Here is a 72,089-nt window from a genome sequence, read left to right as displayed (position 1 = left end):
TACATAAGAACAATGCTATGCAACCTGGAATTTCTTTATAACGAAATTTCGTTTTAACGAAGTGATTCATCCGGTCTCTTGGCGTTTGTTATAACGGGATTCGACTGTACATGCATTTTTCAGAACTCAAGTATTTAATGGAAATATAATCTCGGAATTGATGGAAATTCGTATCGAATGTAAAATAATCTCAGAATAAGATTCTCCCTCAAATAATATCGGGAACCCTGCTTGACTTAGAGTACTGGGCCCCATTGGGCTCAACCGTAAGAACACCACTGTGCAAATCTGGCTACCGCGATTAGACTAGTTGCCCCTCCCCCCGTCTTGAATAAGAAATACCAGACAGATACCCACGTTAATATTCCGTACGGAACCTCTAACGTAAAGGGTATCTGTTGGAAAAGTACTACTAAACCACACATGCATCTCGTCCATATTCCTCTGCGGAAACTCTAACGAATTGGTACATGCGGGAATGTGCGTGTAATGAAACCTGTCGTGAAGTTTGTTTCTGTGTCATGTTTGTTATGAGTAGTGCTGCCATCTGCCACCAGTTTATCTAACTGTGAGTGAAGTGTAATGATTGAATAATTTATCGTTGTAGGCCCGTTGCTCTCTGTGGCGAGACTTTTTAATGGGGAGCATTTGCACCTCGAAGTTGGGAACCACAGGAAACCAACTTCAGCCGACCACCACTGCAGTGACGGTGGGGTTCGAACCCGGATCCTCGCGATGGGAGTCCGTCATTATGACCACAACAGCGGCTGTTGGGAAAGTAGCAACACCCTCTCGTAGCCCACCAATCTATCCACCCACCCCACCTGACCAAACATTAAAACACCTTTTCAAAATACAGTATATGAGGGTAGAAAAAAAAGGGAAAAGCACAAAACGCAAAAAATGCAAAATTAAGCATTTGTGGTAATATCACAGTCCAAGTACATGTGCGTTAAAAAAATAATAAAAGGGGGGGGGGGACAATTATGGTGAACACAAAGCAATGGAAAAATTAAACGTCTGTGGTAATCACAATGAAAATGCACGTCACAGTCCGAGAGAGAAAAATAAAAAAATATGGAGAAGGAAATCCCTCAAAATATCTGAAAAGTAGAAGACCACACCACTGTGGTTTAAATGTATCACGGGCTACCAAGGGTGCTCATATTGAAATGTGGCATAGGCATCGGAACATCTGGGGAGGGGACTCAATTGTGGCCATTTCAGTCCCAATAATTTCTGAAAAACAAAAAAACAATGTAATGAAATGATTCCCTCTCCTGCTTATGCTCTTGAAACCCGTACATACAACCAATAAGCCTATTGGTTACATTCGGAATGTAACCGTTACGCTTATTGATTGCATTTTCATGTTTTATAAAAGAACTTTTCTAAAGCTATTATAATGCAATGCCTGCTTAAGAAATTTATAATGCACAAACTCTCTCCAATAATTTTATTTGGTAATTATGAGCAGGGTCCTAAATAATGCATATTCATGTTTAAGTGAGTTGAACAGCACAGTTAGAACGTTAGTATATTCAAAATCTTTGGCATTTTCATAATGCACTCAAGTTTTTATGTAAAGCCGAGATTGCACTATAAAAGTTTTACGAAAGTTCCTTTATAAAACTTGAAAAATGCTACCAATAATAATCTTATCGGTTATATTAGGCTTATTGGTTAAAGTTTTCAAGTAAACGACGTTTTATCAAACTTTATCGCGTAATACCAGCCTAAGAACCAAAAAACAATCCGAAGAATATAGGATACCAAAATCTGTCCTTAACAAAGCAAAATTATTTACTGGGTATGAATGACTTACAAGTGAAACACTTCGCGAGTATAAGTGATTACAATATATTTATCGATAATCATATACAAATTATGTCGATCGCATCATGCAGACCGAAGATTTATATCGTGTTGTAACGACATTATCGATTTTGCTTCATAACTTAATTATTTGAGATCAACCCTATTCGCTGGAACTCGTAAAGGGGACAGATCCCATTCAGAGGCCCATCCAGAGTCAGCCATGCACAACTGCTGAGGAATTCTAAATCCCGCAACTTAATATGACAATCTGATGAGATTCCAGTGCTTTGGCCTGCCTACAGAAAGCAATATTTCTATAAATACTATAGAAAGAATAAATAAATAGAAAAATTATGTTGTGACTCACACAAGAGATAAATAAATAGGAAAAAAATTTGCGGACCGGCAAAAGATAAAAAAAGGAACTAGTTTAAGGACCGGCTAGATGGATTGAAAAAAATATTTTGCGGACCAGCACGAAATTTCCACGGACCAGCGCTTCAAGAGAATTTCAAAAATGTTGAAAGAGTAGATGAATATATATACCACATTTTAATGCCCACAATATTTTCATCGCGGCTCCAGCATCAACTTTATTTATTTATTGGACTGAGCGCAATACATAAAACACACAATCAAAACAATCGAGAAAGATACGCAAACAAAAAAAAAACCACAAAAAATGACATTACGATGGCCACTCTGTAACCCAAGGGACTAAAAGTCCTTCAGAAATGATCTTGAGTTTTTCTTTGATAGAAAACTTTTTTTCTTTCGAGGCCACTACTCGTTTTCACACTGAAGAAATGTGAAACATTCCTAACGCGTAGCACAGTTTTCATTTGTTTTTCACACATCGTATTGGTTAGAATTTCTCTTCCCCGCAAACCATAGAAGAGCAACCCTTCTTCCCCAACAGTTTAGAAATTTTCAGTTCTATGAAACCGATTTTACGAGATCATTTTTGGAACCTTCTGTACTCCTTTGTTGATTTTCAGAAATTTGTTTTGAAATCGTTACAACGGACTTTACATTTCCTAATATCGGAATTCGAAATACATTGTTTCTCTTTTAACTTATTTAAGGATTAGAAAAGTTATCGTTACAACAAGATTTTCGCTTTAACGTTATACATTGAAATGGGATTCGAAGGTACTATATTTTGGACGAGAAAAGGGAGTGCTTGTTTTTTTCTCTTTTCCTTGTCGTAAGTTTTTCATGATACACGTAACCTTCAGGTACGAGCAAAACTCGTCATTCACGATACCATTGTATCTACTTGGTTTTTTTTTAATATTATCTTCATTCTTCTCTTATTCTGGTATATTTTTAATCCCATCAACTCGATCATTTTCCCTTTCCCTTTTGACCGAAATGATCGATCGATATTAAACACCAGCAACCAATCCTCAGTAAAGAAATCGATATTGTATTACTTTCATGAACTTTTAATGTAATATCAATATTGAACAATTCAAAGGACTCAATATGTGCTCAAAAAATATGTGGATACTGTTTGATAGCTTTAAGCTAAACGCTTAACAGCTATCAAACTGTATCCACATATTTCATGTATTTGTGCACTGGACGAGGACAGAGAGAGGCTGTAAACAGCTTGAAATTAAGAAAGTTTGTACTTATGAAGCCATAAGAAACTGAAGAGTATCTCATCTTAAACGTTTCCTTTTTTCGTGTGAGAATGATGCGAAGAGTTCAAGACGGAGCCAAGCACCCGAATCCATTCCGAAGCCTGCTTTGGATATTCTACGCATGCGGTATCGATATTATGAAAGAAGAGAAAGTTCTGAAGACTTTTCTGAAACCAACGGCTGTGATGTTCCTGTTCAATTCAGTCTATTTATGTTTCTGGATTACACAAGTGTTCACCCCGTATCCTTTTGCCCATAAGCTGGCGACGCTGTGGTTTCATGCTTTATGCGTCTGCCTTTGGCTCACCGTTAAACTCAGATCAAAAGCGTTGAGGAACATCATCGCTGATATTAAAGATCTCTGTGAAGCGGTGAACGAACTCTCGAAGAAGAATTTCTATCAAAGAGTCGTATACTTGACAATATTTATATCGGCGTGTATACTTCCAATCGCGATTGCATATTCATTTTGCACGGGGAATTGGAAACAAGTCGAGCCATTCACATTCAATAAAAGCGCCGTTGACACCGATTTGGCCGTTCTTATACTTCTCTATAGTACGGTCTTTCTAGCCCTGGAAGAGGTTTCAGTGATTTTTCCGACAGCAGTCACTGCTTTCATATGTTTGGCGTGTGTTCATTTGGATCAGCTTCTCGATGAGTTTGGGAAAACCCTCTGTGCGTATGCAGCTGATACTGCTCAGGTTACAAGTATTTTTCGTCAGCACAAAAAGATACTGAATGTTATCGATAGAGTAAGAGAATGCTTCTCTGAGATGCTCTTCTTATGCTTATCTCTACATTTCGGAAATCTGTTCATTTTTCTGGTGGTCAGTACGAAGTCGCTGAATCTGATGAGTGAAAAAGGAAGTCCAGTTCATCTGACTTTGGTACCGATTTACTTATTGAGTTGCTTGGGCAGCCTCATCATTTGCTCGGCAAAAGTACCGCGAGCGTTGGACAGAATCAGAAAATATACTCGGGATAGATACGAACTTTTACTTGAGAATTCGGAGGCAACCTCATCTGTTGCAATGATGAAAGCCATGGCCGAGCGATCACCAGTTAAAATGACTGCTTGCGGAATGTTCAATGTTAAGAGAAGCCTCATAATGACTTCTGCAGGTGCTTTTCTTACATACGGACTGTTGCTCATAACAATTTTCAAGGACTGACAAGAAATAATTTTCCTTGGAAAGCACTTGAAATTTTAAGCATTATTGAAGGAAGTACGCGGATTTTCTAAATTAATGAAGATTCATATTTAATGAAAATATAATCTCAGAAGTGATGGAAATTTTCGTATTTAACAGAAATATATTTACCAGAATTAATAGAAATTCATATTTGATGAAAAATTTCAGAATTGATAAAAAATTTGTATATTCAATGAAAAATAATCTCAGAATAAGTGAAATTCTCAAATAATATATGGGACTGAGATATGGGAATACCATAATCTTCACACAATATATGGGACTTCTGTTTCATTCGAAGGCCTGGGCCCCGTTGAGCCCATCCGTCAGGACGCCACCGTGTTAATCTAGATACTTGATGGCTCTCCGGCTTCATGGATTTTTTTTTCTTTTTTTGGCCTTTAATGTCTGAAAAGAAGAAGACCCCTGGTTTAAATGTATCACGAGCCACTAAGGGCGCTCGTATTGAAATGTACACTGAAGAGCCAAAAAAACTGGTGCACCTGCCTAATATCGTGTAGAGCCCCCGCGAGCATGCAGAAGTGCCGCAACACGACTCGACTAATGTCTGAAGTAGTGCTGGAGGTAACTGAGACACCATGAATCCTGCAGGGCTGTCCATAAATCCGTAGGAGTAAGAGGGGGTGGAGATCTCTTCTGAACAGCACGTTGCAAGGCATCCCAGATATGTTCAATAATGTTCATGTCTGGGGATTTTGGTGGCCAGCGGAAGTGTCTAAAGTCAGAAGAGTGTTCCCAGAGCCACTTTGTAGCAATTCTGGACGTGTGGGGTGTCACATTGTCCTGCTGAAATTGTCCAAGTCCGTCGGAATGCACAATGGACATGAATGGGTGCAGGTGATCAGACAGGATGCTTACGTACCTGTCACCTGTCAGAGTCGTATCTAGACGTATCAGGAGTCCCATATCACGCCAACTGCACACGGCCCATGCCATCACAGGGCCTCCACCAGCTTGAACAGTCCCTGTTGACATGTAGGGTCCATGGATTCATGAGGTTGTCTCCATACCAGTACACGTCCATCAGCTCGAAGCAATTGGAACCGAGACTCGTCAGACCAGGCAACGTGTTTCCAGTCCTCAACAGTCCAATGTCGGTGTTGTCGGGCCCAGGCGAGGCGTAAAGCTTTGTGTCGTGCAGTCATCAAGGGTACACGAGTGGGCCTTCGGCTCCGAAAGCCCATATCGATGATGTATCGTTGAATGGTTCGCACGCTGACACTTGTTGATGGCCCAGCATTGAAATCTGCAGCAATTTGCAGAAGGGTTGCATGTCTGTCACGTTTAATGATTCTCGTCAGTCGTCGTTGGTCCCGTTCTTGCATGATCTTTTTCCGGCCTCAGTGATGCCGTAGATTTAATTTTTTACCGGATTCCCGGTATTCACGGTACACTCGTGAAGTGGTCGTACGTGAAAATCAAAATTTCATCGCTACCTCGGAGATGCTATGTCCCATCTCTCGTGCGCCGACTATAACACCACGTTCAAACTCACTTAAATCTCGATAACCTGCCATTGCAGCAGCAGTAACCGATCTAACAACTATGCCAGACACTTGTTGTGTTATATAGGCGTTGCCGACCGCAGCGTCGTACTCTGATTGGTTCCATATCTCTTTATTTGCATACGCATGCCTGTACCAGTTTTTTTGGCTCTTCAGTTTAGTAGTTTTAGGCAAAGCGAATCGTAATAAGCACTAACTATGCTCTGTTTGTGTCGCATTTTATATGATACAGTGCCATCTGTGAGTGAAATTTTCACCAATCATTTTCGGGCAAACGTCACTTTTTAAGTATATTGATTTCAGTCAATTCTATTTTAAAAGAGTCAAAATTAACTTTTCGTCCTTTGTTTTTCAAGTTAACGAACTTATTTATTGAATATAAGATTTTGGAATGAAATTATCAATTTCGTGTTATAATTAATTAAATTACTTGAGATCTCACCCTATTGGCTGGAACTCCATAAAGGGGACGCGGAACAAGCAACCGGGAGATCCTATTCAGTGCTGATTCACCACTGCTGAGAAATTCCACATCCACAATTTAATGAGTGATTTTGAAGTAATTCCGGTGCTTTTTGGTCTGATTTAGAAAACTATATTTCAAGAAAACAATAGAAACCTTGAGCTCCCTGCCATCCTCAATCAGTTCAGTAGGGCGAAGGCCCTACAGTTCAAATTGAAACTAAATAATGACAACACTGAGTATAACGACTCCGTCGACATTCTAAACGAAAACATAACAAACACAAACATTTGGTTGTTGTGCCGCGGAATGTGGCGTGATAGTTAGGAAAAAACCTCGCTCGTATTTACGGGCTAAATGGTTCGATATCGATTGCATTCTGGCTAGACGAGCCCTCCATAGAGAAATCCGCGATTTTAGAAAAAACCACAATTAACAGCACTACAAGAGACCAAGAATCAATTTAAAAATATCTGTAGATCCAAAAAATAGCCTTCTATCGAAATCTACGAGGAAAATTATCCTTCGCCAAAGGCAAAGAATTCTGGACATCGATCAATAGTTTCCGAAAATCTAAAAATATATGAGTTAATATAACCACGGATCAATGGTACAATCATTTCAAGGCAATTTTCTCGCGTGAAACAGCTGAAACTATTTCACATACACTAACCGTTTACCAATATGACCCTTCCCTAGACGCGAATATATCTAACATAGAACTGAAGAATGTTATCCGTAACTTAAAACCAAATAAATCACCGGGCAGTGATGGGTTACTGAATGAATTTTTGATCAATTCCTCGGATATAATCTTGGAAAAAATTCTTCTGCTCTTTAACAATGTGATCTCATCTGGTGAGTGTCCGGCTGTATGGAGCGAAGTGATCGTCGCACCTATTTTCAAGAAAGGGGATAGGGACCTCCCTGCTAATTACAGACCTGTATCACTTTTAAATCTAATGGAACGGATCTTTTCTTCAGTTCTTGCCAAGAGATTGGAACAATGGGCTGACCGGAGAGAAATATTACCAGAAAACCAAAATGCTTTCAGGAAAGGAAGGAGATGCCTCGATCACATCTTCACCTTAAACGCTCTTATACAATTACACACTCGCCGCAAAAAAGGAAAACTATATACATGTTTTATTGATCTGTCCCAGGCATTCGATTCTGTAGACCGCTCTCTGCTATGGAGCAAACTCCAATAAAACAAAAATTCTGATCTTTAGGAAGGGCGGAAAAATAGCTAGTGGCGATCGCTTCACATGGAAGGGACAGAATATAGAAATTGTAAACGAATACAACTATCTGGGTACAATTTTTTCCACCACCGGAACGATGGAAAACTATCTCTGCTGTAATGCTCTATTTTCATGGAAACGACTGATTTCTAAATGCGGTCTGGGGGAAAATTCCTGCGCACTTCTAACGGATATGTGATACTTGATCCGGACAAAAACTGCCCTAATTGTAGCAATGCGCCAAATCAAATTTTCGATTTATTCCATATGCTTATGGAATGTCCGTTATTCAGTTTACAACGAGCTGCATATTTAAATTCCTGTTTTAAACCCAACACTAACCGACAAAATATTCTATCCTCTATAACAAAGTTCTCCGAGCTTCAAATCCGAAATCTGTACTTTTTTTGCAATGACACGATCAAATTACTAAACCTGTTAAATTGAACTGTTCTGTATTGCTGATACGATGTTGACCTATGTTTTGTATTCGAGCCAACCATTCGCACGGGTTTGGCCCCATAAGCGAAATTAAATGATTGGTTGATTGATCAATTCTCTTGAGTCAAAATGAACTTTTCGTTCTTTGTTTTTCAAGTTAACGAACTTATTTATTGAATATAAGATTTTTGAATGAAATTATCAATTTCGTGTTATAATTAATTAAATTACTTGAGATCTCACCCTATTGGCTGGAACTCCATAAAGGGGACGCGGAACAAGCAACCGGGAGATCCTATTCAGTGCTGATTCACCACTGCTGAGAAATTCCACATCCACAATTTAATGAGTGATTTTGAAGTAATTCCGGTGCTTTTTGGTCTGATTTAGAAAACTATATTTCAAGAAAACAATAGAAACCTTGAGCTCCCTGCCATCCTCAATCAGTTCATTTATAGCTCATTTCAGACATTACAGACTTTTCTGGAAGGCTCGGCTATCAGAAGTACTCGCACCGACTTCTTTACAGCCGAGTCCTCAACGCGAATCAAGGTTCGATACGCCAACTGCTGGTGACTTTCACCGGAGTCACTATGCAAACACACAAAAATCCGGTGTGTTTGCATAGCAAACAGGGCGTGTGGCGTTCTACTGGCGAACCGTTGATCCTAGAGGCGTACTTAGAAAAAGGTTCCAAATAACGTGTAGTACTCAGATATGCCATTCATGTTGCAAGAGGTTGTATAGTTACTAAAATAAAAAATTAACTTTTATGTGGTTCCCCATGTGCCCCAAAACCCAATTGGAAAGTTGTTTTGTCTCTCCCGATGCCAACAAAATAAATTCAATGTTTCTAAGTGCAATCAATATTCACCGAGATATTCGAATTCGAAAAACGGAGGAAAGTTGGGGAAAGAAGAGCTTTAACACTAGAACGGCCGGAGCATAATTTTGACTGCTTTTTTATTTAGAAAACGCTATAATCTCGTAGACGTACACACTCCATTTTTGGTGACCTTTCATTATTTCTGTATTTATCCCGTGTACAAAAATTTAAAGACATTAAAGGTTTTGTTCGGGAGATATCGACGTTTATACCTAGAACGGACAAGAGCAGTCATTTTCCACGGTTATCTGCAAATTGCATATGTTTTCTCCTTGTGGTGGGCGTTGATGTATATTTTTGCTTTTAGGTTTATTTTCGTCCCAACAGCATCATAACCCCAAGGTAAAAATGAAATGAGGGCTTAGGCCCTACCTCTTAATTTACATATTTATTGCCACAAACTATTGTGCCAGATCTTATCATGGAAGCCTTCCGGTACAACTGAGGTTCATGTGCCGTGTCCAAGTGGGATTCGTGTATTAAGATCGCCTTGGGTGTCCCGTAAAGAACCCGTGAATCCTGCAATTCAAGAATCCTCTCACTTCTGGTGGATAAAAAATTTCCAAAAGCATCCTTTTAACAATTTATAATTTCCTGATAAAACGGGGAAAATGACATTTCTAAAGTTCTCGAGCTTCTGGTTCGAAAATTCGATGTGAAAAAACGTAACGTTACTGCTTCTAATTTCTTTGGTCACCAAAGTGGTCTGATTTTTTTTTTTAAACGCGACACTATCTCGTTAAAATTCAAAATAAAGAACATTGAACATTGAAGGACCGGACACACCCCGCTTCCCATCTCAAGGAGATATCAAAGCGTTCCCGAAAGATGGGTGCATCCGGAATTTTATTAAATATGTATATATATATATATATATAAATTTGTATAACAGAATAACAAGTCCAATTACAGAAGTATAAATCAACGGAATAATTATGATAAATCGTGATCTAAGAATCGAAATCTAAATTGATATTAGCTAGGCACGTCCGGACTCGATAATCAAATTCCGTTGGTGGCGGTCCGTCCACGTTCGTTGGATGTCACTATTCGTGTAGGCCGTACAACGACGAATCGATGTCGTGTTTGCGTCACATGTCCTTGTCCAAGTCAGCCAATGTTCGGACACCCAGATGTTTTAGCTCATTCTAGGCACACATTCCTGTTCCATAAGCATCCTAGGTCTTAATTCTCCTGGGCAATTAGGAGATTTTCATCATTCCCGAAGCTACATCGGCTGGCTAGCTGGATTATGGGTGGCATTGATTCACCTCGTTAGCATGTTAAGTGTTTATAGTTTCTCCAATAAAGTTCGCCGTTCAACGACGTATCAGTTTCGTGAATTTCCAGTACCCATACGTGGCCGCAAGTTGTAGACTCTCCCTGGTATCAGCTTTACTGGTTTGGAAGGCTGAAATTCATCCTGCTTCTTCCGTAGTCCACCCTTCTTGTCGTGCAGCAAATATAGGTTACGGTCTAAAAATTGAATCAAATTTTGAATGCGCGAGAAGTTCATCGGACATTTTAGTATTCTTCTTTTGAATGCCGTCATCTGACTTTGTGACATCTGACCAAAATGAAACGCTGATGTGTGTGGACATTGGCAGACGTAATGCCATAGCGAGCCCGTAACACCACACTTACAAGCATTGTGAGATGATCGTCCAAAGCGCTGCAAGTATGTCGGAAATGGACCATGCTCAGTTAAAAGGATTGTTTTTGTTCGCGGCCATACACACTTGCGCAAAGCCACTCGACGTTGTATCTTGTAGGCGTCTTTCGTTTAGTTCTTGTTCCATTCAACTTGCCAAAGATGAAGCATTCTGTCTTTCAAGATATTGCGGGCATGACTCCTCGGCCAAGGTAGAACAACCAAGTCTTTCAATGTTGTCGCTTCCTTGGCAAGTTGATCCGCTTTTTCATTTCCAGCAATACCTACGCGCGCTTTGACCCAGACTAACCTTATGTTGTCGTGAGCGCGTAGGATAAGACGAATACTTCGTACGTCAGGGTTAGATGAACGAGGATCTTGTAAGGCTAGGAGGCCAGATGAGCTATCTGTCAAGATTGTTACTGGACAAAGCATCTCTTCCGCACGTTTAACAGCATTGAGTATCGCAAAAATCTTGGCTTGGAATACGCTATTCTTTTTAGCTAACCTTCGACGCCATTGCTCCTCTATTGAACCATCTTCCGCTAGTACCACATACGCGCAGCCAGTAGCCGTTTCTGTTTTAGAGCCATCAGTGAATATTTTCTTAGAGCCCGAGGAATCTATATTATCAATACCAAATGGCATTATTTGAGACTTGGTGAGATCTGTGCTTGGGTGAAACAGCCATTGCTTATGTCGCTGCTCAAATTGGTTTGACGAAATTCTCTGCTCGTCCAATATTATGTCCTTTTCAAGATGTAGCAGTCTGGTCTTAAGAGCCTCGTACTCCATGTAAATACTCAAAGCTGGGTTGCCTGTGGCCACATACAGAACTTCGTTCGCGGTTGTAACGTATGCTCCTGTAACATATAGAAGAAAGGGACGCTGTGCGATATCCAGAGCTCTCTTTTGTTTTTGAGTTGGGTGCTGATAACTAGTGGCGCATCCGTATGAAAGTTGCCTTTGTACAATAGTCTTATACAAGATGTTGCGAAAGGCTCGCTGCATTCCCCATTTCGATCCGGCCAATCTGCGCCGTAATTGCAGTGTGCCATTTACTTTGTCGACCTGTTTTTGGATGGGCGAGATAAAGTTCAATTTACTATCAAAGTACACACCAGGGTATCGTATTATCTGAGACGGTCGAATTCGTATACCTTCAATGTAGATCTTAGGCTTCATCTTTTTTCTTTGGGTGCGGCCACAAGAAGCGGGGTTTTTCTACTTCCATTTGTAGTTTATTATTAGCCAGCCAATTGCTCAATTTTCCGAACACTGTCTGTGCTTCATCCGTTATTGCCATACGGTTTTCGCCGGATATAGCATATACCAGATCGTCGGCAAATGCCTGTAGATATACCCGCGGGCCCCAGTTAATCTGTAAAAGCGTGTTAAGGACAAGTGACCACATCAAGGGGCCGCTGCATGAGCCCTGTGGACACCCTTTCATCTGCTTTTTCATGGCTATTCCTCCGTCTGTGGACATCATTATATATCGGTCTGAAAGCATATTCTCAATAACTCGCGTCAGGTTTCCAGGAAGTGGCAGTTGGCGAAGTTGATTGATAATTATTTCATGGCGCAGCGAATCGAAGGCTCCACGAATATCTATCGTGACTATCGCCGTCTGATAGCCTTGTTGATGCATACCGACAATTACTTGCAACAGTGAATCTATAGCTTTCTCAGCTGACCCTCCAGCACGAAATCCAAATTGTAGAGGACTTAGCCAGTTCATGCACTCCAATTGATACATAAGTCTTTGTACTATAACTTTCTCGTAGACCTTACCTAGAGTGAGTAGTAGGCAAATTGGACGATATGAGCGTAGCAATTGTGGGTCTTTATTTTTCTTAAGGAATAGCAGGAGCTTCCCCTTTTTAAAATGTTTAGGAAAGAGAGATAATTCCAGGAACCTGTTGAGAACTTCAGTAAACGATTCGGCATTGGCTTCGAATAATGTCTTTAGTATGGGAACAATATTATCATCAAAGCCAGGTGCTCTTCTATTCTTGTGACAATACTCCTGATCTCTTCCACTGTAATTTGCTCGTCATCTGGGATTCCAGTTCTAATTGGTTTTACCAAGGATATTGTGCCCGTAGGATCTGGGTAAATCGTATCGAGTTGCTGCTCCGCCGCTTCCAATATTGTGGAATTGTGACTCCCGCTTTGCATCATCAAAACTTGAGGCGGTACTCTCTTGCTTTTGAAACCAGAACGGTATGCGATCCCATAAGGGTTGTTTCAAAATAAAGAACAGCTTTGCGAGTACCAGTAACAAGGACGTTTTCTTTGAAAGCCCTCCGGGTTCTGGGTTTTCTAAAGGTTCCTGGTGTTTGATCATGTGAAAACCCAAAGAAAAGTTATTACGGCAACCCAGGGTTCCACGGAACACAAGATGGAAACCTATGGAATATAGTCACTTTTCTTCTGTTGAATAAAAATTATTGGGAATACTGCTGCTATCTACACTGACGAACATGAGTAATTTCTGTGTCTATTGTAATCTAAACGGTTCTAATTCCCGTTTAACTCGTTATGGGTGGCCGTACAGGGTGCCACTCTGGAGGAGCACCGAAACCGAGATGAAAGGACGAAGTAATCTCATCAAAAGGGTTAAATTCAGTTTCATATTAAGTGTTTTACGAGTTTAACGCAGCGTGAATCGCTTCGCAGAAAAGCTTTCCAATAGTACACAGACCTATGTTAAAATTTCCGTCCTCTGTTTCATAGCATAAATATTATTAACCCCCATACAGTAATGCTTCCATTTTATGCATATGTTGAATGCTTTCGTATTCTATAGATACCACATGGAGAGATCAAACTTTTAGGATTATTAAAGCGTCGATGTCATTTCACACACCATGCTTTAAAAAACAAGCGTTTTTGTTTAGATAATTCATATTATTCAGCCAGCTTGTTGGGTATTTTACTATTGTGGCCTTAGATTCCGTATTTGAAAGAGTTCGAATAAGATCGATTTTCTCAGTATCACAATTGACTTCATTAGAATAATGGAAGCTCCTTCATCATGTTCGGTGAATACGAATGGAAGAACACACACACACACCTTCGTCACCTTAAGCGTGACATTTCCCAAAAATTGATATTTGTGTGCGTGTGAGTGCTTTAGCCATTCATATACAACATTTCGACAACCAGCTAAAGGTAAATATTTCGTTATTGTCTGATACTGTATATTGAAACCAGCAGGTGTTAAGGGGTTCGCGAAATGCGTCATGTTCAACAAAAAAGTTACCCTATAAAATTGTGTCCCCGAATTAAATGCATCCAGATTAATGTAATACGGTGTTGAGCACCTCCACGGCATAATGAGGATCGCGAAAGTGTCCTCGATGCCAGAGAGCCATGTCATACGCATTTCCGCAACTTGTGCGAGCAGAAGAAAGTCACCAACTTTCTGTAATATCTTTGATAACGGTAGGAGACTAGATATAGTCTTGCTCGCCATCTTTTTCTGCGGAATAGATTTATACCCTGCCGATAAATCCTATAGTCGCAAGATCTGCCACGCACTGTCGTTATTCTATTTCCTCGGCAGCTTCGCGATCTCCGTGATCGTCGTTGCTTATCCTCTCGCGTACGCCACGGAACTCGGCGTCAAAACACGTATAACTTCGTGCGCCATAATTTTCGTGAATTTTTCCCTGTGGTGTTCGATGCAACTCAAAACTAAGCGGATTGTAAAGTTGATATCTGACAACAACGTGCTGTCGAGAGCTTTTGGAGTCACCGGCAACACGTTGATGTCCAAAATAGTCATGGTTAACACGGTCGTGTGGATCATAGTTTTCATAGCGACCCAGTTGATCAAGATCCAGGTATCGAAATCGTTGCTGATCATGAAGTATTGGGTTTTTGCCGAAACTGAGAGCGATATTAGAAGAGAGAAATATTTTGCACTTCTGGCAGTCAATTTGCTCGCGTTTGTCGAAGTCATGGTGGTGCTACCGGCTACAGTCACGATTCTCATATGCGCTCAGTGCTGGACTATACGCAACATCTTCAAAGCGATATTATCGGGTATTAATTCAAAATCGGACTCGATAACCAAGCAGGAAGTGGCAAAGATACTTAAAGCTTTTCATAAAGCAGGGTCACTGGTGAAGAAATTAGATGATGTCTACTTCTTGCCGTTGGCGATAAACGTCACGTTTTACTTCTCTATCATTTTCATCATAATGATAGCACTGTCGAACAGGTCACACTTGATTTACAATCAACCTTTGATTTATACGTTGATTGAAAGTTCAATAGCTTGCATTGGACCCATGAGCTTCCTATTTTACTTTTTGTTTACTGTCGGAGAGATACCTCTCGTGGTCGGTGAAGTACGAGAAGCTTTTAGAGACCTATATGAAGATATTCTGATCAAAGCCGATGATGGAAATTCGAAGATATTGCTTGCGAAAATGCGGATTGCGATGGAACAGGAAGATCTGCATATATCTATTTTGAATATGTTTAGAATAGAAAGAGGAGCGATTGTGACATTTTTCGGAGCACTTTTGACTTACGGTTTGTTAATTATAAATAATTTTTAAAGATTGATTGGGACCAAAACACAACTTGGTAACGATGGATCAAACGGTTCCCGATATATTCAGGAGTTAAATGAAAACTTGACCCAAAATCATAACCGATTTCCATTGCATAGAAACCGGCACTTTTCGAGTTAGTGATTTTATGTCATAGAGTAGATGTGGTGAGAAATTTAAAAAGCTGATGGTCAACATTCTCCTCTAGTCATTGTTGTACGCTCAGCACTCTTGGCAATATTTAACTGTAAAAAGAGCAACGTTCTCTCTAATTTATTTTTTACCCACTTGACAAGGCAATTTTCTTTCCATATATACACCAATGGTGAATTTCGGTACGCACACCTGTACAGCTTGGCGGGAACGTTAGTGAAGAATATAATGTTTCTCGTGTAATGAAAGAGCACAAATATTTCAAAAATCATCATGGGGCTAAATCATAGTTTCCCAACCTTTTTTGTCCCATCGCCCCTTCTTCGGAATTTTTTTCTCCCCATCGCAATCTAACCCATGGATCCTATGTTCTACCGCCTCCCTAGAACATTCCATCGCCCCCAAAGGGGCGTTAACGCCCACGTTGGGAATCACTGGGCTAAATGATATATGGTCGACAGACGTTTTCTATGCAATGTGTAAAATATCTGAAATTCTTATAAAGCTGTGTTTTTATTGAAATGCTTCAAACTATCCTGCAAGTTCAGGGTTAAAAATACTTTTTCTTTTTTGGATTTATCCGCTGAACTTTGGAACAGCCTAAAGGTTGAAATAAAAAAAATGGTTATATTTTGTAACACACCATGTTAAACTGAGATAATTAAAATGCAAACACTTAAACATTTTAAAAAACTTGATATTTCTTCTAATTAGAAGTAATTTAAAGTTTATTATATATCATTGAGAATGCATATTTTTTCACCCGATCTCTCAAATTTAATTCAGCATTAACGAATAAACTAACGAACAATAAGAAACAAAGAAACAAACTTCAAACAAAAAATATGAACATCCAAAATGTGTTTATGTAACCATGAAAGGTTGTTGAGCCCAAATTAACTTCATTGATTAACATTTTTCTTGTAAAGATAAGTGCTTTTATTCATGAGGGCACCTGCCCTTTGTATGAAGTAAATGTCTGGTGGTGATTCAGTATTACATCTGTGGGGGGGGGGGGGGTGTGCAGGGTTTCTTAATTCACTCGAACAAAAAAGGCCATTCAGCATCAAATGAAAAACATTGTTTTTTGCCCAATTGATGGATGCATTTATAGTGATTTGTTTCTGACTTACATGATATTGCTTAATAATTTACAAGGGTGGTAAATGAAAATTTGATTTTTGTAGCAAAAAAAAATTATTTTCATAGCAGCAAAAACGTTGTTTTTGTAGCACTCTAAGATTTTAGCAATAAATAAAATACACAGTTTCTATATACATATATGCAGCATAACATACACAGGATTACTTTTTACTTCAAAAAACTGTCCTTTCCCCAAAGGCACAAAATGCAGATTTCCTCTAGAAGAGAAATAATTTTTTCATAAAAAGTTTTGAGAGATTTCTTTGATACTTATATTTTTATATTCCCTACAATATCAACAAATGAGAGGCCAACATACGGTATTTCAGATTTCAAAAATAATTTGAAAATGAGTGTTTTTAGATTTAGCTTGTAGACTTGGTAATCACTAATTAAAAAAAAATGACCAGAGGAAAGATTTGATACTCTCATTACAAAAGAAATTTTTTTTTGCTGCTGATAGAGGTACAAGTTCTGCTTTTGTTCTCTGTAGTTTCAAGCATTTTTGAATGTTTGATCTTGCTTCTTTTACCGCAATTTACCCATTTCATATTTAAGATGAGTGTTTCTTTTTGAGTTACCTTCTCATCATTACTTCAGTTTGATTAACATACTTTGAGATGACTTCTTTTGCTGCGTCATTCTTGGAATATCTATTGGAAATTCTAATAAATTTTATAGTGATTAAAAAAAAAAAACTATAGACCTAAATTATTTTTAACTTAAATTATATAGTAATTTAAAAACTATAGAATTAAATTATTTTAAATTTAAACTATAGAAATCGCAAAACAATAGAATAATGATTGAACTATTAGAAATTTAATACAAAGATTCTATTTTCACAAAAAAATTCACAATCCGAGTACATCTGTTTTCACTCCCTATTTTTCACTGATTTGTGATTGCTGCATATTTTTTATTTCCAGCATCTTCAACAGATTTTCAGTCTTCCTTTTTTGCTTCCAAATTTTCCATTATTCATTTTCTACTATTCATTCTCTTGATATGCCATTTTCTTTATTACCATTCACCGGCATGTTTAATGTTCACTGGAAAATGGTTTCCATATGAGCACAGAGGCGTCTTAACGCATGGGCCCCACACAAAAATGAGATTTGGTTGAAATTTTCTAGAATTTATTTGGTAGGGCCTCAGAAAAACACTTGGCCTGGGGACTTCATGCTCTTAAGACGGCCTTGGATGAGCATTAATTAAAATCACTTTGTCTAAATCAGCGGTTCCCAAACTTTTTTGTCTCGCGGAGCCCTTTTCAGTAAATCATTTTTATATCGGAGCTCTATTTGACTCGAGGAGCCCTTTTTGTATATAATTTGTATGGCGGAACCCCCGTAGGCCTTTTTCATTTATATATCTATCAAATTTACATATTTATTTTATTTTCCTTGAGTCGCCACAGAGCCCCTGGGAAGTGCGCATGGACTCCGCGGAGCACCGGTTGAGAACTGCTGGTTCAGACTATGGTCAGCATCGTTATGGTCGTGGTTTTAACCACTCCATAACGGTGACGACTTTCAGAATCAAAAACCAACAGCAATTATTCCCATACCCAAAGTTTAAACATTCATTTTCAACCACATGCACGGCGCTGGTATCAAGAAAAACCTGATAAGAGGCCACAGTTTTCTAGGATAAAATATAGCACAGGAGCAAACTGGGAAAATCAAAAAATCTATTTAAAAAAATCTGACCTCTCCGATTTCACTACTTTTTCTCATTTTGTCACTTTCATATAATTTAGCAATGGCTTTTTGTCGCAACTCCTGATGGTGAAGACTGATTCGTCAATGCTGTTTTTCATGTATGATAATACATTCTTTAGCAGACTTTTTCATTCTTAAAGAACACATGAATGTTTCGTTAAGTACTGCCAGTCAGCAATGCCGCTGTGGTGGTTGAGTGGTCATAATGATGGACTCGCATTGCGAGGATCAGGGTTCGAGCCCCACCGGCACCACAGTGGTGGTTGGCTGAAGTTGGTTTTCTGTGGTTTCCAACTTCAAGGCGCGAATGCGAGCCGATCTCCCTGTTAAAAAGTCTCACCAAAGAGAGCGACAGGCCTACAACGTAACAAATATTCAATCATTACACTTCATTCACAATTTGAAGAATAGATGGCAGCACTGAAATATCAAGCACAACACTAGCAACACACTCAGACTGTTAGGTGCACTCACTTTGTTCCAGACTCTGCCACGAAGCTGGGCTGGAAGAGATCTCGGCAACGGGATAAGTCTGGTGGCAGAGCACCTGGTGTTCATGTCATGCCAGTCAGCAATAATCGATGCAATTTAAAAAATAGTTCACGTAAGGAAAGCGTAAATAAAAGGAGTCAATTTTTTTTTCCGGGAAAAAAAAGCTAGAAACAGTGATTATAGAGGTTTTTTTTGTTGCTCAGTAGATGAGCGGCAATTTGCATATTTCAACTACATTTTATACATTGTCGGAAGTCTAGGCATCAAATCCTGGGAAAGGGGCCTTAAGCTAATTCCATTTGTGTCTCAAAGAAATAAAATTGCGGGAAGGACAAATGACGTTATACAAAATTCAACTTGTTGAAGCAATTTCAAAGTTCCCTTAAAGGAAAATTGTTTTCTGTACAAGATGTTGCAGAATTGAAGAATTTCAGCATTTTTGTAGCAAAATGTAGCAAACGTTGAAAATTGCAGCAGTTTGTAGCAAACGTTGAAAATTGTAGCAGTTTGTAGCAATTTTAGCAGATTTTCCACCACTGAATTTGGGCCTACATTGATACAAAAAACGAGCAAACTCTACTTTTTCATTTTCCGTATTAAAATTTCAAGTTCAACAGTATTTATGTGGGTGCAACTTCTATTATTAAATCAGCAATTAGAAATAGAATTTAACCCTCAATATAAAAAATAATTTCTCAGTTTTTTATCAGGGGAACCCCAGTGTCCCGTTGTCATAAACTCCAAATACTTGGTGCAGTTATACCTAAGTTTAGCTCCCTATATTTTTCTGCAATTTTTCCCATGCACACAAAATATATAAATATAACCACCATCTTTCTGAACTGTATCTAGGGATTGGGTTCAAGTCTATATTTACCAGATCTTTTATATTTCTTTTAATCTAGAAGCTTCCCATATTTCAATAAGACATGTGTAGCATATTAGGTTATTTTTACTTCATTATCACTGAAGTTAAATAAAGAAAACATGAAACCTAAATTTTTCGTGAAATCAATGTTTTAAAAGCAAAATCAAGTGATTTAAATTCGCTTAACAATATATAGAACTTGTTCTTTTAAATAAGCAGCTAATAAAATCTTTCAATATTAAATACTACATTGACATTAGAGTAGACTAGTAACAGCAGTAAATTATGATTGTATGACTACAGAAAGAATTTTTTATATACAGGATGCATCGCAAACAGGGCATATGGCATTTACTGGTAAACCGTTAATCCTAGAGGCATACTTCCAGTTAGGAAAAAGTATCCAAATAATGTGTAGTACTCTGATATGTCATTTATGTTTCAAGAGGTTGTGTAGTTATTAAAATAAAAAAAACTGACTTTTATACAATCCCCGTGTGTCCGAAACCCTTATTAGAAAGTTGATGCTCTGTCTATTCTGAAGGAAAAAAAAAATTACATGTTATAAGTGCAATATTCACCGATATTCAAATTTGAAAAATGAAGGAAATTTGAGAAAGGAGGAATTTGAAAGAAAATTAATGAGGGTAAAACGGGTTACCCGTGTTTAAAGTTCTTCTTTCCCCAACTTTCTTCCATTTTTCAAATTTGATTATCTCAGTGAATATTGCACTTGTAACGTGGAACGTTTTTTTTGTTGGCTTCAGAATAGACAGAGCATCAACTTTCTAATAAGGGTTTCGGACACACCGGGATTGTATAAAAATCAGTTTTTTTTATTTTAATAACTATTCAACCCCTTGAAACATGAATGACATATCAGAGTACTACATATTATTTGGGTACTTTTTCCTAACTGGAAGTATGCCTTTAAGATCAGCAGTTTACCAGTAAAATGCCATGCACCCTGTTTGCTATGTATATTAAAGTTTCTTCCATTACTTCAGGGGCCATTTTTTTTCCACTTCAGAAGAAATTTCATAGCCCTGTCAAAAATACTGCATATTTATACATTGTCATATAAGAACATTTTTCTGCAAAAAATTAGTAACCAGGGCATCCATAATTAAAAGAGACTATTTTAAAGTAGCCTTCGGGTGAAACCAGTCATCAGAAAATTGTGAAATTTTGTGGAGGACTTCATGAAGTGATGGGAATTTATTTCAGTGCGGGAAAAATTAGTTGCACATGTCACCACCAGAGGGCGTTTATTAATTAAGAAATGGAACATTTAAGCAAATATTTAAAATTTTAACAATTATTAAACACTTTTACAATTGTTACTGCAACAAAACATGTTCCACGTGATGGCCATCATTTTCAGATACCATGTGAAATTGCAAAGTGGCACGTTTCACAACTGATCGAAGTGTGTGCGGGGAGATGTTCAGAACGTAGCGCGAAATGCTGCCTTTAAGGTCAGGTAAAGTTCTTCGATTGTCATGACTTATCAGACGTTTCAAATGCTCCCGAAAGCATAAATCGCATGGATTAAGGATAGGAGAGGCCATAGATTAGGGAAGTGCTGGCTGATGACATGTTGTTCTGTAAAATGTGTTTTAAGCCCATTCTTAACACACACTGAATGAATGAATGAACGCCAGGGTCTCTGCCACCGGACTTATCCCGTTGCCGAGATCTCTTCCAGCCCAGCTTCGTGGCAGAGTCTGGAACAAAGTGAGTGTGTGTGTACACCTAACAGTCTGAGTGTGTAGCTAGTGTTGTGTATGATATTTCAGTGCTGCCATCTATACTTCAAATTGTGAGTGAAGTGTAATGATTGAATATTTGTAACGTTGTAGGCCTGTTGCTCTCTGTGGCGAGACTTTTTAACAGGGAGATCGGCTCGCATTCGCGCCTTGAAGTTGGGAACCACAGAAAACCAACTTCAGCCGACCACCACTGTGGGGTTCGAACCCGGATCCTCGCATCGCGAGTCCGTCACTATAACCACTCGACCACCACAGCGGCTCTTAACACACACTGCAATGTGTGGAGGAGCTGTCTTGCATACAGATTGTGTCTGCAAGGCAGTGACGTGTTTGCAGAGCCAGAACAATTTCATTGTGTAACAGCAATGCATATCGCTTCCCGGTGATCGAACATGTTACTGGATTTATCGAACGTAACTACTCGTAGAGGTAGGGGCAGAGAATGAATGATGCAGTAAATAAATCGAGACCATACCATCACTTTTGGTGAACGCAACAGAACCTCTAAAATAGTGTGCAAATTTTCTGGTTTCCAAATTCAGCAGTTGTATCGACTGCACCATCCAAGTGAAAATGTGCTTCGTCTGTCCAGGGGATATTCCAAGGCCATTTTGAATCGACTTCAATGCGAGCCAGAAACTGCAGTAAGAACCAGAATAATCATGTGGAAGCAACCACTGAACAAGTGAAAGTTTGTACGGATAATATTGGAGGATATTCCGCATGATCTTATGGACTGTTGAACGTATCCTATCCAATGCCTGTGCTACACGTCTGACAACCATGAGAATTTGAAGCTGTGTCTTCTTCCACCTAAAGCAAAACCTCCTTTACTGCATCTATAGAAACGGGGTTTCTTCCTCTTCCAGGACGAACAGCCAACAATCCTGTGGTTTTAAATTTTGTTATCATACTCTGAAGGTTTTAACATTCATTGGACCTTTTTGAATCCTCTTCCAAGTTTGATATTTCCGTAGAGCAGTTACTGCAAATTGCTGTTTTGGTAAAACAATTTGATCAAGAAAGCACGATCTCGTAAACTTATCGCCACTGTGAGCAGCAAACACACTGAGAAACAAGATCTCTGTGAATGTTTCTAGGTTTTATGACAGTTGCTGCAAGGCATCACATAAGTTTACATGTTTACTACAGGCATCCAAAGTGAAATGCCCTCCCTGAAACAAATTCCCATCACTTCTTGAAGACCGCCTCTAATTTTCACACTTTTCTGATGACTAATTTAAAGTAGCCTACAGGCGAAACCAGTGTCTTTTAATTATGGACGCCCTGTACTTATGCGTTTTCACCCAGATTTGAACCCTGAAACAAAAAAGCACTGGAATACACATTTCGGAATTATCAACATTTATTAATCTGGAAGCCTTGTACATGTAAATGGGAAGAGAAAAAAATAAATGCACACATAAAAGAAATAAAATGATTAATTACACCTGGCACATTAAAAAAAGAAATCTAAGTAGATTGGGATACAGCAATATTGTGCATCAATGAAACATTTTGAAGACACACTGAGTGTGCACATACTCTCATCAGCATTACAAAAGTGTATGTGTTTTGTATTGTGATTCCACAGCTCTTTCACATACTTTACACAGGACTATAACGTTCATCATTTCTTAAATTTTGTTAGGGAGGAAGATTTTTCATCGCTAATGTTTTTTTTACAGCTATTCTAAACAACACGGCACAAGATAATAATTTCAATAAATAACAACTGATGTAGAATTTTGAACGAATCAAAGAAATCTCAAAAAAGGTTCAAGTATTTGATTTGCTAAAGAAGAGTTTCTTGTGCCAATATTCGAAAAATGCTCCAAATAACACACACACACACTTCATTATCAAACTAACAAATAGCAGCTCTGTAATTGGAAGCTCTAAACTTATTCATTCTGTCTCCTGCAGAAGTTATAAAACAATTATCTACTGCAACACCCTTGAGCTTATTATAAAATGGCAGAGGTTGAAAGTTCTACAGTTAAAAAAAAAAAAACAAGAAATATCTCCTTATTTTTGAATGGCTTTTGGAATGGAAATGAAGAAAACCACATAAAATGCAAGAAATACCTACATAAAAATATGACCTCCCTTCACGTCATCATAATTGTTCACTAATTTGTTCAATACAAATAAAAAATTTGTTCTCTTCAGGAGTCCACTATGCTCAAAGTTTGACACCTGTCATGGAAAAAGTTATGTTCATCTAAAATTTATAAAGTTCAAAAAATGGCACAAGCCTTTTCTTAAATTTCATCGGGAATCAAAAACTAAAGACATTGTTGCATTAAAATTTGGCATTTAACACATTATAAATACTGACAAGAGATTCTTGTTTTCAAGTCCATCATCGGATTGGCAAATCCTGTTGAATCCAAATGAGGAAAACTTCATTTTCTCAGCTTCGGTGGAGGCCATTTGGCTGAATTGCTTCTAATCCGTTTGATTTCTTCCTCCTGTTGGGAGAAGAAATCAATTTAATGGTGATGGAAGGAACATTAAAACTGCAAATTTCAAGACTTTTTTTTCTTACAGTGATTACTCTAACTCAACACACAAATAAATCTGAGATTTTAAAGCATTAATATAAAAAAAGGGATTGCATTTGGAGAAAAACAGTACATGTAAAATTTTAAAAAGAGGGGTAATGTCAATGGAAATTTAAAATCCATTAAAGAAGGGGTTCTCAAAAGGTGCGACAGCAACCTTTGTCAGGCCCCCCACTCTGCAGCACCCAAACAAAGGTTTTTTAAAGAGACTCTTTGTTAAACTGCCTGTTTGCCACCTGGCAGTCTAGTGGTTAGGGAGCTAGCTTCTAACTGTGAAGGTCTGTGTTCGAATCCCGGGTTGGGCATGGATGTCTACTAACACTAACAAATTTCCTGGACAGATTGTAATGATTTTTTGGGAATACATGCTGATCACATCATTAAAAAAAACCAAAAAACCAAAAAAAAAAACCAAAAAAAAAAACCCAACAAAAAACACAACTGCTCCGGGAAGCCGCAGGCAAACTTTGATTAGAGAAATGGGCAAAAGCGGGTGGAAAGAGTTTGAGAACTCCTGCATTAAGGTATATTGGGACGAGTGGAAATCCAGGGTATATGGAATCCATTATGATGTTTAAAATTCAGTTAGCTTCTCAGAATGGCCTCTTGTAAAATTTTACTTTAGTACTTTCTCTATTTTTCACTAAAAATGGTGCTTGGTCTGATAGCTGCTCATACAAGGTTACAATAAGCATTTATATGGAGATTTACATTTGTGATTATGCTGCTATCTGTTGTGCCCTTTATATTTCAATTGTTTCTGAAAGTTTGAATTGATCTAATACTGATATTTCAATTTCAAGTTCTATCTTTTTTAATTATTTAATCCATCATTTTAATATAATTTTGATATTTCTTCAGGGAGGGTAGGAATTAAGAAGACTACACACTGTTCCCCCTGTTTTTCCTATGATTGAGCAAGTGAAATCAATGAATATACACTAATGTTGTACCTATTTGCATTGACTGTATCAACTGAATGACGAAACTGAAAATAAAGTCGGCCCTAACTACTGCTATAGATCTAAAAGATGAGTTCCAGAAATAGAGGAACAAAGAAACCTCTTAGATATAGTGTTAAAAAAGTCATTCCAGAAGCAGAGGTTAGTGAGCGGATTCTTGTCAACCACACAAATAAAAAGTCTGTAAAGATATTTGTTAGTCAATTAACCAAAGTTAAGATTCGTTGAGAAGCAAAACTTAGAAAAATTATTGGTATTACATCTATCTTCGAATGGCCTAACATTTAAGACAAAAATATGATCATAAGTAATGAAGTTCTGTCATTTCCTTCACCTTTCAAATTTGATAGCCTGGGAAAATTTACATTTCCCTCATATGATTCCAGCTAATATTTATAGGGTAACGGGGGGGGGGGGGGGGGGGGAGGAGGAGGGGTGAGTTTTTTGCATCAAACGTTGTTAATTGGCTTTGTACACCAGAATAAAATTTTTGGGTTTTTTATAGTTCAAATCAATTTCTTTTTATTTTGTTTACACTTCTTAAGAGAGACCATTACTGATTGGTTAAGGACAACTCCAGGTTGTGGCGTTCATGTTGAGGTAAATTGAAAAGCTACCCATACTTAAATGAAGAAAACCATAATTTTTTTTATGTTGCAAATCCCAAATGATACACAAAAAAACTACTATTTTCTGTTAATATTATTAACTGAAGGAGACAATACACACTTGAATGTTTTTTTATTCTCACTCACATTCACTGGCATATGCAAGAGAGGAAGGGGAATCAAGATTCAACAACTCTAAAAAAAAACAGTCACTGAAAGAACAAATAATTAAATAATAAAAGTAACATTTACCAGCTGTCTGACTTTGTTGACATAATATTTGTGTTTTGCATCAATATCCCTAGCTTCTGCCTCGAATTTCTGCTTCTCCATTTCCACTTCACTCCCAAAATTTGCTAATGATTCCATATAGCTTTGTTGAGAATGCATACATTCATTGATTTTGTTTCTGATTTGATTTCCCAATGACTCGAAAACCTAATTGCAAGAAAATCAAAGCAATTTGATTCCAGAAAATTCAACGAATCACAACCATTAAAACTGCACTCATAACCATTAAAAATAATTAACACTACTATTTTTTAAGAGCTTGTAAACTCACATCAAGAATGCTCTTTTCATGAGCCTTCATTTCCTCTTCATATGTCCGCTGCCTTTCATTCATTACTTTTACTGCTTCCTCTCTAAATGGGAGGGGGGAGGGGGAGAAGAACTCATTAATCACAGAACTTCATTGTTAAAAAAAATCAAACAGAAGCCAGATGTCTAAATTAGAACACTGGGAGATATAAAACAACACATTTCAGAAACAAAAAGTGTATAGCAGCAAAGAAATAAAAGATAGACTAATACAGCTGAAATACAAAAATTATTTCAATCCATCAAAAAATTTGCTGTACAGATATTTGAATAAAGAATATCTTTATAAAGAAAATCATATACAGTGAAACCTTGATATGATGATATTCTGTGGAGCATGACAAAATACAGTTATAGATAAATTATCGTTATATCATCATCACACCATCAAGTTTATGTTACTGTTGGCATCTTTTCTGAATTGGTGTTGTTAGCACCACCAAAAAAATTCACTTTTGAGTATTTATTCACTGCAAAAATTTTTCATAGATTAGTTGATGAACTAAGTTCAATTAGAAGTGTTGCCCCTCCTCCAAAATATCAAAAAAAAAGGTACTTATGTATATTAAAGAAGTACATAATCTACATTAAACAGATATATTTAAATTCAACTGAATTAATAAAAACCCCACACAATAAGCACTCTATAATAAACATTCCTCTGGGGGAATTTCTGCCATGGTACATGGAGGAAAGCATTGTGTATGTGTATATGAATAGCCCCGACATATTTATTTAATCAGAGTTATGCTCGTTTTGTGTTATACTGGTGCTACCCTGTCTTTCATATTTTGACATGGAGATAGTGGATGCTTTAATTTTCATATTCTGCTCTCTGCAGAGTGATTTTTTCAAATGGGAGCCTCACTTGCATTCACACTTCAAAGGTGGGAAAACCAACTTCAGCCGACTACCAATGTGCCACAAATGAGAGAGATTCAAACTTAGATTCTCACCATGAAAGTCCAGCATGATGGCCCCATCACGCAACTGCACACTGCCTCCACCACTATGAAACACACATTTTTTTTTTCATAACCATTGCTTGGGTTTGTTTGTTTCAACTATGAAAAATAATACTGTAATAAATAATTATTGATACTTACTCAAACAATACTTGAAATTCAGAATCTCTTTTGTCTTCTCGGGCCAAAGAATTTTTGACAGATTTTAAAGTTTCATTGACAATCTGTAGATCAAGCTTTGCCATAGACTCTTCCGTGTCTTTACCATTTAGTTGGCTAAGCATGTTGAGAGTTGCACGGTCCACCTCCTTAAAAGATTACAGCTCATTATAACAAAAATAAGTTAACATGCACTAGTTTGAGAATAACAAGGGCGAGGGGAAGAAATGTTTCATCAGAAAACTCGGCTATAATCGAATGGGAGATCTACATGGGAGGAAAAACTTTTCTCCTAAAATCTCTGAAAAAAAGAAGAAAATTTTATATGGGGAAAATGTTTCTTATTGATTTTAATAAACTCTGATGAGAAATCATACTAGCACAAAAAACACCTTGAAGATAACATTCTCAAGATATATTTTATCTAAAATAAAAACATTGTCTAGTTTGACCTTTTCTATGTTTTCATAATCACTATGATAGGTAACACCATTTTCTATTCTTTCAATTCTTATTGTTTAATGTACTGATGTTTAGCGAAAAGGGAAAGCTGCATTTCTAGATACTCTAATCAATTTGAAAAAAAAAACGTTCACACTTTATAGACGTTTTGAAAAAAGGATAAAAAGTACCAGGATCACCGAGTTTAAATGAATCAATATACAAACAAAACATGTATCATAAAAAACATATAAACATCACTTACCAGAGCATTCCTAACTTCAGTAGCAATTTTTCTTGCCTTTTCTCTTGATTTTCTGAACATTTCAATTCTGTTGAATGAGGAAAAGTTTTGTTAAAAAACGGGCATGAACAAACTAGTGATTTTAACATTATAAGATCACATAATTTCAAGACAATAAACACACAGAAATGTACCGTTTCATTTGCTGATTCTGAATCGCTTTTATATCACTTCTTTTTTTCATGACATTATCCAAAACTTTCTGATGGCTCTTGAGAATTTCGATGTCAACTTTCAGTTTTTCACACTGAAAAATATGATAAAAAAAGATAAATCAGTAAATAATAAAAAGAAATATATACATATAACCAAACTGATGCACAATGAAACCCCTACAAGTAGATACAGGATAAGGTAATAAACCTGTTAAATAGATAATTATCTAAAGTACCATTCTATTTCTAAAATAGAAATCGGGTATTGGTAATACCATAAGCAGTGTACATATCACATTAGAACTATGCATTATAAATACATGCAAAAGATCATTGGCAAAGATATTTCAGTGATTTTAGTCATTTTGGGATGCTTGGTCTTGGGATGATGGAATCTAGTGCTGATTTTTTCAAATTGATTTTAGTTTTTAAGACAATGTATACTCTCAACAATGTGATTTGCATGTTACTTATATATAACCATTGAATTTAATTTTCACTTTATCTCACAAACTAGAGACAATCTGACAAAACCAATGCCAGATTCGGAATCAGCATTCCTAATATTCTCCAAAACCATTAAAATTCACTTAAGAACATAATTTTCCTTGTGTTTTTTTTAGCAGTGTAATTAATATGAATCAGGATTATCAAGGTTTTGGACAAAATTGGCAAAAACCAGAGTATTTGCAATGTTTTTACCATATTTGTCCAAAACCTTCACCTCATAACCATACATAAAACACTGCATGAATTTAAAATATGCATAAACAGATTAACATAGTGAAATTAAAAAAAAAAAGTTAAACAATGGAAAAATTGACTGCTGTTTGTTTCAGCTATTTGAAGATGTCTATGGTAAACTACTCAAAATAGTCGAAACTGATATCAACCAGTGCAGTTTAAACAGGTTTTATGCACAGCTAAAACCACCACTAGTCAAAATGGATGCACCTCTATTTTATTAACAAAAAAATTCTGATGCTTGTTAAAAGTAAAAATTGATTTGAATTTAAAATTTAATATCAGAAAAACAGTTAAAACTATTACTACATAAGTTTTATGACCATTTGACATATTTCAATAGCTTTTGCCCCTTTTCAATTGGTTTTGGATACTTTTGATCAGTTAAAATGACAACCCAGATTTATATCAAAGAACCAGATACACCCACTTCATATATATCTTGTGACACATCAAAGATTAAATGAAAAGGACGAGTAATTTCATTTTGCTTTATAAAGACAAATCTAACAGCAACTAGAAGTAATTTTTAAATTAAGTGTTTCTTCATCTTTTGACAAATAGTGACAACAAACCATACATGACAATGAAGAACATGGAAATGAGAAATAAATAAGGAAAATAAAAAAAGTAAATTTAAATTTTTTAAAAATTATAAAATATATTACAGCCAACTCTCTTGTGGTATGACTAATGTGGAAGGCAAAAGTTGGGAAACCACTGGTTATACATTATAGCACATCTTTCTGCTATGCGGCAAGCAACAGACATGACATTCTTAAAAAATACAGTATTCTTCCCAGAGTTATCTCAATTGTAAGAACTAACCATCAATTTTTGTGACTGCATGGCTAGGATTTTATCATTAGATTGAAGAACCACAACAAGAGTTTATCATATCATGCTTTACACAAGCTAATAATGTTTTTTCATACCAACCAGCAGCAAAAACACCAAAATATAAAACCGATCTAAATTTGCAACTAAAGTAGACTCAATAATCTGGCCATGTGCTAGTCTGGTCCTTCTAGTAATTAGGTGTGTTTCTTCCAGCATAGAGGAGGAAAGCATGTCTATGTGCAGAAGTTTATATTATTTAGATGGACTTCTTTAACTAACTTCCAGTAATCCGGCTATTTTAGTAATCCAGCACAACCTGGTCTGGTATATGCCAGATTACCAAGAGTCTACTGTAGTAGGATAATACAGAAGTATTGATGGATTTGAGGAAAAGGAAGAAAACACAGGATTGCCATGGAAAACATACCTCGGCAGAATCTTCACTCATCTTCTGGGTCATTTCTTTGACCTTCATGTTCCATTTTTTAGTGACTTCTTCTTGCTCAACTAAAGCTTGCTCTGCAAGAGACTTGGCTTCATTCAGCTGTACTTCTAGGGCTGTAAACCTCCTACTGTCCTCTTCACATTTTTCAACAGCTTTCTTCAGTCAAAAACATACAATATGAAATGATAGAAAAAATAAAAAAACAAAACTGCCAAAAATATTTGTTGTTTTATGTATATCAATTAAGTACAATAGAATCTCGAAAATCGGAGTCTTGAAAGTTTTTGGATAATACGAGGTAATGAAAATTTTTGAATTCCCTTCTTGTGAGAAACCCTCTTTCTCTCTTTTTTTTTCCTCCAAGAATCCAACTTCTTTATTTTTTTGCCAAGAAAATACTATGTAATACATATATTTTGTACAGTAGTTTGTTTTAAAGGGACTAGGCAGCTCCCAGCCCTTTATAGCTTTTAACTGCCTTGTCAATGACTTTACATAAACTTGACTTTACTATGACTTTACATAAATTGCTTTATAAGCAATTGGGGGGGGGGGGGGGCAATGCCATTGTCCACCATTACAAAGAAAACAATCAAACTTTTTCCTCTCTTAGCAACCCTCCAAAGTAAAAATGGTCCATTCGAGGGAGTGATATTTTATTATAACAATTACCCATTGTGTCTCAGAGTCCTACACCATCAATCCCACCTCAACTCTTCTCAATCCCTCTCTCATCTTTGCATCTTTTTCACATTCTTCATTTTTTTTCAAACTTATCCCATGGCACCATAAGATCTCTACTCTGTACTGTTTGTAATCTCAGGGAGATAATGCAAAATTATTTCAAAAATAAAAAAAATAAAAAGTTTTTTCTATGCTCACTAAGTTTGAACTATGGTCAGACTGTTACTAACAACAGAAGCACTGTTTTGAAACAAAAAAATTTGACTATTTCTTCAAGTAATGAAAATTCATATATATCTTATTCAAAAAAAAAAAATACAGTAAAAGCATGCTAGTCCTGCCTTTTGCTTGCCTTTTTCTTTTCAAGTAAAACCAACATTTGAAGCATTTTTTATTATTTTTTAGATAATTTGAGTTTTCTGATAATCCGAGGTGGCCTCGGTCCCATCTACCTCAGATTATCACAGCTCTACTGTAAACATGTTACCATCACGCATAAGGACATAAATAAACAATGTTTGCAACATTGAACTTGACATGATTTTAATTTGTTTTTGTCCTCAAGAAGAAACCATTTTCTTCATTTTAATTTCAATATTGTGTAGTTACATTGATGCCATGTCATTTTATCATGCGGGCAAGCTGTTTTTTTTATGTTTTTTTTTTAAATTTTCAAAAAATAAAACATTGGAAATATGTAAAATTTTTTACTGCCATAGGATAACATATTTAATCAAAAAATATGTCAAATTTTTTATTGCACTTTTGCTAAAAACGTCCTCGATCTGATTCAGGTACGTTCGTTGAGGTCGACCCCTTCCAACTCTCCCATCCACACTCGTCTTGTATGCTTGTTTCGTCTATCTCCTTCGTTCATCCTCTCTATATATCCAATCATCTCAACATACCTTTTTAAATCCTCAACACTACATCTTCTTTCATTCTATAACGCTGCTTAAAATTAACTTGATAAACTTTACTTAAAGTTTATCAAGTTATTATTTTACTTGTTGTCTTACGGATATCTAGCTCCCTTCTCTGGGAAATGTGCAGAAGACAAGTTCACTGTAAGTTTATCTGACGAGATGTTAGCCGCGTCCTCCGGCCCAAGGTAGGCCGTCTCGTGGGACAGAGGCCCCAGGAGCATCGTCTTCGGATGGTCGCTTCTGGTGGATTGCTTCAGCAGAGATGACCGATGTTAAATGCAGATGGAGAGAGGTGGCCACGGGAGAGTCGCCATGAGAGGTAGTGGCCCAGGAGCGTCGTCTTCAGAGGTGTGGTCCCTGGTGGATGGCTCCTAGCAGTGTTGACCGATGTTGGATGGAGAGATGCCGCCTCTGGAGAGCCGTCATGAGAGGTAGTGGCCCAGGAGCATCGTCTTCTATGATCTGACAGAGTAGAGGTTGATGCTCCTTAGTATGGAAAACATTGCAGGTCCCCCCTCCATGTTCTGAGAGGAGACTCGTCTTTTGCGTCTATCGACCCTGAGTACCTTAAGAAAAAAGCCTCCTTTTTGACAACTTTTTCCCAAACTTCCCAGTTTCGACCCACATGATTGGCCGCAGAAGTGTCATGTGATAGCAGCGTGAGAATTTCACCCTTTTTTTTCCGGAAAAACCAGTGAAAAAGATGACTTACTTGGGAGGGGACGGGAGCAAGAACAAAATAGCCAAAATGCGTGTCAAAACAGGATTTTGTAAAAACCTGGAGTTTTTGTGCGCCCGCACATGGTATTTTGTGGAAGATCCACACTCAAGGGGCCAAAGAGCCGCGGTTTGCCGACCCCTGGTTTAGGGTGTTCTTTTTTCATTTTCATTGATTTTCGAATATCTAAGCAAATATTACATTGAAAACATGTAATTTTTTTTTGTTGGGATCAGGAGAAGCAGAGCAACAAATTTCTAATTGAGTTTTTTAGGACAAGTTGATCACAAATAAAAAGTAATTATTTTTTTTAAACAACTATGCAACCCCTTGAAACATGAATGATGCATTTGAGGTTTAAACATTATTTGGATATTTTTTTCCCAATTGGAAGTATGCTTCTAGGATGGAAGATTTGTGAGTTATTCCAATATAAAGGAACTTTTCTATGCACCCTGTATGTGAACAGCACTTTAAAAGCTCACATGTAACTGTGAGATAAAAGTGCAAAGCATAGTGATCAACTAATAATTAACAAAGTTAAAATAGGCAGAACAACCTTTTCTATATTTTGTTTCTTCTTTTCCCAAGCAGCCTTGACTTCTTTTTCTAGCGCATCAGTCTTATACTGTTAATTAAAAACAAAAATGAAATCAGATAATTCAACCAATACGTACATTGCTAAAATTTGAAAATTTTGATACAACACTTTTGACATTAGAAATATTGTACAGCAGCTTCTTTATAATGAGCTTCAATTAACAAAATTTTTATCAAAAAGCTCATATTTTCACTGACTTACATTGAAAATTATTTCCCTAGTCAATTTTTGATGGAGAGAACTGACTACATTGTGTAAAGCCTTGACTGTATTTCTTTACTTTCATCACTCTCACGGCTCAGTGATAGGGATGGGACAAATAGTGATTTAGCTGAATACCAAATATTCAGCTAATGTTTTAGTCGAATATCACAATTTTCTTAAAACTCATCACAATTACAAACAAAATTGGGGGTTTTTAATTTAAAATAAAATTATTGGTAATTTCAAATGATTGATATTGAATTTTAATTATGCAATTTATTATTTAAACATATATTAAAAAACTGGTAACTGAAAGATTTTTATTGCCATGATACTGACAGTCAAATTAAACAATGATATATATTATATTTTAATATTACAGTGATACTTCGGTTAATGGCAATAATTTGTTCTGGAATCACATTCGTTAGCCAAAAAATGATTTCCCATAGGTTTCTATGGAAAATTGTTTGATTCATTCCAGCTTCCGCCCAAAATTTAAAAAATAAGTTTTTTATAACACCAAGAAATACTGGAAAAAAGACAAAAACTGAGTGAAGGATAGAATGAACAGCTTCAAAATTGTATAAATGAGAATATACAGTAAAGAGGATGCTGAAGATCTTTTCATTTTCCAGTATGTATACAGCCAACCAGTGCCATCTTAATGCACGGCCAAGACCTCACGAAAAATGGGAACTAAGTGAAATTTTCCAGGTAGAGCCTCAGAAAAACCAATTGGCCCAAGGACCCACGAATCTCTTAAGATGGCCCTGCAGCCAAAACCAGCTTTAGGCTACTAAAAAGCTTGTGTTGATATAACTCGATCAAGTTCATTAGTGTCCCCATCCATTTGTGATTCGGTCAGCTCATTTCTGTGGCTGACACATGCAGATGGAAAAGATAATCTCCCAGACCATTCAGTTAAATGCTAAGAGATTTGCACTGAAAGAGCACATGCTCTGAAAACATACACTACCTTATTTTTAATGCATTTTCTATTTTGGCTGAATCTTTCACTTTATACGAAGTAGTTCAAAGAATTTCAGAAAGAGAAGTGTAGGGACATCTAAAAAGATTCCGAGGTGGAAATGAGTAAGCCGCGCTCTAGTGACAGTAATTCTGATGATTATTGGTGCGAAAATTCGGCTCACGATGCAGCTATTTTATGTTAGTATGTGCATTGATATCATTGAAAATGTTTGTTAGCTAAAGCAGAAAAATCACGAAAAAAAATCTTTGTTCGCCAAAAAATTTGTAAGCAGAGGTATCACTGTACTTACAAAATCAATTTTTTTTCTTCAACACTTGTTACAATTTTACATCAAATTAAGAAAATGTCAACCACTATTTACTCTCAAGTATTAATGCATCATAAAATTTATGACGTTTTTCTATTCTAGATGTTTTTCGCCCCTTTCAGTACCTCAATACGTTTCTTGTCTAAGTATATTTTTCAGTTAGTGAACTTGTGTAATTCATGCTTCCCCATTATTGCGGTAGAATTCTATTTTCAGTTTCGTGTTTTACTTATCCTAGAAATTCACCCTGACATAAACTCTAGTACAAGAAAGGGATAGGTATGCACCGCACAATAAACCATAATCTGTAAATTGTTAACTTATGAAAAAAAAATTCCAATTAATGTTTTAAAACTAGTTTGTTGTGCTTAGATTTACACAGATGTTTGGCTAAACCAAATATTTCGCAAAAGGACCAAATAGGCTGAATACAGAATAGCAGCTGAATGTCCGTCCCATCTCTACTCATTAACATTTATAAATATGCAGCGCTGTCACACAATTTGAACATATCAGAAGCCCAAACATAAAACTTTAATGTACTGGAATTATATTTAACAATTTTCATACATTGATATGTATTCTTTAAAAACAGAGTTTAGAAAAAAAACTATTCCTGCAATCATATGATACATACCCTATCAATGAAAATATTATCAGTGATCCGATACTGAAGCGCCATATTCTGCTTTGCCAGCTATATAAAGGGTGCACAAAAAAAATCATTAATCGAAGGTAATTAATTGAAATTGATGTAAATTGCATATTAATCAATTCAAAAAAAAACTAATAAGAAAAACATTAGAGTAAAAAAACTGACACAATTAGATGAAATGCCATAGTCAAAATAATACCTCTTTCTCACACAATTTGGTATCAAAAATCAATCAAAGCAGGTGAATACAAGAAAATTTATCACAAAACATTCATATGTGTGACCTGTCACTTTCTATCGAATTTTAAACAATGACCAGTGAGTGTATTATACTTAGTGAGAGATTTATACTTGTTGATATGATAACCGCTCCTCTCCTCCAAGAAATGTCAAAATATTTATGTAGCATGATACAGCTGATTATTTGATCTAATGTACAGGTGTGAATTTTAATGTTGACTGATTTATGTAAAACTGCGTGTTAGCAGTTGCTTTCCTTATATGACCAATAAGATGGGCTCAGAAAGATACTGCAGTTAGATTTCACAGCAAAACATGTCTTACTATTTCTTCATACTGTTTCCGCTTCTTCTGCAGCCCCTCAATCTCTCCTTTCAGAGCCGCAACTTCCCATGGAATTTTTTTATCTTCTTCTTCTGAGATGATTTTCAGTTCTCTCTACAGAAATTCAAAAATAAATAAATGACAATCAAGAAAGATCAAAGTCTTCAAGGCAGAGGCTGATAAGTCAATAAGATTCACAAGAAATCAAGAGCTCTTTCTTGTCATAGTGACCTTGATGCACATCTGCCTTAATTATATTAAACATGTAAATTCCTCATCTTGCCAATGCCACTATAACATCTATAATAAAGATGTACCAAATAAACATTATAGACCAGACAACACTAAGGAAATGAGACATAAGAGCATAGAAGGAGCAGGATTTGTAAACAAATCAGACTTTGTTTGCACATGTAATAATGTGTAATACAGTGAAAATCCTATACACCAATACCCTCTATAATAATATATAATGACTATATAATGATATATTAAAAATATCTGGTCCATATACACACCTATCATAGTGTTAATATACTTTATCCATAACGATATGTTTCTATTGTCCCTTGGGTATTGTTATATAGGCATTTCACTACATGTAAATAATCATACCTCTTAAATACAATATAGTAGGATCTATCATACCAATCACCTATTAATCGAGCCATGTAGCCCAATCAGTTTAAAAGTCTCTCTGCAGAGAGCAGGCAGTCTTTCAACATGATACTTACATAACATGAAAATTCAAGCATTTATCATCACCACTCCAAAAAAAGGAAGCCAGATGGCAGCATCAACAGAACACAAAACAAGCACAACTCTGACAACATAAATACATTAGGAGCCACACATACGACTCAGAACACACATTCTGAAATAAGTATAACAATACAGTTATATACAGGTGTATATCCCTCAACAGCGATATTTTTTCTAGGTCGGCAGGGTTTTGTTATAACAAGGTTTCGCTGTATTTGAAATAAAAGCGAAAACATTGGGATCATGTTACACACATGAGACAGACTATTTTATGAGTTGGATGTAAAGTTCCAATCATAGTTACTGACTTGAAATGAAAGTTAAAGTTAATAATTATACGTACGATGATCAACAATGTATGAGGCTGATATCATAGAATTGTGGACATAGGTGTAACATAATAACTAGAGCCCGGATTATATGCAAATGCATATGTGCATATGCATAAAATCAAAGAATTTTCAGCATAAGTGTATATTTTTGAAGGTTTATTTAAGCTCGCTCAATTTTTTTTATAATTTTTCAAATAAATATTGCTAATATTTTCATAACATCGTTTTTTTTCACCACAGGTGAAATATAGTGAATTAATACATATATTTATAAAGTATCTTACGAATATTAACTGTTTTATTGTAATATTACTGGCTATTTCTAGAGATATGTCAAAGTGTTAAATTTTTTTAGAAATAGTGTCAAAATTCTTTTGTTACTGCTATTTTCATTATTGAGCAGCTACAATAAACTAAAAATTAAAAAATGCTTGAATAAAAAATGTGTAGAAGTTATTTGTAGAATATTACTGGCTATTTCTAGAGATATGTCAAAGTGTTAAATTTTTTTTAGAAATAGTGTCAAAATTCTTTTGTTACTGCTATTTTCATTATTGAGCAGCTACAATAAACTAAAAATTAAAAAATGCTTGAATAAAAAATGTGTAGAAGTTATTTGCATACACGGTATATACATATATTATATGAGGGGATATTTTTTTGTATATGAATTCATAAGTGCATATAATCCGGGCTCTAATGATAACCCCATTCTGGCACAATTCATCTCATAGAACTACATTAGAAATACCATAAAAGAAATTCCTAAACCCTCTCTGATATTCCCCCAGAAAATATAAATTTCAGTTTTCAACAGGGTGCAAAAAAGAGGATAAAAAGTTCTGTCACGGAATCAGTCTGCAACCTCGATTTTTAAAATAGGCAATTCTAAGGTGGCAAAACATCTTGTTAATGCAGAACAAGGCCATCTTGAATCTTGAAAGAATCATGGGCTCCAGGGAAAACTGATTTTTCTGAGGCCCTACATGGCAAATTCTTGAAAAACTCAACCATTTCTTTTTCAGGCTCGGGTGGGCCCATGCGTTAAGACAGCACAGATGCATACATATAACACATGGCAAGAATGCTCATGAATATTGGTGAGTGAAATATATCTTTTGGAAGAGGTAGAAAAAAACATTGAGAGAACGGGGACAAAAAAAAACCAAATATAAATACAATATGAAGAATGAAAGTGATGGTGATCAGAGCCATAGCTAGCCATTCCTGTGCAAGAATTTGAATTTAGGTTCTGTATGGCCCCCATTTCAAGTGGGCCCTGGGCAGATGCACTTGTTGCACCCGCATAGTTATGGCCCTGGTGGGGGGGGGGGGAAAGAAAGAAGAAGTCAGATGAAAATAAGAAAGTTGACATAACATCAGCTAAAAACAGGAAAAAGCAACATGAAAGAAATATAAATTACCAGATATTTTTCATTTTCTTGAGCAATTAATAGCATCAGTTTTTGTTGGCGAGCATGCAATTTTTCTTTTGTCTTGGCTTTTGCTTCCTCTTCAACGAAAGATTCTTGATTAACTCTGAATAACAATGAAAAAGACGAATAACTCAGTTCAACTATATAATACGATACAAAAAAGGTAAAAAAATCTCTGGCCACTCAGCACTTCGAATAGACTTCAGATAACGGCCCTTTTTTTTCACAAGATTGTATGCAGGATTTACCACTGAAAAGGGTGCACATGGTCTTGAGGAGTGAGGGAATAAGTAATCTTTTCCAGAAAAATTTTGAGTCACTGACCTTCAAAAAAAATTTTGAATCAACAGAAATTGATTACAATATTTTCTTTTTCAATATTTTAATTTAAAAAATTTCATTTTTTCAAAGTCTTGGGGGGGGGGGGGGCTTATACTCCTCCCTACATACAACTCTGATTTTGTGAAGTGGCCTGACAGGTCAGCCATTTCACAAAAAGGCTAGACATCTGACATAATTTAAAAAAAAAACCCAGCAATGAAAATGTAGGTATCTTAATGACACACTTCCCTTCAGTGAATGCACAAATTTTATATTTAGATATTAGAGCTGGTCAGATTGAGTAGTCGGGTTGGTTGATCAATCAATTGTTAAATGCAATTAAAAATTTGCTTTCTTTCTTTCCAACAGGGCAAGACTTCAGTCTATCACTATGGGCAATTTACTAATGAATGAGTTATGCTGGAAGTGCAAGTATGTGTACCTAACAGTCTGAGCGTGTATCTATAGTCCGTTTCAGGTTAACTTTGCAGTGAAGGGGAAGCTACGAGGGAACCGCATCACTCGTTGCTATGGGAACGAAAGCCTCTTAACCAATGTATCGATGCGCAGCCTCGGTAAGGTATGGCTGATTCTCGCCAATCTCACTGAGAAAAATATTTTTTACGTGTAACGTAATTGCACAGTTAAATTAGTAATAATTATAGAATTGAAAGAAAACCATTGTCGATACTTTCAGAAAATTAAAGTGAGGTTTTTGAAATCATTTGTTTTGTTTTTTGATTAGAAAGTGTTTTAAAATTCAGAAAAAATAATTATCTTCTATCAGCGTGTCACTTACTCTTCATTGATGTGATGTGATGTGCTGTAAGTAACACTAAAAATTTCAAAAAACAGGCATATGTTTCTGCAATGTTTCCCTTCCCTCATTTTTTTACAAAAAAAAAAAAATCCAAACAATATTATGAAAGCAACGTATAATTTTAAAATACTGTATATTAACCATGACTCTCAAAAACTTGGGGATTTTTAATTTTTTCTTCAATTTAAATGGAAAAAATTAATATTAAATAAAATTGAGAAGAAGCAGATTAACTCGGTTTTCACGTGTAAATGCAGGAATAGCACCAAATAATAATAATGATACGGAAAAGTTTAGAATTTCTCTACTCACTTTTCTCGCCAAAATTTCTGTCGCTTGACCCCCCCCCCCTTCCCTGAACGGTATACGTCGATTCCACTTGTTTACACGACAGTTTTTGTCTTTTGTTACGGTTGATGTGCGGCTGCTCATGGTTATTACGAATGATTCTTATCGAGTTTTGTTTACAGCGAGTATTCAAAAACCAAAAATATAGTATTTAGGAATGGAAGAGTAGAGAACTTTAGCGTGTCTATCTCTGGTGAAAATAAAGACACAACTGTCACATAAAAGATGAAAGCCCAGACCACTGTGGATCCCCCCCCCCCGCTCTCATTTATTTTATCTGAAGAGACACTAAAGGCAAGGGGCATCGGGAGAAACAGGTGGGTGGAAGATCGCGTCTGTTCGTGTGAGTGGAAGTCGCGACTCTGTCAACACTCTCCCTGATCGGAAACTAAAACTATCCCATAAACATGGCAAAAAATAAACAATTAAAAAAAAAGGAAAACCTAACCAAAACTTCTGCACCCATAAACAGCCTCTCACAATAGTATCGGCACTCTCGTGGAAGAGAAACACTTCCAGTAATCTATGAGTGAATATCTGAACTCACTGAAGCCTATTTTTGGGAGAAAATAAAACTGATTGAATATTGGTTCTTATGTAAGCCTATAACTGCATGTAAAACAATGAAAAATTGTATCGTTATAGAAAATTCAACCAAATAACGAAAAAATATATATATTACAGTATACAATTGTGTAACGGAAAAAACATGACAGTGATATTGGAGGGGAAAATTTCTAGGATATCGCGCCAGAGTGTCGTTGCCGTTGCTATGGATTTTTGATAATGGTAACCATTATTTTTTACAATTTAAAAATTTTAAACAAGTAAACATCGGTTCACAACGATGTTTTTTCAGTATTTTTTCAAAATCATAGAAAAAATCGAAATATTCTGTATAAAGGTTTATCTTAAACCTCCGATATATGAGACCTATATTTTGCGGCGAAGGAATATACTCTCTACCTTTCTCTTCACTGCAAAGTTAACTTGAAACAGACTATAGTGTTGTCTGAGGTTTTAGTGCTGCCATCTATATTTCAAATCGTGAGTGAAGTGTGGTGATTTGATACTTGCAGTTTATTCAAATTTGTATTAAAAATTTATAATTTAACTCGATTTATTTGATCAAAGCGATTAGATGTCTTAAATTATATAATCCTCTCATTTCAGAAGAGACCATATTTAAAAATATTTCGAATCAATATTTTGATCAAATTTTTTGATATGGCAGAATACAAGTTGATTAGAAAAAAACATGATTATTTCAGTTTCAAATCAAGTTTCATGAAAGTTCTTGAAAACATGAACAAAATTTGTAGTCTCCAATGTGAGCAGCAATTTTCTTATTTGGGATACATCACTCCCCTCCCCATCAGTACCATTTAAGAGCAGTTTCAAGGGGGGGAAAAGTAACAGTATGAAAATTCAAATTAGTATGAAATCAATGACAAACCTAAAATAACTTGGTAAAAAAAAACGACAAGCTCAAAGTTAAGAAATTCCAAGATATGACAAGTATGTTCAGCATATAAAATAGCTTCAGAAGCAGGCGGACCTCATTTCTTTAATCTATTTCTCTATTTGTTTACCTCCAATCAGCAGATAGATGCATGAAATGAATAGAATATATTTTTATAGCATCAATTAATATTATATAAACAATACTATGAATGATTAGCATTTGAAAATATTAAGATTAAAATGTGATTAATCAGTTGATTAACTGATTAAAATTTATAGATCGACCAGTTAAAAATTTAAATCGATTCCCAGCTCCATTATATACCTTGAAACATTAATTTAACTAATAGGAGAAAAACCAACAGTTTTATTTCTCAAATTGAGGAAATAGTTGAATCAGGGTTGAACTGAGCCCAAATATACACACGGAGACTAAAAGAAATTCATTAAATTTTAAAGAAATCATTAAATCAGTGGTTCTACTACATTTCTGCTTGTTCATTTAAAGCAAATGACTAATTTATGAAGAATACATTATTTTCTATATTAAAGTGAGAATAGTACCTTACCTTGAATAATTTCATGCATTTACACTGATTAATATCTGCATTTGAAATCATCGGTGGTCCACTGGTCCAAGACCACTGAATAAACAATCGTACCACCGAGAAAAAAATTGTGGTGGTCAGCGGGACCAGCGGTGAAAAATTTTCTCTTCCCCCTTCCCTGCGGTGATACATGTGGTAATTGCGGAAGAAACTTCTATGGGAGAATCACCGATCCGAGTCATGATTTGTATTAGTTTTTATATTATCTCAGCTGTTTAAGTGTCGAATGATAAATGTTTATTGCTGTGAAAAATATTTTAAAAACTGTGCCTTCGCTGAAATTCAAAAATTTATGAGTGAAACTGATTTTGATATGTTGTATTATACAGTATGTGTACTAAGCAGTCCATTAAAATGTAATTTAAAAAGGAATGACTCTTTGAACCTCTACACTTGTTTATCAATAAAGCCACAGAATTAATAGTGGTGAATTTTATAAAATTTGACTGAGTTGTAATTGTTTTCTATGATTTTTTCATCCCTTCATGGTATATCACTCTTCTAAATTATAATACAGAATATTTAGGAAAGTCAATTATTATGGTTCAGAACAGATTCCGTTTAGCAGACCACTCATAATGTCTGCGGACTAGTAGGTTGTCAAATTCACTGGCCTGTTGGACCAATGACTTTTATTTTTCAATTCTAACGCTGATTGCGTATATTATAGGCTATAGTAGCTGAATACTTCTTTTTCAGAAACAAATTATAGATAAATAGAAAAAACAAAACAATTATTCAACCAATATACAGTGGAACCCTCCCACAACAAACACATCTCATTACTATTACAGTTATAAGTATGACTCTTCAAAATATGGTACAATACGTTTAAGCACAAAGAGCTTTGAGTTTTATTTTTTAGCTTTGTTCTGAGTTTGGATTGTAGCAGTTACTTTGGAAATGAATGACTTTAAGTGCCTTGCAGTGAAATTATTTTTTTTATCTAAAAGAAGTTGAAAGCTGCTCAGATCAAAGCTGAATTGGAATAAGTTCATGGGGAAATTCTGTATCATCATCAATAAAGACCATTTATTTTTAAATCAATGAATTTAAATGGGCTGCTCAGTCACAGAATAAGAGGAGTATTATGGGAATCCTGTTTAGGCCACCAACTTGGAAATCATTGGAAAGTACCATCATGGAAGATCACAGATTAAAGTTGCTTGAGATAGCTGATGTTGTGGGCATCTCAATAGAACAGGTTCACAATAAAATTCTCCATAAGAAATAGGAAATGAAAAAGCTTTGTGCAAGATGGGTGCCACAATAGCTGACGATTGATCAAAAGTGAATGCAAAAGAAATTAGTCAATATTGACTCCTGCATGATAATCCTGAATGTTTTTGGCATCAATTTTTGGACTGTGGGCTAAGCATAGATATTATTGTATACTAGCATCAAAACAAAAGTCAAAGTAGTGGTATAATATGGTGAAACAGCCCCAAACAAGGCAAAGGCTGTTTTGTCTCATGGAAAAGTGATGGCCATGTTTTTTGGAATTCTCAAGACAAAATCTATATAGACTACTTCCAGAAGGGTCAGAGAATAACTGGAGAACTTTATGCCATATTTCTGGGAAATTTGACAGAACAGCAGTAAATGAAACGGCAAAGATTGACAAACCAAACAATTCTATCTCCCCAAGCCAATGTACCATCTCACAGACATACTATTGCAATGGCCAAATTGGTTATGCAATTATCAAAATTTCTTATGCAATTTCCATGATGATACTATGGGCTTTTCCAAAGATTTCCAAGGTGGTGGCCTAAACAGGACGCCCATAATACTCTTCCTTTTCGGTGGTTGAACAACCCATTTAAATTCATTGATTTAAAAATAAATGGTCTTTATTGATGATGATGCAGAGTCCCCATGAACTTATTTCAATTCAGTTTTGATCTGAGCAGCTTTCAACTTCTTTTAGATAAAAAAAAAAAATTCACTGCAAGGAACTTATAGTCATCCATTTCCAAAGTAATTGCTATAATCTGAACTCAGAACGCTAAAAAATAAACCTCAAAACTCTTTGTGCTTAAACGTATTGTGCCATATTTTGAAGAGTGATACTTATAACTGTAATATTTTGAAAGCAATCATGTTACTATCTTAATATTATAAATTAGGCTTTGCACAAATCTCTCATCAACCAAATTTGATGGATTTGGCCCCACATGATTTTTTTTCTCACTACCAATATTAAAAGTTTCGCTTGGTGGAAAAAAACTTTCATCAAATTAGGTCATTGCAGTTCTAAATGACTTTTTTGAAGATTTAGAGAAAATGTAGGTAATTTTACGATGGGATAAAGAAATTTGAACATCATTGAAAAAAGTGTGATGGAGCTTGAAGGAGACTATGTTGAAAAATGAAATAGAATTTTTCCAAAAAAAAAAAATTAAACCGCACATACTCATGTGTAAGCCAACCTCCCTCACTTCAGAATCAAAAAAACCACAATAAATTGAAAACCCGTATATAAGCTGATCCCTAAAAATTTGAGCATTTTAGAGGAGAAACAGTCATATATTTTCATGCAATAAAAGTTAAATAAAAAAAATTATTCAAACTCCCTAATTCCTTTCTTTTTCTGATTCTCCGAGCTCTACATCGAAAGAGAATACAGTGTGGCATCTTTGTGTTCATCTTCAACTGTGCCGCTGTAGTGTATTTAGATTTGTAAACAAGAAATAACGACTAAATATGTGGACAATGAGACAGACTCAAGACCTGCTGCGTCCGTTTTTCTACTGACATCTTTACTCTACCAAACATAAACAAAACATAGTGTTGCCACACACTTGCAACTAAATAATAAGGATGAACTACATAATCGATATACAATCGATATATCATATTCCTCCCCCTTTACAAATTGAGTCTTTCTGGAGGTTTCATATTTCTTCGGGTCTGTCGCACAGCTAATGGTGTGTCTGGGGACTTCAACACAGGATCATGTCCTTTAACAGCAGTTGGTTGTGTCATGGTTGAACTTTCCACCTCTGGCGATGGAACATCACTGTCTTGAAGTGATGGTGCTTGCACTGGTTCAGGAGTTACTTCCTGTGATGGTGTTGGTATTATCGCTGGAGTTAACGCTATGCTTGGTCCAACTGGACGAATCTGGTCACTGTGTCTCCTCCATAGCTGATTTTGTACCGATATAGTATACTGTAGTTCCCCGTCTCTGGAAACAACAGCACCAAAAACCTACTTTTTATATGGAGATCCGTAGTCTCTTACAGCCACTTTCTGTCCCACCTCGTAAACATGATCAAGAAATGTAACTCTCTTTCTGGTCTTTGCTTCTACTTCTCTGACTATGTCAGGCCGTGATAAGTCCAATCTCGTGTGCAATTCCCTTTTTAAAAATAATGATGCTGGACTATATCCAGTAGAAACCTGAGGTGCTCTTCTATAGGCAAGAAGAAAGATATTGAGAGCTTTCTGTTCGGGTAGGTTTTTACTTTTGAGACATCGTAATGCTTGCTTCAAGTTGAAAACATGTCGTTCCGCCTGTCCATTGGGAAGCTGCATGATAAGGTGGTGAAGTGAATTGTTGTATTCCACATGACTTCAGAAACTGTTGCATCTCTTCCCCCACAAACGTACTTTGATTGTCAGAGACTATGGTACCTGGCATTCCATAACGTGCAAACAAAGAGTCCAGAATACTGATCAATGTCTTAGAGTTCATATTAGGAACGATGTAAATTTCTGGCCATTTGGAATGAGCATCCACAATAAGTAAGTACGTCTTGTTCCCATACATGGCATAATCTATATGAATTCTTTCCCATGGTTTTGAAGGATATTTCCAGTAATGAATGTCATTTTTAGGTGGAGAACCTTTGAACTGAGCACAGCTAGGACAATTTCTGCAAAGTCTTTCAATATCTGTGTCAATTTTTGGCCAGTACACATATGATCTTGCTAACGCTTTCATTTTCACAATTCCCATGTGACCCACATGTAGCTCTTCCAAGATTGAATTTTGAAATTTCTTGGGTATGTAGACTCTAAGTCCATTCATGATGCACCCACTTTGTAAGGAAAAGTTTCTATCTCTTGCACCTAAAGTGATACCTTGGCGTAATTTTTCCAATGTCGGCCTCAATTCAGGGTCTTGAGAAGAAGCGATAGCTATTTCTTTGTAGCTCATAGGAAGTTTTGATATGTGTTCCAGGTGATGCAATGAAACACTGTCCATTGAAAACAGTTCTTCACAAGCAAGTGGAAATCGTGACAGACAATCTGCATTTCCATTATTTTCAGATTTCCTGTAACAAATGTCAAATTGAAAATTTTGCAGGAATAGAGCATAGTGAAGTAAGCGTGTAGCACATAATCCTGGTAACTTTGATTTTTTTCCAAATATGTGTATCAATGGTTGGTGATCTGTGATCAATGTGAATCTACGTCCCATCAAATAATAATGAAATTTTTCGATCCCCCATTTTATGGCTAGTGCTTCCTTATCAATTTGGCTATAGTTCCTTTCGCTATTAGTCAAAGTACGGGATGCAAAAGAAATTGGGCATTCTGATCCATCAGGAAGCATATGTGAGATGACGGCACCCAGTCCTCGAGGCCCTGCATCCACAGCTAACACAATTGGCTTTTGTGGATCATAGTGTACCAGAATTTTGTCCGACGCAATTTCTTCTTTGATTTTCCTGAAGCTTCCCTCACATGCTTGAGACCATTTAAATTTTGTATCCTTCTTTGTGAGATCATGTAAGGGTGCAGCAATTGCAGATAGTTGAGGAAAAAACTTTGCATAAAATGTAGCCATTCCGAGAAAAGATTTCAATTCTTTCACGTTAGAAGGTCTTTGAATTTTCAAAATAGCTTCTACTTTGGCACTGGATTTCTTCACACCACCTGACGAAATAGTAAATCCTAGATAGTTGACTTCTTTGGCAAAAAATTCACACTTCTTAATATTGAGATGTAACCCATTTTCCCGTAAACGTTGGAAAACAGTTCTCAACTTGCAGAGTAACTCATGCTCATTTTCAGCAGCTAACAGAATGTCATCAAAGAAAATACATAGTCCTTCAATGTGGACACTGAGTAAATGAATAAAACTGAATCAATGTACTTTTGCCAGATAGCAGGGGCAGCATTTATTCCAAACATCAATCTTTTCGGTTGATACAGACCTTTATGTGTATTTAATGTGAGCAGCTTTGATGTAGCTTCATCAACAGGTATGCTATGATATGCAGTGCGAATGTCCATCTTTGCAAAAATTTTTCCTTTGGACAACTTGGCAAACAGATCTTCTGTTCTTGGTACAGGATACTGTGGCACTTGTAATTGAGGATTGACTGTATGAGAATAGTCAGCACACAGTCTAAGTGAACCATCTGGTTTTTTGACTGGAACAACTGGTGTAGCAAAGTCAGAAGTTTCTACTTTTTGCAAAATACCTTCCACTTCAAGGCGCTGTAATTCTTTTTCCACCATGGGCTGTAATGCATAAGGAACAGGTCGAGCCTTCTGGAAGACTGGCTGTGAATGTTCTTTGAGAACTAATTTAGCAGTGTAATTAGATGCTTTCCCCGAAGTTTCAGCAAAAATATCTCTGTACTCATTAACTAGATCCAAAACAGCTTCTTTTGTAGCTTTGACACTTTGTGTTTTTACTTGGTGGATGCGGTCCCACTTCAGCGACAGAGACCCTATCCATTCGTGTCCAAGTATTGAAGAAAAGTCTTGTTCCACAATATAAACAGGCAGTTCCATTCGCTGATTTTCGTATGCAACAGCGACTTTGACAACTCCCATGGGAACAATAATATTCTGACTGTAGGTGTGAAATTTAACGTTGGTCTTGCTGAGAGGCTTGTCCGAAATTTGTCGAAATGTAGAATAGCTCAACAGAGCCTTTGCACTACCTGTGTCGATTTCCATTGCAACTGGATGACCTTCGATCAATACTGTAGTGAGCAGCGGATGATCACTTTTTATGTGATTCAATGAAAAAGTCTCACCGACATCCTCTAATTTGTGTAGCTTGGATTTACTTCGGCACACTTGTTGAACATGACATTTTTTTCCACACAGTTTACAATGAAGATTTTTTTTCCTGCAAGAAGGAGCCTTGTGATTTTCATCACCACAACGGTAGCATTGTATTTTCATTGTAGAAGGAGCTTTAGCCTTTGGTAATTTGGCCTTAGCTTTCTTGTTTACCTCTTGCGTCGTAGATGGCTTGAGTTCATTCACGGACGTGAAAGCAGTATTCTTTGAATGAAGAATATCTTGAGTACTTGACTGTGCTTGCTCTATTGCCAGAGCGAGTTTGAGAACCTTATCCAGATCGGGATCATCTTCTTCGAACATTCGGTCGAGCATGATTTTATCTAATAATCCACTAACGAAGATGTCTCTGAGCATCACCTTCAGCTGAGCCTCTGGGTAATTACATGGAATAGCAAGACGCCGTAATGCTGAAATATAACTGGAGATGCTTTCCCCTTCCCTCTGTCGCCTATTTAGAAACGTATGACGACTTGGAATCACGAGAGGTTTCGGCTTCAGATGGGCTATCAGACGATCCTTGATTGTATCAAATCGTGACGTTTGATATGTCTCTGGATAGAGCAAATTCTTGAGAAGCGAAAATGCACTTGTCGGCAACAACGTAACGAAACTAGCCACCTTTTTCTCTTCCGAGTAGCTGTACAGCGTGGTCAAAGTTTCGAATTTGTCCACGAAATCTTCTACGTCCTCTCCCTCCACGTATTTTTCTAAATGCGGCGATGAACTTGAAGCGGTGGAATTCCCCAGTAGTTGTACAATTCTCGTCTGGACCTCCAAGTTCTGACGAAGAAGCTCCTGCAAGTCGGCCATAGTGATAGGAAGGAAAAAGAAACCGAGACGATCACCGTATCACGACGCTGCTTAGACTGTAAACCGGGCTTCGTTATACGATGCCGCGTAGAGCGAGAACCGACTGCACCATTTTGTAGTGTATTTAGATTTGTAAACAAGAAATAACGACTAAATATGTGGACAATGAGACAGACTCAAGACCTGCTGTGTCCGTTTTTCTACTGACATCTTTACTCTACCAAACATAAACAAAACATAGTGTTGCCACACACTTGCAACTAAATAATAAGGATGAACTACATAATCGATATACAATCGATATATCATAGCCGCCATTGCCATTGTCACTTTCAAAGAGGATGTTGTCTTCAGTTTTGTTCATTGCGTTACTGATATGACACTTTTTAAAGGATTTGATGATGATTTCAATGGTAACAGAATTCCATGCCTCGTGAACCCACTCGCACACCTAAGCCAATGTCAGGTTTCTTTAAACACCACTTTTTGTTTCTTCTTTATCTTTGGAACTCCTTTATTCTGTCCATAAATTCCTTAATCTTTAAAATGCTCATTGATGCTCACATCTAAAGGCTATAAAATTGACATAAGTCCACGGGTATCAAAGCCAACAACGTTTTTGACTTTTCGCTTTGGCTCTGACATCATTTGTTCTTGGGCTTGAACACAGCCACACAAATTTTGCAATGAAGTAAGCCAATGATGTCGCAGATCTCAAGCTAGTCATGCAGGAGGCCGTGTAGCAATACAATTTAAAGAAGTGGGGGTCGATATTTTCTCCTCAAAAACTAACCCGTGTACCATGAATAAGCCATCCCCTAAATTAAGGAACATATTTTTCAAAAAAAAGAAAAAAAGAAAACTAAGCTTATACATGAGTATTATATATAAAGTAAATATTTTTTTACCTTATTTATCAAACGATCCTCGTATTTCAACTCACACAAGTCTGAATTTTTAGAATGCTTCTTATTTTATTTATTTTACTTCAGAATCTCACTTGTGCAATCGCATAGCTGCCAACTTTTGAAAATGAAAATTCGGGAGATTTTCGCGCAAACCCGTATTTTATGCTAAAACCACTCCCTAATAAATACAATAGGGATTTTTCCAAATAAAATAGGGATTTTCCAAACATAAAAAAGTTAAAGCGTAGGGAATAAAATCCCTACGCAAAAAACAAGTGAAATCGGAGGCCAAAACTTCAATGATGTAAAAATAAATATTGTGTTCAATCAGAAACGCTGTGAACAAACATTCTGCGCGAATGACCCCAAAATCATCGGAAGATGAAGGAAAACACTGTCAATTTTTGAAGAACACTGACTTTTTGTGACACTTGCTTGGTGGTTTTTTTTAAATTTCACATGAGTGATGATGGCAGTCTTTCCATGACCGATGTTTATGTCCGTAACACAACTTGTACAAAAATTAAAAGTCGGCCCTCTTCTGGAACGTTTGATGAAAGGAAATTCATCGGAATAAGTATCTTTAAAATTGATTAAATATGTTTTGCTTATCATTATTTATGCTTTGTTATATCGCACGTACGTAACTTCAACAAAAGAAATTTTGACCATATACGCGTCACTAGAATCTTCAATTATTATCCAGGACTGTTGGCTGCTAAGCCATTTCCCTGCACGATAAGACAAACAACTTTCTTGTTACCATCAGAGGGTTCGTAAAACTTCCTTAAAAAGGGAATTTCCCCATTTACGACGTGTGACGTCATTTCAAAAAGCAAAAAAAAGAGGCTTCATGCCCCACAAGAAATTCCTTAGGGATTGTTTTCATAAGCGAGGATTTTTTTTTAATGAAGTAGGGAATTTTTAGGGACAATTAGGGATTTTTGTGATTTTCGTAAAAATTCGGGAGATTTAAGAACTTTTCGGGAGGTCGAGCGATGAAGCTAAAATTCGGGAGATTCCCGAAAAATTCGGGAGACTTGGCAGCTATGCAATCGCAATTGCATTTGTGAATCGCACAAAATGCAATCGTGAAAAAAAGTATTTTGTTTAGCTTGACATCTTACCAAATAATGAGAATCCAAATCATATTTATCCAAGTTTTTATCACATTACCATTTACCTTCTGCATATTTATAATAAAATAAAATCTTACCGTGGAGTTTTACCAGGTTGTGTATCTTCTATGTTTTTATACTTAGTGGAGATCAGGTTCAAATCCCTATGATAGCGGGCAGCAGACTCTCGCCTTCGAGCGCTGTGAATCTCAGCTTCTCTTTTAGCAACAATAGCACGTTCAACCAAGTCCTTTCGATTTTGCGAAACATAATACTGTGAAAGTGACATGTCAGCAATATGTTGAACTTATGAACCTGTAAAACAAGTTGAATTCAATGAGTCTTCATACTACTACTTCACCACACACACCAACTATGGCCATATTGCTATACTGCAATTCCCTGCAGTTAACAAGTTGGGTTGGAAATAAAGGCACTATATATTGGTAGTCGCCTTCAGCTTGTTACAGAAAATATTTTGTTATCTATATTCTCCCCCCCCCCCCCAGCTCAAACCTGGGACCTGAGGACAACCTTCATGATAGTAGGCGAGCATCTTACCATCACAACACTCAGGTGATCAGTTGGTAACAGGGTTTAAGCTATGGTCGAATTTTTCACAGAATGCAAAAGAAGTGGTAGCCACTTTCGCAAAAATGCGTATAGGAGGTACGAAACGAGTAGACATCCAACCATCAATCATTACACTAGCATTGTAGCATTTTGCTAAAGCTTCCCCCCCCCCTTTTCACATTTTTACGAAAGGAATTTTTTAACCAGCTTAAACCCTGGTTGGTAATGAGTAAAGTCTGATTAAAAGAGTCATTGTAACACAGGGTTCCTAACAAAATCTGCTTGTTTACTTCCCTGAACAAAATATTCCAGATCCAGACTTTCCATGAACAAAACGTCGGAAGAAAAATAGAATTCAGAATCTTAACATGTTGTCCACCATAGCTCACAATAACCTTCCAAATTGTTGTTTCGACGAAGCCATTTCCAAATCGTTGTTGAAAGACTTTGACAGCTGGCCAATGCCTAGAAAAAAAAAACTTAACAGCCTCTGTGGAGTTTAACCCATCTCATCTCACTTGGAGGATAAGTATGGTAAACTACACTACAAAGGACTTCTTTCCTAAGAGCTCACGAGTGCTGAATGGGACCATTCCGACCATACATGGCAGTCACACCTAACTCAGGCCAAAGCTCACATTGGTGGCACTGTTACCAGATGGCGACTTATCCAAAGATGATGTCACACTCCGCTATGCATATGAAAATTTCGACACCTAGTTGACGTACAGATAAATTAAAGAAAGCAAATTCAACTCCTTGACCTGCTGATGCGAGGTTCTGTCTGAGTTAGGTCGGCTGTCCATGCATGGTCCTGTTCAATGCATAGAGCTATAAGGAAAGAGGTTTGCTGTCTTTGTAGTGTAGCTGTACAGCTTGCTCGCCTGCTAAATGAGAGGACGTGGATTCGATTCCCTGCATAGGAAGTTGAATTTCCTTCCCCGAATTCATCTTCACATCAACCAGCTGTCGAAACCTCACATACTTCTCTGACTTTTGCCAAATACTTTATTTTCCCTGACTTTCGCAGGTCAGGAGGGACATTGTAATAGCACTGCACTGGGGGGGGGGGCACTACAAATATGTTCCCTGATTGCTGTGCTAGGTAACGATGCACCACACATTAAGAGGCCGAGCCAAAGTTAGTCCATGAGTCAAGGCAGTCCTGCACATATCAAAACATTATAATTGATCCTCTACAAAACATATTGGATACGTACAAAAATAAATATCGGCCAATTACGTGAAAGAAATGAAATATAAATAACTTTTTACGCAATAGGAATAATTATGTGTCAATTTTTTTCCTCATACTTCATGAAAAATACAAATTAAAAATGAATTTCAATACAAACCCACACTATGAAGATTCTTCCACTTTCGCGGTCTTTCCAATGCAAATGCTATGGTCTTTCCGCCTACACAAGTAAACATGAGATGGAAAATGATTAAAAAAAAATTGAATTTACTCTATCATTCTCGATAAGTGATTAATTGTTTTTTATGTAAATTAAATTATGCTTCTCATGAGAATTTGAAATTTTAATGAAAACAAAATCTCATTTTTAGTTTTTCAAGAATGGCAACAATGAAGTTGTAATGTACTATATTGTAACTGCATGGTGGCAACGAATCCCTGATGCCGATTTTTAAATTCCCTCTCCCAAGATTGTTGATTTTTATTTCAATTATGTGTTTAAGTTGTTTTAAGTGAGTATAGTTATATTTCTCGTAAAGATTAATTATAAATATGCAAATAATTATAATGATATCATATTCTTTACCACAATTAAAGATCCGTATTAATATTTTTACATTATAGCGTGTAACTGATTTGATTTGACTCCAGGGGCTTGCTTTTCTCCTGGGGCTCCCCCCAAGGACAGGATCTTTAACGAAAGCCTATTTTCAGTAGATTTTAAATGTAAAAAAATGAGTCCTGTGGGCCCCAGGCTGGAGTCCTGTCAGCTTACCCTTAAAAAAGGCCTTCAAGAATTAGTGATATTTGGTGAGAATTCGCAATATGTGTTGCTTTGCTCTTATTGAAATTTCATCCCCTTTACCTAAACATGTTTCACTGGCTAAGATACCGTTTGTGGGGTTGCGTGAAATTTGGCGATAACTTTGGTCGCCAACTGACTATTTTGGCGCTTTGGATCTTTTAAAATTTTTCATTGGCAACAATGTTTTTCAAGCCAACACGTTATCATATATTTTAGTGCCATTTTTATTTCTGATTGCCACCCGCGTCTTTATCACCAGTATTTTAAGGCAGTTTCACATGAGTAGTGTGTAGCTGCCTTTGGGTCTCATCGTGTTTGTTCATCATTGAAATTTATCGAACGAAAGTCCAAAGCCCTTTTCGTCATTGTGCATTATTTGCTTGTAAACTTTTCAATTTTTTATGGATGAGCATTGTTGTGTCAGATGAAAGCTTCTCACAGAAGTTGGCATGATACTGGCAAAAAACAATGTATTTCTTGCCCGAAATATGCTGTTAGCATGGTTTCAAACAGTGATTGCACCAAAAAAGTCGGTTAGCATTGGGTTGTCAGACTAAGAACCTAAAATCCAAATGTAATGGGTCAGTGGATCTTGTGGCCAATGATTTCCTTCTTCATTGGCCCCAGAAATCTTCCTCGTGATGTTCTAGCTTGACAAGAACGAATTGTCAAATTCTTTGTCAGTGAGCTTGATTTTAACTATATTAAAGATGTTTGGCGGGAAAAAAAAACCTTCTGTATCATGAATGGGCTGAAGCCTTGGCAAAATGGAAAATCGCCAAATTTGGTGCAACCTTGCTTATGGAACCTTAGTCATTTCAGTGCAAGGAACAGCAAGAGTATAATCTTTTTTGGAGATGTTGTTGCTGATTTTTTTTTTGGAACAGTTTCGGTATAAGGGACAGGTTGGCAATTTTCAGTGATTTTTTTTTTCAGCGCCAAACATGTCCGACGACCCCATCAAAAGTCGCCAAGGCTGTTAGACACATTACGGGTGCCGAAAAAAAATATCGCCAGCATAGGAAATAATGAAAACAATATAAAAAATAATTAATAAATAATTAAAACCCGGACTCTCTTTCCGGGAATTCAGGTTCTTTTAAATAAAATAAATAAAAAGGATACAGGGGCATCCTGTATGTAGAAAAGAATAAATATTGGAAAATATTAAAGGTATAACCTGAGGAAAGAGCTATCCAATAATCCGACCCATACACTACATTATATATACACAGAAGGAAGGGAAAATAAACTAATCCCCAACGATTTTTCAAATCATTCAAACCACCGCGGCTATAAGGTGACGTCATTCGGAAGAAAAAGAGAGAGAGAATGAAGACACGTTTGAAAATAGCAGTTGGAAGTTTTAAAAGAAGCGCTAGAAACAATAGAAAACAACCACCAGTGCCATCTCACTGTATTTTTTTAAACAAAGAATGTTCTAGAACAACGACAACCCAGCAGGCAATGGCAACTCAGAACACCACAGTGCGCCGGCGCTGGCGGCTTATCGTCGGAAAAAAGTCGCCAAGTTAGCGTGTCCTCCCTTATACGGAAGCTGTTCCGTCTTCCTGACGTATAAATAAATATTCTCTTAAGTATGAATAAAAACTGGGACTCTTTTTAAAATAAAACGGTCGGGGTGTGCAAAAATGTCTCGAAACAGCTAAAGTATAATCTTTTATGATGATGTGGTGACAGATTTGGTGAGACAATTGCCAAAAAGCACTATGAGATGTCACCAAAAGTGAAACAGTCATGATTTCGGACATCTTTCTTGCCAAAGAAAAAAATTGCCAACATATTGTCAAAAAGGGATAACACTATGACTGTTAAAACAAAAAAATTGTAACAAAAAACTAACAACGTTCTCAAACTAAATAGGGATCAATATTATAAATAAAACAATGTTATAAATAATACATATTATAAACAAAACATTCTAGATCAGGGGTTCTCGAACTGTGCACTGTGGCGCCTCCAACCTTTGCCAGACAGATTCGTTATTAAACTGCTTTCAGGAGCCGCGGATAAGCGTTGATTAGGGAAAGGCTGCTGAGGGTGGAAAAAGTTTTAGAGCGCCCGGTTCTAGACTAAATAAGGAATCAAGATTGAAAATATAACATCCTCGGCCAGAGACGGGATTGAAAATAATAAAAACCAGGAGTCATAGACAACCATCTCTTCTGATGAAAAAACATTATCTGGAATATGAATATAAAAAAAAACTATTAATTAAATATATAAATATTTAATTATAATTTTTTTATAAACCCAGACTCTCTTTTAAATAATCAACGGTCAAGAGAAAAAGGTTTGGTCAAAAATAATCTCTGGGTTCAATAAAACACAATTGCGGGTAATAACGACCAGTATGCAAAAAATTGATCAAAATATAAATATGAAAGGTGTACAACCTGAGAGAATTCATATGCAATCCTGGGAACAAATTCCAAATGACTGATACAATGTATAACAAAAAAGAAGGTCAGAAAATGTGTGTGCATATGCTAACGTATAAATTCAAATGTTGCAGCTTATTATAATTGCAGCTAACTCCTAGAGGTGAAGTCACTTTCAGACTATAACAAATAGTATAAAAGAAATAATAATAATAGCCAACGAAGGAAAACAATGCCAGTGGAAGATAATGGTCGACCATCACTGACCAGAAGGAAAAGCTCCATCAGGATAGAAAGGAAGTCGCCAAAAGAATAAGGGAAAATACACCAAAGAATAATAATTGTACTGCAGCTGCTCCACAGGTTTTCTAGGTTCAATAAGAACAGGATTGTGGGATCAAAGCTCCAATACAAACCAAGAGTGAGCAACAGTAAAAAAAAAGAAATGACAAATCTAGAAGCCGAAGGATATAATAATAATAGCTTAGAGAAAAAAAAAGGCAACAGAACAAAATGGCAATCACAAAAAAAATGTCATCATAGAAAAACAAGATTATACGATAGCCGTTCCTCACTTTTTATATATTTGTTTTCATTTCAACAAGATCTTTCAAGAGAAAATGTTTTCTCGTGCTAAATTATTTTGATGATGTATGCAAACTATGTTTGTGAGAAAAATGCTGACACTAAAAATTTTGTGAAACTATTTCCTGAACAAAATATTGGATGCACCATTTTGTCAAGTATAGTCCTCCAACCAAGCATTAGAATAGACTTTTACAGGGTGATTTGCTATTGGGTAAAATAACTTGTGGGAGGAGGTACTCACTCAAAGGTGAATCAGAATTGCGTGCAATGCAGGGTTGGAAATGTATTTGTCATGGGATAGAGGGCCTTATTGGAACATCAGCAAAACATTTGGGCAACTTTTCAATAGCAAACTTTATATTGTTCCTTCTTTTTCATAGGCTTTAATATAGTAATGTGCAAATATGTTTTCTAAAACATAAATTGACAATATTATTCAGTTTCTTATACAAACATTTATGAGTAAGAATACCTAATTTGATCCACACTTTCTTTTTTTTTCCAGCAGAAGAGAATTGTACGAGAAATAGCCTATTGATGACCATATGAATCAGTTGTTCACTCTAAAATTTTATGGAATAGCCTTTAGGTAAGTATTTATGAAATTTACCTTATTTATAATATAAATCTTTTACAGACAGATGTTTGCCTCATGAAAATTTGTCTGGGTGAGATTTGGGGGATCAACCTTTGGTGGAAAGAGGTGCACAAAAAAATTTCTTTCCAGAGAAATTATCAGTTAACACCCTTCAAAAAGCATTTAAATTAACAGAAATTGGTTAATGTAACGTACAAAGGGTATTTTCTTTCAATATTTGGTTGGCATCTTCATAGCTCAAAGAACTGCTTAGTGCCAACAAGGTGCAAGCAAATCAATAAAAGTTGAAAAAGAGTACATCTTGTTGGCACTCTGTAGTGCTTTCACCTCTGAAGATGCCCGCCACAGCTGCAGGTGAATCATTAATGTGATATGATTAGAAGATCACTGTCAAACAGCCCAGTAAGTCCTTTTACTTAATGTTCTATGAGAATAGGCTACATTAGGGGTTCTCAAACTTTTTCCACCTGTGGGGAAGGGGGGCCCTCTCCCTAATCAATGCTAATCAGAGGCTCCACAGAGCAGTTTAACAAAGAGTCTCTTCAAAAATCCTTTGTCAGGACTGCTGCTCCAAGGCACCCCTGACGAAGGCTGGCAACGCACAGTTTGAGAACCCCTGGGCTACACAATAAAAAATAATGCTTGCTTTATGTTTGTATATACTTAATGAGTTGAATTTTTCTTTTTAGAGAGACATAGCATTTTGGAAAATTGTTTATTCTAAAGTAAGTCATCCATTATATGATTATGAATTATGTAGAAACAAAGTGCAAATAAATAAAATGACTGAATTGAAACACACTGAACAGTTTAGTTCTTTTATTCAAATGAGTTGAGGTTGCTGCTAAAGTCTGTAAATAGCATTTGATTTCAAACTTGAATTATCGATTATCATGTTACGTGTGGGAGGAGTCAGAATCTTTTTCCTGTAATTAGTGTCATAACTACAATTGTGCAACTAGATCAATGTCGCAGGCCTGGCTGCAAATTGGTTACTACTTTTATGTAGAAAGATCTACATCTGAACCCCCTGCAGTTTGTGGTTCAGCTTTTTTTCCCTCTTCATTCTCTTCAGTATTCACTGTCTAAGGATGAACACATAGGAAGATGGAAAGCAAACAAACAAGGGGAGAGGAAATCCAAGCAGCGAAATCAAACACTGATTCCATTGCATCTGCATATAGGGGCGTGTACCACAGCAGGTGGGAACTCTGTGACAAGCGATAAGAGCAATGCATTCAAGGTATTTTGTTTTCGCTGTAAAAGTTGAGGTAAAAAATGTCACTATAATCATATATGTTAAGTTCTCGACGTACTTCAAAATGGTGTGGACGATCGAATGGAAACAGCAGATGCCGAATAATTTTCATACATTTTCCTTCAAACTTTTTTTGTGTGCACGTGCTTAATCAAACCAAAAATGATTTATATTTTGAGTTTTAATCTGATTTATCATGCACTATGTGTGGGAAAATGTATTTGAGTAGTCTGAATTGAAAATCATGTATGTTTCTGTGGAAAAATTGGCAAGTTTTATTTGTTTCTTTTCTGTGTGTCAATATTTCCATACTGGAAACGTACAGAATGTTTTTTATGCTGGATTTTTGTGTGGTAAGAAAATGGGACTAACAAATATTTATATAAATAAAGCTATTGGAGCGGGAGGGGGGGATTTTTCACTTCTACCCTCCTGCCTATGCTAATACAGTCGAATCCCGTTATAACGAATGCCAAGAGACCGGAAGAATCACTTTGTTATAACGGAATTTCGTTTAAAGGCATTCCAGGTTACCTAACATTGTTCCTATGTAAACTTATTTGGGGGATTAGAAAAGTGTTCGTTAAAACGAGATTTTCACTATAACGGTATTCGTTAAAACAGGATTCGACTGTAGTACAAATTTAAACGGTAGGAGAGTGGGCTTTGATAAACTTGATATTTTTCTCAAATTTTTTACTTATAAATTTAGAAAATATTATTGATCTTTTGAGAAGTGATCACACTCAAGTGCTGCGGGAAAAGATGTATGTTGGAAAGTGACCAGAATATGAGGAATATTTTGGTAGTTATATTTAAAAATAGCGATATTCTCACAACACTATTATTTCTAAACTGTTGTTTGAGCAATGGTTTTTATAATTATGAAAATTTTAAGCATTCTTTAATTTAAAATACTGTAAGTCATATTGACGACTCCAAGAGAATCAGAAGTAGGATTACATTAAAGCTTATTTAATAATTTACAACGTGAGGATCGTTTTCGCGACCCGAGATAACATCGTGTCTCCGTCTCTGGCGTGCGTAGACAACTCATTAAAAAATAACATGCCATCGTGGAGTTGTACACTTCGTACAAGAAGGAAAAATTTGTACTGAGTATGGAAGTACACTATGGTATGGCGACGCCATCTGGCGAGTGAAATATGAACTGAGGGCGCCGGCACACCACAGGTACTCCCCCCAATGTGTACTGGAGGTACAGAGAAATTAGGATGATTACAATGTTTAGACACAATCACGATATTTAAAATTAAATCTAACAGTTCGTCCTGAACGAGTCGTGACACCAGATTTTTTTTCATCGCAGTCCTTTTTGTTCTTCACAGTCATGTTCGGAAGATTTGATGCCGTTAGAGTTAATGGTTGGTTTTGGTCGGAGTTGGTTTCTGCAATGTCCAAGAAACATGGTTTAACTCTGTCCAGACTGACAGTTGATCTCTTGCCATTTACATCCAGAGTGATTAGTTTGTCAGTCCGAGACACAACTGGATACGGGCCATCATAAGGTGGAGTTAGTGGAGGTTTGACGCAGTCAACTCTGAGGAAGACATGAGTGCAATTTGACAGTGCTGGATGTTTGAAACATGTAGTAGAACCTGTAGAGTGAGTTGAAGTTGGTACTGGCTGCAACTTGGCCATAGTGTGGCGCAGTTGTTCAACAAAGCTGCTGGGATCTTCAGCTTGGCACGGTGTCGACGAGCACAACAGTTGACCTGGTAGCCTAAGGGTGGTGCCATACACTAGTTCAGCACAAGTACTGCGAAGATCGGTTTTGTAGGCAGAGCGGAGACCTAGTAACACGATTGGTAGTGTTTCAGTCCAACGCTTGTTGGAGTGGCACATTAAAGACTGTTTTAGCGAACGGTGAAACCGTTCCACTAAACCGTTGGATGCCGGATGGTATGGAGTTGTTCTAATGCGCCGGGCACCAAGGAGAGCTGTAAGTGCCCTGAAGAGGTTGGACTCGAACTGTCTGCCCTGGTCTGTGGTAATATTAGACGGGATGCCGAATCTTGAGACCCATCCTGAGACAAATGTTCGAGCAACTGTGTCAGCAGATATATCTTGAATAGGGTATGCTTCTGGCCATCTGGTGTATCTGTCGACACACGTTAAGAGATATCTGTAACCGTCTGATGGTGGAAGTGGACCTACTAGGTCTATGTGCACATGATCGAATCTTGCAGAGGGCAGGTTAAACATCTGCGGTGAACTGCGAGTGTGTTTGTTCACTTTACATTTTTGGCATTGGGCACATGACCTTGTCCATTCTGCAACATCTTTCAGCATAGAAGGCCAGATGAAACGCTCCTGGATTAGTCGTTTTGAAGCACGGATACCAGGATGAGACAGGTTGTGAAGGAATGTGAAGACTTGACGGCGCAGTTTATGTGGCACATACGGGCGAACACTTCCGGTGCTAGTGTCGCAGATAACATGAGTAGAAGGTGACAGTTCGAGTGATTTCCAGTGTAGCTGAGAGTCTGTCTTCTTCATCAGGTTTCGCAGCTCTTCATCTTCTGCCTGAGCTGTAGCAAGTTCTGTGTGGTTCGGGCATTGGAGATTAATTTCATTGATGCGGGACAGTGTGTCAGCGACTACATTGCTAGAGCCAGAAATGTGTCGGATGTCAGTACTGAACTGGCCAATGTAGTCCAGATGCCGAAGTTGGCGAGGAGAGCAGGAATTGGAATTCTTCTGAAAGGCGTATACCAGGGGACGGTGGTCAGTGAAGATTATGAAGTTGGTGCCTTCCAGGTAGTGGCGAAAATGTTGAACCGCTGAATATATACCCAGGAGCTCTCTGTCATAGGTAGAGTAGTTACATTCGGCAGGCTTCAGTTTGCGAGAAAAGAAGGCCAAGGGCTGTAAACCAGAATTTGTGTGTGACTGAAGAACAGCACCTATAGCAACGTTAGATGCGTCGACTGTAACTGATAGCTTATGATCGGGAGAGTGATATGTTAGTGCAGCAGCATTGGCCAAATCTGATTTAGACTTCTCGAATGCTGCGACAGCAGAGTCTGTCCAAGGAATAGGTCGTTTGTCGTTCTTCTTGGAATCTTTGAGGAATTCATGTAGTGGTGCTTGAGTGTGTGCAGCTTGTGAGAGGAAACGTCTGTAGAAGTTGAGCATTGCCAGGAAACGTAGGAGTTCGTTGATTGTCTTTGGTTTTGGGAACTCTCTAATAACCTGAACCTTCTCTGGAAGGGGTTTCACTCCGGTCGAAGTAATAAGGCATCCTAGGAACTTCACTTCACTTCTTCCGAGTACACATTTTGATGGGTTGAGTTGAAGACCATGGTGTTTCAATCGAGAGAAGACTTGGTGTAGATGTTGAACGTGTTCTTCTTCACTGGTTGATGCTACCAGGAGATCGTCAAAGTATGGGACGCAGAAGTCGAGTCCAAAAAGGATTTGGTGCATGAATCGTTGGAAGCTTTGGCCAGCATTGCGGAGGCCAAACGGCATGCAAGTGTATTCAAACAGCCCAAAAGGAGTAGTGACTGCTGTTTTTGGGACGTCTTCTGGATTCACTGGGATTTGATGATACGCGCGGGTGAGATCCAGAGTAGAGAAGATCGTCTTGCCATGAAATGATTGCGTGCAGTCTTGCAGATGTGGCACTGGATAACGGTCGGGCACAGTAATAGAATTCAAGCGACGGTAGTCTCCACATGGACGCCATTCGCCGTTAGCTTTGCGAACCATATGCAGAGGACTTGCCCAAGGCGATTTTGATGGTCGAATTATTCCAGCTGACATCAGAAATTCAAATTCTTTTCGAGCTATCTTCAACAACTCAGGTGACAGGCGCCTAGGTTTGCAAAAGACAGGCTGTCCTTTAGTTTCAATGTGGTGATATATTGTCGAAAGTTCTGCTTTGTTGGATAGCTGAGATGGATTGGTTATATCCGGATACTTCGCGAGAACTTCATGGAACCGAGAATCACCCAAAAGAAGACTGATGGTGGTTGACGACAATTGAGAGCTAGGTGGTTTGCCAGAGGAAGAAAGGTTAGTGTTACCATCAATGAGACGAGAGTTCTTGGCATCAACTAATAGGTTGAAGTGTTGCAGGAAGTCGATCCCGACGATAGGTTGTTGTACGTCTGCCACGATGAATGTCCATGTAAAGGGACGGCGTAGTTTCAGGTCGAGGGTAAGTCTTTTAGTGCCAAAAGTTGGAATTTTCGTGCCGTTCGCGGCAAATAGAAGCAAGTCCGCTGGCGTTTTGGCTTGAGGTACGAAGTTCTTCGGGAGCACAGAAATATCAGCACCCGTGTCTATAAGAAATTTTGTTTTTGAAGTCTGGTCGGCCAAAACAATTCTGTCGATATAGCGATCGCTGTTGTGGCCGTTTAGCGATCGCTGTTTCAGTTTTCCGGCTGGGCGCGGTACTCGCATGGAAGGTTACATTTCCTGGCTCTTGAACCGAAGTTCGTATGGTAAAAACACATACCGTTCTCCGGCTCTTTGTACTGTCGATTTCTTGAGCTGCTCCTTCGGCGAAAGTGGGGGCTACGGTCGTAGCTGCGAGATGCATGGACGACAGCCGTTAGCTCGCTCACTTGCTTGGTTAGTTGTGCCACTTGCCTCGCCAGTTCCGATTGTTGTGGTGGCACCTGTATAGCAGTGACCTGCGCCGGAAGGGCCAGGTCACAAATTTTGTCGGCGATGGCTGCCAGCTGGTTGAGGTCGCCTCCCAACGCGGCGAGGACGCTTTGGGTAGTGCTCGGCAGTCTGGCGAGCCACAGTGATTTGAGTAGAGGTTCTCCCACACTACCTCCTGATAACGCACGCATACGTGTGAGAAGTTGTGATGGGCGTTCGTCACCGAGTTCCAGTCCTTGTAGCAGGGTGCGGATACGCGAGGTTTCGCTTTGCGAGTGCAAGTCGATAAGTCGTTTTTTCAGAGCCTCGTACTTGTTCTCTGTTGGCGGGTTAAGGATGAGATCGCTGGCCGATGCGAGAACGTCCGACTCCACAACCGAAACAACGTGATGGAATTTAGTAGTGTCCGTGGTAATGTTTGCGAGTGCGAATTGCGCCTCCACTTGGCTGAACCACAGAGTTGGATTCGCTTTCCAAAACGGAGGGGGTTTTACTGCTACGCGGGCGATTTGCGCCGCTGGTGCGGGAGAATTTTGGTCGTCAGTCTGAGGCATGGTCGAGAGGGAATATATATTATATGACGAAAATAATGCTGAATAAATACGGACGGCTTCGTTTCAAACGTTTAACTAGAGTGTTATGACATGAAGAGGAAAATTAAAGTTTACGGATGCACCCGGATTGATATGAAGACAACGCTGTGGCACCGTAGCGGTCTCTCGGTATGAGGTCGAAACTTGTCGCGTGTAGGAACACGGAAAAAGGTCACCAGTTGTAAGTCATATAGACGACTCCAAGAGAATCAGAAGTAGGATTACATTAAAGCTTATTTAATAATTTACAACGTGAGGATCGTTTTCGCGACCCGAGATAACATCGTGTCTCCGTCTCTGGCGTGCGTAGACAACTCATTAAAAAATAACATGCCATCGTGGAGTTGTACACTTCGTACAAGAAGGAAAAATTTGTACTGAGTATGGAAGTACACTATGGTATGGCGACGCCATCTGGCGAGTGAAATATGAACTGAGGGCGCTGGCACACCACAATACCAAGCTGATTGATAGTTTCTATTCAATACTCTCTGCTATATTAAATTATCCCACTATGTGTGCTATGTTCCTTGCTTGTAGCTATATTCTCATCTCGCTTCTATTCATTCTCATTCATCGCTTTGCTCACCGCTCCCACTATGTTCTTAGTGTAAGAGTAAGGTGCTCGTTATGCTTTCTGTTGCCACCTTTTACTCTGTTTTATATTGTTACCTATAATTTTTTCTGCTTGTGACCATACTTGTTTAATCTTATGCTTTCAAAAGTTTAATTTTAGATGGCTTAATTTACCACGTTTATATTGATTAGGAGCTTATATAAATGTTTGCTTCAAAAATCACTATTTCAGAGACCATGAAAGTTTTCATGTAGTATTCAAATGTGAAGTGATTAACTAATTTTTTTGATTAAATGAAGTGACTATTGTGTAGAAACTAAACTGAATGTACTTAATGTTTTTACTTCCATACTCAGTTCCATACTTATTTTTTAGGTTTGACTTTGCGCCAAGGGGTGTAATGAATGCTGAATCGTAGAATCGAATGATCTGATGCTGTGGTTTGAAAGTTTCTTCATCGTCAGAGAGAAGGATAATTATTATTTCCCATGATGAATTTCATCACTAGTGTATCTTTAGCTCTTAATTATGCTGTTAACCAGGCTATATTTGTCATTAATTTCATACTACGACTAAATCATGATTTTGTGTCTGGCCTCTTACATACACTGAAATTTCTGATCGATCATGTTGTAATGACCTGCCATGCTGTTCAGCACATAGCAAATTGTTATGCTCAAGATTTTATAATATTTCTGGATGAGTTTGGTGGGGCCATAATATTGGTAATCAAGTTTATCTCGCATATTATGATAAATATATTTGCGAGCGTGACTGACCAGCTCAGTCTGATTTATAGTTTGTTTTCTGGGGTTTGTTGCTCAATCAGGAACACTATGATAAACATCATTGGAATTCTGTCATACGGAATCCAGTGTGTGCTTTATTTTCTGAACTTGACTATATCAGCTTTTCTATTACTTTTGCAGTTCATACCAGATAGTTTTATACTGCTGTACGAGTTTTTTGTTTCTTTGTGTGTCAGGATATGTAGTTCTGTGAGCTATTCTTTTTTTAGTGTTTGTCATTTCATCTATAGTGTTAGATCTTTGCTTCATGAAAGCATCAAGAGCATTCCACCTAAAGCTTATATCGGGTTGGTTGTGTTAACTTTGATTTACTATGCAAGGAGAGCTATCTCCCGATATTTGCAAAATTTGTTTTCTGCAAGCTCAGTTGTCATGATTCGAGTGCATAGTGTTACCACAGATTATATAAAGCATTTTTTTGCTATTTTTGCAGTTAAACTTGTATGTGCCTTCATAGTTGTTTTTGACTACATGTGTGTTCTGGGGAGAAGTCCTGCCGTCTTATTTTCTTATTTTCGTTCTCGTAGAGGTTCAGTCTCTCATGTTTTCCCTAGTTCTAGTACACAGTCTTCAACAGCTGCTTCACGCTTCAGGTATAACAAAGTCAATAGCTCCTTTTGTTCAAAGTTTAAACATAAACTCTTCTGTAATGAAGAAGATAGTGACGATGAAGATTCCCAGACTCTACAAGCAGAGTTAATGAGAGAGAAAGATCGTCACCTCTGTGTTGTTTGTCAAGATCGTGAAAGGAATGTAATATTGTTACCGTGTAAACACCTTTGTTTATGCCAAGAATGTTTCAGAACATTGCAATGTCAATACTCGTGCTGTCCTATGTGCCGTCAGCGCATACGAGATACAATTAGCGTGTATATGTGAATCTCTATTGGATTCTTTTATGTTGTGAACCAAAGTTGGTAGTATTTTTTTATGTGCAATAAAGCCAGTATATTTTCATCAATTTGTATTCACAATTTCCATTACAGATTGCATCTACATTTATTTTTTGACTATTGTACATTCATTGAATGGGGAGGATGAAGAGGTATATTTCCATTTCTAGGAAAATTTTAAAAAGCATGCATTTAAAATTCTAAGTCATTTTAAATGCATGCTACTGCATAGTTCATTTGTATAGCTAATAGTTCTTGTATAAATATATCTATGTGTGTTATGTCTGTTTACAAATGGTATGCATAGTAATACAGCGAAACACAGATAGTACAATACTCAAAGGACATGCGAAATGTATCGTTTAAAGGAGTTATCCTTATAGGTAGAATATATTAATACTATGAAAAGTGCATTGGGACCAGAGAGTAACATCGCTATTCAGGCAATTAGTGATATAGTGAAACGAGTTCTTGGGGAGTTTTCGGGGGGGGGGGGGGTGTCGTCGTCTCCATAAGCTGGATGAGAAAACTTATTTTTTCATCATTATTTGTTGAATATTCTCAGTAACTGACCACTGCCAACTCAATCCATCACTAACCTTGAAGTGGCTGTGTTGTGGCCTTCATCTTATTGGTTGGGGGGGGGGGGGTGTGTCTCTGGCCTTCATCTTACTAGCACAAAGAGTCAGTGGAACCCAAAATATTAAGAATGGCAGTCCTTGAGGGTATTGTATAGGATTTTCATTGGTGGCTCCCTTGCCCAATTCATGATTCATCTGTGGCTCCCCAGAATAGTTAAATAGATATTTTAACATAAGATAGCCACTTCAAGGCATGAATAGGCACACTAACTAATTTCTCCATCTCACCGCGACACACACTTTGAGAAACACTGTTTTTAAGGTATCCTTCTACATTTAAAACATTTTGAAAAAAAATAGTGACTGTTTTTATTTTTATGAAAACCTCCATTTCTTGTAATTCCAAAACAGGCCTTGTCTTGTTTATATGACACTTGGAATTGAAGTTGTATCCACTTCATTGTTGTGATTTTATATATACAGTAATCTGTTAATAAAAATTTTAAACATGTTTCACGAAGAATGCTATTCAACATTTTACCTGATTTTGAAACATGATTTCTAAAAATGTATTTATTGTATCATTATAAAATTTTAATGATCTATCTTATATGGTTGAGGTTATGAACAAAAAATCTAAGGTCTATCATGTAAGGGGATATAGGCTCTTTGAAGGGAGGGGGGCAATTTTTCCACCTCCTGCTTATGGTAATAATACAAGGGGAAAGTTGCTTTTACCACCCTTTCCTCTTGTATCTACCTATGGTCTATCACGTGTATTTGTCTAATACGCTACACATTAAATGAATTTTTTGAAAAATTGGCATGTACGCAATAGATTTGGATGTAACGAGCGTACCACACTATCCTTTAAATTTTGGTTCATAACCTGTGTCATCACTAGCTGAATGTAGTGTGAAAATATATAATGAAACATTTCATTCTTAGAATTGTTTTGCAATCGTGTTTTTTTCAAATATTACATGAATTTTGCTTAAAACTTGACACAAAAAATAACTTTTTCAAAGAAAATGTCATATGTTGGGTTCGTTTCTACTATTGATTGGCTTCAATCACAAGCACTGCCACTTTTTTGATAATATTTGATTTAATCAAAATTTTTAACAATAAACATTAAAATATTAACACGTTCTCCTGGCTTACAGGGACCCTGTTAAATTACCTCCCGAGTCTACATGAGTCACTCTCTAACTGAAAACACACCAAGCATCTTTTCTCTTCTCCGTGGAGGACCTTTCTCTCCCACCCACGCTTTCTAATCCCATCATACCTCTTCCCAATGGTGAAAACTATTGCAGCATAGGTGGACCAAAATTTGTTAGTTTTCACCATTTGAGACATTTTCTATCGAAAAATGTTATTAAAGTTCGCTCCGTTACCATTTTATAGAAAAAGTAAAACTTAGGAAGATAGTCGGATATCTTAACAGCAGCTCAAGATATTCTTTATATCTAGTTTTTCCCCTTACTTCCCAAACCCGTTTCATAAAAAAATCTCTGAAGCATCTAATCTATGGCAATATCATCCTCGGGTACTTTAATTATTAAATCACACAGGAGAGTGAAATTAGAATCAGGAGATTGTGAAGAGAGGGTAGTAATTCAAGTCAATCACTGCAGCAGATGATGGAAAGTGCACGATTCAAGCATATTTGAGAGAAATGTAAAAATAATCAGTGTGTATATATATTTCATTTGGAAATTTCTTGATGAGATAGATTAGTTGCTACAAAATAACGCGTAATGAGTGATTATAACACAATAAGTAAAATATTTAATGCATATTCATACACCTATTCATTTGATTTGCAAAATCATAATACAGTCGAGCTCGGATATAGCGAAGTTGTACGGGAAATAGAAAAACCATTCGCAATATTGGTATTCTTTATAAAGGAATGACAAATACTTAAGTTTAATGCAAAGAATATGCTTAATGCAGCGTTCCTCAACCTATGGTCAACAGACTTAAGATGGTCATCAGACGGACTTGAAAAGCAAATGGTAATTAAAATAAAAAATTGTTCATGCATGTCACAAATATTAACTGTAACCACATAGGTTTGGGGGAAAAACCCCTCTATATACTACTACTAAACCACACGTACACCTCGTCCACATTCCTCTTCGGAAATGTGCATGAAGTTTGTGTATAATGCTTGCTATGTGTAGTGCCACCATCTGTTATCAGTTTTCCAAACTATGAGTGAATTGTAATGATTGAATAATTGTAGCGTTGTGCTCTCTGTGGTGAGACTTTTAATGTCGAGATCAACCCGCATTTGCGCCACAAAGTTGGGAACCAACCCTCTGTATTATGTCGGTGTTTCTCAAAATGTTTGTCATGGCTCTTAGGGGCGTCGCTAACCTATGTTAGTAGCAAGCTGTCTATATTCCTGTTCAGTGCTTTGAGGTGGTTCCTCATTAGACCATTCTGTCCTCATTAGACCATTCTGAAAGAGAAGGGGGGTTGGACGGATAAACGTTGACTGAGGCAAGAGTGTCCCAGTTGACAAAAGTTAGAGAACCACTGCTGAGTTAGAAGAGGTATGAGTTACAAGAATTTCGACTAGGAAGAAAAAAATGCATAGTGGTGGAGGAAAAGATGTACGCACATACATAGTGAAAGAGGAAGTGGAGGATAGAGAAAATGTGTGTGGCCGGTCCAATTAGCAGATAGTGAAAATCAGCAGATCGAGGTGAAAATAAACAGGCTTGTTCAAATCGCGCACCTCGTTAAGTGGCTTCTTTCTCACTTTCGCCTCGCTCTGTTTTCATCGCTATGCTCTATTATACACTCCCGTACCTGTTGATAGCCGCACTATTTGCACGACCTAAGTGATCTATCGAACTGTTAGACATTTGAATGGTGTTCTCAACTAGTGCGAATAGAAGCCGATCCCCAGTTAAAACGTCGCCACTGAGAGAAACGCCTACAACGGTGCAAACGATCATTACACTGCCCCCATGGTTTGAAAAATAGACGACAGCACTAAAAATTCACGAACAACAATAGATATGCACTCAAACTGTTAGGTACACATGCACACTTACGGCACAACTCTTTCGGTAGTAAACTGTTCATGGCCATAGATCGGAGTTGTGCTCGGTTTGAAATAATTTTTTTAATGGTTCCGTGAATCAAGAAGACAGCTCTTACGCCGATCCCTCTTTATTCGAGCGGTTCGTGGCTGTCCACCAATGTCAACATCGTAATGAAAACCTTATGTAAGCGCCGAGTAACAGGGAAATTCAGAAATGAGCTGTCAATCGTACACCCTAGGGTTATCAACCGTTCTCCCTTTTGATGTCATTTCAAGCGTCGTGCTAAGTTTTGTAAATTTCGCCTTTTGTCCTCCTTTTCAAGTCTCCGGAATTATTTTTCTGAGGAAGATATAAGGCCTTCGCACGGGTTGCCACAAACGTCATTCAGACTACCAAGCAAATTTGCCACATTTTGAAACACAGCATCCTATTTCGTTTCTTCCTATTTTGGCGTAGAATCCCTGATTGACTCACAAGGTGATTGGATGTGGGGGCGTAGGAATCGCCAATTCTGAACCCGATCATTTCTTTTCCTCACAACGATGATGCTGGCACAAGCAGGGAATTTTTTTCCCTGAATATTCCGAGGGAAAATGGACTATTTACTGACGTCACAAGCTGCGTGCAGAGGTCTTCTATCTATATAGAAATTGTTGCTCCAGCCAGCACCTCCTAGAAAGCACGCATTTGTCCCCCCCCCCCCCCCGGCATTTAGTTTTAAATACGTCACTAGAGGAAGAATTCTTTCTGGTCCAGTACCCGGGGCATCAAACCAGCACCTCCTAGAAATAGAAGGCCTCCGCAGACTGCTTGTGACGTCAGTAAGTAGTCCATTTTCCCTCAGAATATCCAGGGGGAAAAATTCCCTGCTCGTGCCAGTATCATCGTTGTGAGGAAGAGAAATGATCGGGCTCAGAAATGGCGATTTCTACGCCCCCACAGTGATTTGATAATCACTATGCGGTATTTGTGAGCCAATCAGGAAGATTCTACGCCAAAATAAGAAGAAACAAAATAGGATGCTGTGTTTACAAATGTGGTAAGTTTACTAGGTAGTCTGAATGACGTTTATGGCAAACAGTGCAGAGGCCTCTTATCTCTAGAGCCCCGTTCACATGTGCAATAAAATATCCCGGGAAGTTCCCGGTAACGGGCATTTTCGCTACAAACCATTCACATGACGTTTAGTATATGCCGGTAATCCCCCTCTTCTTTCCGGAAGTCGTCACTGGTTACGTGGGTTGAACGGAAGTGATTAAATGCTCGTATGCATTTGCATATTTTGGCATTTTTCAGCATTAATGCATATAAATGCATAAAATCTAGGAATTCTCAGAATAAGTACATATTTGTGAAGTTTTTTTGAAGCTCAATCAATTTTTTCATAGTTTTTCAAATGAATATTGCTCACACAATATAATATCGGTTTTTTTTTCTCGCAGGTGGGGTTGTTTTCTTTCTTCTAAATATCAACAGTTTCATTGTAACGCTATTTCTAGAGATAGTGTCAAAAATGTTAAGTTCTTTTAGAAATAGTCTCGAAATTCTTTTTTACTGGTAATTCGTTACTAAACACAGCCACGACTAACTAGAAATTAAAAATGCTTAACTAAAATGTATTAAAAATGCTTAACTAAAATGTATTAAAAATGCTTAACTAAAATGTATTAAAAATGCTTAAATAAAATGTATTAAAAATGCTTAAATAAAATGTATTAAAAATGCTTAAATAAAATGTATTAAAAATGCTTAAATAAAATGTATTAAAAATGCTTAAATAAAATGTATTAAAAATGCTTAAATAAAATGTATTAAAAATGCTTAAATAAAATGTATTAAAAATGCTTAAATAAAATGTATTAAAAATGCTTAAATAAAATGTATTAAAAATGCTTAAATAAAATGTATTAAAAATGCTTAAATAAAATGTATTAAAAATGCTTAAATAAAATGTATTAAAAATGCTTAAATAAAATGTATTAAAAATGCTTAAATAAAATGTATTAAAAATTATTTGTATATGCATATGTGGGGATATTCTTTTGTAAATGATTAACAAACAATGCACTAGCAAATAGAAAATATGCATTTTAAAAACAAATATTTGCTTTTTTTTCCATAGTGATTTTTTAACGCATATTTTCTCGTTTTTGGTACATATTTTGGAATTTCTAATTTTTTTTCAGGATTTTTTAAATGCAAACACAAAGGCCACAACAGGCAAATCGCCTAACGAGGTGGCTGAAAAAAAATACCCATAAAAATATGGATGTGTGCAAAGATAATACATATGTATTTTAGCATTTTAAGTGCATATTTTAGCATTTTTAAGTGCATATTTGCATATATTTAAGTGCATATTTGCATATATTTAAGAGCATATTTACATATATTTAAGAGCATATTTTGTCACTTTTTAAGTGCATATAATCCGGGCTCTAGTTATAACTCATTAATTATGGGTCAAATAAAAAAAAACTGAGAATACTTTTC

The 72,089-nt window shown here is 37.0% G+C and overlaps 2 protein-coding genes and 1 long non-coding RNA gene across 5 annotated transcripts; 1 reads left to right on the top strand and 2 right to left on the bottom strand.

Annotated features, from left to right (window-relative positions):
* Positions 1–11,006: 11,006 nt before the first annotated feature.
* Positions 11,007–12,059, bottom strand: LOC149076908 (uncharacterized). Its single transcript, XM_089242303.1, has one exon. The coding sequence runs from the start codon at positions 12,057–12,059 to the stop codon at positions 11,007–11,009; it is 1,053 nt and encodes a 350-aa protein (XP_089098429.1).
* Positions 12,060–23,180: 11,121 nt separating this feature from the next.
* LOC149076907 (uncharacterized) lies at positions 23,181–53,026 on the bottom strand. 3 transcript variants are annotated; one of them, XM_089244623.1, is made up of 13 exons: positions 52,947–53,026; positions 51,117–51,333; positions 38,556–38,670; positions 36,038–36,151; positions 35,456–35,515; positions 33,272–33,340; positions 30,367–30,540; positions 28,335–28,447; positions 28,162–28,228; positions 27,438–27,604; positions 26,294–26,375; positions 25,984–26,169; positions 23,181–24,068 (listed from the first exon to the last, which is right to left on the bottom strand). In XM_089244623.1, the coding sequence occupies exons 2-13, from the start codon at positions 51,305–51,307 to the stop codon at positions 24,003–24,005; spliced, it is 1,404 nt and encodes a 467-aa protein (XP_089100749.1). In that variant the 5' UTR covers positions 51,308–51,333; positions 52,947–53,026; the 3' UTR covers positions 23,181–24,002. The 3 variants fall into 3 exon arrangements, with proteins under 3 accessions (XP_089100749.1, XP_089100750.1, XP_089100751.1); XM_089244624.1 differs by having other exon boundaries at positions 52,951–53,026; XM_089244625.1 differs by lacking the exon at positions 52,947–53,026 and adding an exon at positions 52,867–52,886.
* A 163-nt stretch (positions 53,027–53,189) lies between these two features.
* Positions 53,190–66,014, top strand: LOC149076906 (uncharacterized). Its single transcript, XR_016194125.1, has 3 exons — positions 53,190–53,301; positions 57,090–57,173; positions 64,624–66,014. It is a non-coding gene; the product is annotated as an uncharacterized LOC149076906 (long non-coding RNA).
* Positions 66,015–72,089: the final 6,075 nt, after the last annotated feature.

This window comes from Pholcus phalangioides, unplaced genomic scaffold (assembly GCF_987345545.1).
Source record: "Pholcus phalangioides strain wild (caught in Gottingen) unplaced genomic scaffold, Ppha-v1.0 ptg000015l_1, whole genome shotgun sequence".
Lineage (NCBI taxonomy): Eukaryota > Metazoa > Arthropoda > Arachnida > Araneae > Pholcidae > Pholcus > Pholcus phalangioides.
This window is presented reverse-complemented; position numbering and strand designations above follow the sequence as displayed.

Excerpts from the sequence above, each read along its gene's own strand:
- LOC149076907 (XM_089244623.1), bottom strand. The coding sequence starts at position 51,307 with ATGTCACTTTCACAGTATTATGTTTCGCAAAATCGAAAGGACTTGGTT. Across the intron at positions 36,152-38,555 it reads AAGAAAATGAAAAATATCTG|AGAGAACTGAAAATCATCTC; the intron begins GTAATTTATATT and ends GAATTTCTGTAG. Across the intron at positions 26,170-26,293 it reads ATGAAAAGAGCATTCTTGAT|GTTTTCGAGTCATTGGGAAA; the intron begins GTGAGTTTACAA and ends TCTTGCAATTAG.
- LOC149076908 (XM_089242303.1), bottom strand. The coding sequence starts at position 12,059 with ATGAAGCCTAAGATCTACATTGAAGGTATACGAATTCGACCGTCTCAG.